The sequence below is a fragment of the Megalops cyprinoides genome, chromosome 14 (genome assembly GCF_013368585.1).
Source record: "Megalops cyprinoides isolate fMegCyp1 chromosome 14, fMegCyp1.pri, whole genome shotgun sequence".
In the NCBI taxonomy this organism is placed as follows: Eukaryota; Metazoa; Chordata; class Actinopteri; order Elopiformes; family Megalopidae; genus Megalops; species Megalops cyprinoides.
Window position 1 is genome coordinate 14,907,554 of NC_050596.1, and position 60,948 is coordinate 14,968,501.

Consider the following 60,948-nt stretch of genomic DNA (forward strand, 5'->3'; position numbering starts at 1 on the left):
AAAGTGTATTTCATAAGTGTTTTTCATCCCCTCCTCTGCGTCTTCTCCATTTCCCTGATGCTGAAGCAGTTTTGAATTCTTCACGCGCTGGCCTGTCTCAGCCTGCACTTTCCTAATTTCATTCTGTGGCAACTGTAGAGCAAAAGAAACTAAATGCAATACAAATGTGCTCGTAAAGCAACTGTTTCTGCCCACCTCTTAGTCTCTATATGTATGTCTTCTTTGGAACAACTGCGTAATGTTGCTGTGATTTATCACAGAGCAGTGCCCTGTTGCAGTAGGGCTCAACTTGATTCAAGGCATGTATGTTTCCAACAGTGCACCTTAACTGCAATAATCTCTGAAACAGGAAAATCTTTGTTTTCTCAAAGCAGGATTACAAAATCAATGGTCATGACTGAAATATAAAGCATGTCTTCTGACTCTTCTGGATTTATAGAAGAGGGTGACCTGTTGATGTATAGACTAGAAAAGCCTTGTGATGGACAGGGTGTACAAAATGACAGAAAACCAAACAACATATGAATATTTATTAACTAACAAGGAGCCACCCTTTGCCTTTAGATTAGCTTTGATCCCTCTTGGCCGGCTGTTGTACAAGTTTTTACTATTTTTATTGGGATATTGAACCATTCTTCAAGAAGGAAAGTCTCCACTTCTTTGGGAGATGAAGGAGAAGGAAATGTATTGAAAGCTTGGATACTTGTACATACTGTTGAGTGTCTACACTTTTGACTACTTTCAGAATATTACTCTGTGTACTTTCTTGCACAGTATATCACTGTACCACACTCTTGAACACTTGCTCACACACCTGACTGCATGTGCAGTGTTACTCCTTACCACTATTACAGCTGATTTTCCTAACTTGCATTATCAGCATGTGTTTTCTCATTGCGAGAAAACTGTCCAAATCATAGCAGAGCAGAGATATTGGCTTCTCCACATTTCAAACAAATAGTGTGCAGGCTTCAAAAATGAAGGTCACAGTTTTATCATGACACTCCCAAACCATTCCACTGTATCTAATGCAACAGGACAGAACTGTTTAATACTTCTGCTGGAGAAATAGATTGCCTGACCAATGTGCCATTGAACTACTTGATCTTATAAATGTGATTGGATGAAGAGATCTTCCACATTGATCGCTGCTTTAAACAAAGGTCAGTGATCTCAGCTGAAGTAATTTGTGGATAACGGGGTTTAAGTGTTAAGCTTCCATACCACATCAGGTTTCACCATATTGTTTATGATACCGGGTGTTTGATGTAGCACACAGTCCCTAGAAAGTCAGCTGCGAGTCAGAATGTGTCAGTGTGAAACCAGTGTTGATCCCAAGATCAAAGGCATAGCGCTGTCAATACAATATTTACAACGTACAGCAACAATTTCAGAACATGTGTATGGTATAGGACAATTAATTGATGAGTTGGTATATCTGATTTTTTTTGCATTTCAAGGGGACACATGTAGATGTTTTGTCAATGTGCTGTAAATGTGGAATGCAAATGCAGAATACAAAAGCTGTGCCCAGCATTGGAGAATATTTATCTCCCTTTTAGTGCAGAGCTGGCGGTCCCTTTATTGATCCAGAGTGTTAATGAAGTGCAGATCAGAATGCTGATATCCCTCCTGCACTTGGAGAAAGTCACATTTCTGTGTAGGACATGCTAAAACGAATGATGTCCTGCATATTTAAAAGCAAATCAATCATTCTTGCAGAGTAAAGGAAAAAATACTGTCATTAATGTAGTTGACAATTCAAGAGGCTTTGATGCTTAAAAGTCATATACAAAATACAGTAAATAAACATTTTTTCATGCTTGCATCATTTCTCTGTTGACTTTTTCAGAATTTTTACTGGTAAGTATTGAATTATAATGTACAGGTTTGTTGATGTTTTGAAAGGGTATGCTTCCATACATTATTTTTGTTGTCATAATGATTTGATAGTGGGTTATTTTTGGGTCTATGTTTCGGCTCTCTTTAATGCTACACCCTCATTTAAGATATTGACTTTGTTGCAAGTGATTCAATATTTGGATTTGACTACACCCTTACTGTTTGGTTTAGCCATTGTCAAATGAATGTCTTTACATGGCTAGTTCCCTGGGATGTATTCGGTAAGGTGTTCCTAGCTTGACATTTGTATTGAAAAAGCAGGCACACATGATTCATATTGACACTTGCAGAGGTCAATGCACTCTGATGCATTTGAAAAGGGTGATTACCTATGGGCCTCTGAAAGGAGGTTTATTTCAGAGACTAATTAGCTTGAAAAGGAAATTTGCTTGTGGAATTATTGTTTTTTCTAGGTGACAAGACAGGCCAAGTCAAAGACTTTCACAGTATGGAGGAAATCAAAATCAGGATGTCAATAACATGGTTTCTCTAATTGCTTCAACAGCTGTTATTAGCAAATTGTCATGGACACGGAGCTCAATACAGAGAAGCATGAAATCCATCATGTTATGGCTCTGTAACAGAACTTTTTACAAGTCTGTTTACAAGATGATTCTAGTGACAAAGAGCACCTCTCTAATGTCTGGCTATTATTGACACATTAAAAAAACAAAGGTTTTTACAATGTTATCCATTTATACAGCAGGATATTTACTGAGGCAACTGTGGGTTAAGAACCTTGCCCAAGGGTACAGGAGCAAGCCCCCCCTTGAACTGGCAACCTTTTGGTTACGAGTCCTGCTCCTTAACCATTATACTACACTGCCTCTCATCCTACTAAACAACTAATCTGCATCCAATCAATTTCATTGCAAATGGCTTCTTGTCATTGTCTTGTCATTGTTCTTGCCTGCTTAAAGTGTAGCTAAATACAGGCGTGTGGCTGGAGAACACACTAACTGGAGAGAGCAGTAGTGTGTTCAGGCATATTCTACTTTGTGTGTTTTTGTAAAGGAAATCATTATGTTTTTGAATAATATTCTCTGTTGGTGAATAAATTTCTGTCAATAAATTTTTGTTACAGCAGTGATACATGGCCACAGACACAGTGGTTGCTAGGTCATTGCACTTTGGACTTATTGTTATTGGGTCATTGGGTCAGGCATTTCAGCTGTAAAAGGGAGAAAACTATAGATTTTTGTTGATTTTTGAAAAGAATTTTCATAACTGTCTTCGTGGGATTGAAATTTGGTTCATTTTGGTAAAAAAAAAAAAATCACCACACATAACCATGATGAAATTACACCAACAGCATTATGGTGTGCATTTTAGTTTGTCCTAATTAACATCACATGGGAAGGGAAAAAAATTCAGATGGAAACATGCTGAACTAAGCTTTCTGTTCCAGCTACCGTATTGCAAAACCAGCCTGTTTTAGCAATGTGCAGAGGAACTGGCCTGGCTTGTCATCTAGGAAAAACAATAATTCCACAAGCAAAACTTCTCAAATTAATTACTCTCTGTAATAAACCTCCTTTCAAATACCTAAAAGTAATCAGTCTTTTCAAATGCAGCGGAGTGGATTGACTACTGCAAGTGTCAAAATGAATTATGTGTGTCTACTTTTTCAATACAAATGTCAGGCTTGGAACACCTTATCGAATATAGCCCTTGGAGTTAGTTGTATAAAGACATTCATGGCTAAAGTCAACAGCTTAAGTGTTGGTGTTGTTGTTAAAATGGCTGAAATATAGACCCAAAAATAAGACACTATCAAGTCATGACAACAACAAAATTAATACAGTCATGCCACAATGCCATGAAAAGGCAGTATTCTGTGTGTGCATAGTGGTGGTGCAAAAACAAAGCTTTAAATAGAGAGTCAATATCTTCTCAAAAACTGAGAGGTTGCCTACATTCAGATGAGCTCATTCACAACCTCTACATATTCATTTTGTCTATAACAAAATTGGCACTCAGTATACTGCACATCCCCCCCCCCCCCCCCCCACACCATCAGTAGTTATCATATCAGAATTATACATTTGAATAATTTCTTCACTGTCCCACGGACAATCATTTCATCAAGTTTCATTTAAATCTATCCATGACGTTGTCAGTTATCCTGGTAACAGACAGCCGACCAAACACACGGGGCGATCGCATTACCTGACGGTGGCAAGGATAACAAAGAAAAGCACCATTTTCAAAGGGGTTTAGGAACACACTGACCTTGAGGCAAGTGGCTTTGAAAACAAAGTCTGAGCAAACATGAAAAGAAAGTAGAAACTTTCTGTCTTTCAAACACACATAAAAGTGTGTTTGACTTTGCTTTTATTTTAAGGCTCTTTTTTTACTTGTTTATTTCAATTTGTTTCAGCACAAGAAGCTAAAAAATGGATTACCATGCCCACTTTGTCAAAATACTTGCATTTTACTGTCCCTTTTCTCTCTTTCCTTTTTTGATGGCAGGTCTTTCTTTCCATAAAGGTCATTTCAAGTCTTAAACAAGACCAATTTCTGCTGTGAATTAATTAGTTCTTGTTCCCATATCTAGTTTCCTTCAGTAATATTAACAAGGGTGTAATATTAAATTTTATTTTACCTTTATGAGTTGATAAATATTTTCTGACACACAGAGAAAGATAACTAAACAAATAAACTATTATAATATTAATACAAAAATATTGGGAGTTTATTGAGTTAAATTTCCATCTTGTCTCAGAACACCAAATTCTGAAGCAATTAATGCATACACGCTGATTAGCACCCTTATAATGTGACACAGAAAGGTAGGTTTGATCCCTTCAGATCACCACCAACGTAAGCTGTCCTCTATTTCTGTCTGCTCAGCCCACATTCTGGCTTCAACTTTATAAATGCATTCAAAGGCATCTCCAATTCTGAAAACTCACTGCAACGTTATTGCCTTACAGCTCACTACCAGCATATATTAGCACCAGCCAAGTCTCCAGGGATCAACTGTAACGTCATAACTCTCCCAAAATCATCATATTGCAGTCCAAACACCTCCTCTGTAAGTGTATTCCAGTTTGATCTTGTTTAGATTCCGTTTTTAAATGTTAAAAAAAAGCAAAATTCCACAGTGGTCTGGGAACTGGGCTTTAAACTAGAACATTTCAGGTTCAAGTTCAAGGAAGGGCACTATTGTTGTGCCCTTGAGCAAGGTAATTAACCTAAATTGTGCCAGAAAATATCCAGCCACCTAAATGGGTAAAATGTAGGCCATATATTTCCTCCTGCTTCATAGCATCTGCAAAGGAAATAAATAAAAATAGAATGGAGTTAGCTGGATGTCTTTTTTCCGTGTTTTATTGTATTACTACCCAGAAATGTAGTTTTATTTGGCTTTTCCTTGGCCTTAGCCTAATCGCATTCTCCTCCCTTTTTGGCATGAATGCCTGCTCTCCCAGTACATGGTGTGTCTGAGAAGACCTCCACACTGTAACCGTGATATTCACTGACCACACAACACACCACCACAGGGAAGCCAATTACACACAGCACAACATTTACTGAGAAAAAAATAACCTCAATATGAAAAATAACTCAATAAAATAAAAAAAAAACAAGCACTACTACGTATAGTACACAGACATGTGTCTAGAATTGGGACTAAGAGACATTCAAATTCACAGCAGAGTAAGAACAGGAAATATGTTCTCCCCTCTTATTTGCTTGTGATATACCCAATCCTCACAATTAAAGGAGGAATTTCAGTTTATTTTGGAAGAAAATATGTCTTTCTGTAAATATCATATCTTAATCCCTTTGATAAGGTGTTCTGTATTTGTGTCATTTTCAAAAGAATCTTGTAAAAGGCTGGGAGGAGTGTAGAGTTCAGTTTGTGTCAGTAGGGGGCAGTGCTCTACTGCACACTTGTGCTCTGTCAAGTCATGGCTGATGCTTGTTCATGCATCTCTGTTTCAGTGTTGTTGAGGTGTGGATGCCAGATTTGTAAAATGGCAAGAAAAAGCACATACATATAAACACACATGATGCGTTCAGTGCATTTTTGTCAGCATGAAGCAAAAAGCTGTTATTTTCGTTCTGTTAATCACATTGAGATGCACATACCATATGATAACCTTAATTTCACAGATGACATGCAGTTGGGGTTTCTTTGATCTTGGACTGAAGCCCACATGGTACATCTCTATGAATCTATAATGTAATGCTGTACCCCCGCCTCCCACCACCTGCCCCAATGTCTGTGCGCACACACACACACACACACACACACACACACACACACACACACAAACACACACACACACACACACACACACACACACGCACACACACACACAAAGTGCACACACACACACACACACACACACACACACGGAAGTATATGGTAAAGATAAAAGATAAATACAGCTCATAGTTTCACCCAGGAGGAGTGCCAGTTTGTGTCATAGTCTTGTACAATATAGCAGCTGAAAAACAAAAAAACTAGCTTTGTAATTGCCCAGATGCAAAAGGGGTGGAACTTATTCTCATAACCACCATTTGCAAACACATAACAGTGACTGTACATTACATGGACATGGCATGAATGCATTGTTTTTCTAAGAAAACAGCACGCATTGAAGTTTGCTTAGCTCAGCTTATTGGCTTATCACGGCTTGTCTATCACCTGACTGCTACTGGTTGACTTACATTGGTGACTCACTGTCATCTCAGCCCAGTGATTCACAATACAAGAGCTGAACATCCAACAGCAGTGTTCATCCTGCAGTGGCCCAATAAGTGATTCATGTTCAGTGTCCAGCCAGTAAGCTGGGCGTCTTATCATTTTAAACTTTGACAATAGGTTTAGATTGTTTTAGCCCCATGACATAATCATTCAATTTACCACATAAAACTGCAATACCTCAAGCACCAGCTATCCTGAGGGAAACTTAATAGAGCTGAACACAGTTCACATGAAGCATTAGCCTCCAACATCCAGTGTTACAACTCGTTAACACATCAGCACATATGAGCTACTGACAGCCAGACCAAAGTGTTCTAGCTCAAGAAATTATAGGGAGGTTTGAGAGGCCCTGTCAATGATTGACATCTTGTGTGGACCATTCCCCCTCTGGGCCCAATCACGGCAAACAGCCTTTCAGCCCCATACTGACAGCTCCATCAGTCAGTGATCTTATCAGCTGGGCTCAACAAGTCACCTGCTGACTGAGCACCTGAACAGGATGTCATGAGATGAGTCTCTGACAGAAGGCCTATCACTCTGGCTGTCAAGCACTGACTGACATAGTTGGCAGGGGGCTGTGGGTAAGCAGGTGAGGATGGCGTAAGGAATACAGCTAGTGCTAGTCAAAAATTTTGGTTTATTTGCACATGGAAAAAAAAAATGTTTATACAAAGTCACCCAGAGTAAAAGTTAAAAAAAAAAAAGACTGAATGCCATTTAACACAATTCTATTCACAATTCTCCATTCCTTGGGCATATAGCAACATCTGAAATGTAAGTGGATAAACTCTTCTGAATATATTACATCATTGGCATTTAGGAGACACTCTTATCCAGAGTGACATTCATAGGTTACAGTTTTTTTGATATGTTATCCATTTATATAGCTGGATACTTACTGAAGCAATTGGGTTAGGTACATTGCCCAAGGGTGCAGCAGCAGTGCCCCATCCGGGAATTGAACCAGCAACCTTTCATATACAAGCTCTGCTTCTTACCTGCTGTACTACTCTGTCCCCTGAATAATAGATGCATAAGTTGTTCTTTTAGCTACATGGTTAAAAACTCTATATACATATTTGTATACAGATGTAAAGTGGTTCAATTCATTCATGACACAGACTGAGCCCTGATATGATGTGGTGAACTATGTGTGGTCTGTGGTTAAAGGTGCTCTAGTATATCCTACACTGGATGGCCTGGGATTTATCCACTCCACCAGAGAAGAAATATTACTACTGGAACAGAGCCAGATTGTTTCCAGCTGACATCATACATGTATGCCACTTCCTGAACTGAATGAAGATAGTCTTTTTGTACTTGCTGCATTTTAAAAAGAGTAATGGAGACCTTCAGAAAAAATGCATAAATTGCCAAAATCATAATTTTCCCTCAGTACAAATGAATGCATTTGCATTTCAATATTATGCATTCATATGGATTTAAATATCAAAATTAGCTACTCTATTACCTGCTCATGTAAGCTTTGATGTAAATTTCCATATATAAATTTGCAAGGGTTCATTCATGAATTAAATTACCTTGACATCATTTGCAGTGTGTTGAGACATAATAATATGTATAATATGCCTGTATTTGAACAGTTGAGTGGTGCTTGATTCTTGGTTTTTGTGTCCTTTTTTAAGAGAAATGGTGCTAATATTCTTATGTCAACATAAATTTATTACTTATAAATAAGTAAACAAACATATAAAAAGTATCACTGATGACAGCAACACAAGTAAACCTGGAAAAATATGTTTTCAAAAAGTCACCAGTAACACATGTTTTACAGTAAAATACAAATGAAGGTTTCCTGAACACAGCCTTTTTCGTCTCTCATTGAGCTGTTGTTGAATGTTTCATCAGAGGCGTTTCCAGGTGTTTCAGTTCAGGCTTGTTTAATTTGGTTCTACATCTCCCAGAGTGAACAGGACACCTTCCAGAATGTGTGATTACCACACAGAGCTGTTCAAATTTCCCTCTTGTTCTGCTCAGAGTGAAATAAACTATATCCTTTGGCTTGGTCTCTGAGAACATTACCTTCCATTTCTTTTTACGCTGGTTTAAGACAGACATTTGTCATCTGTCCATTCTTCAGTTGAAGGCCTGGGACCCTGGAGAAACACAATCAGTCATTTAATTTGAGCCAACAATGCATATCTAAATTATAGCCATAGTTTACTCCAACAAAGGAATTCATGATATTCTGTCATTAAAGCTCACAACCCTTGTCGTTATGATATTCACAGCTTAGTTTAGATGCTTTGATGAAATGTCATGAAAATGACACCATTAAGATTAAGATTAAGGTGTTATTATGCCTCAAAGTACAAATGCAAATTCCCACAATGCAAACAATGTAAACAATTCTTTCTGTTTACTTCCCAAAAAATATAAGTAAAAATATCTCCCTCTTCCTCTTTCTTTCTCTCTCTAACTGGATGGAGCTTCTCAGGGGAGAGACAGAGACATTTTTCAGTTATTGGAGGTTTGTTTTGTATTTTTATTTGCTAGTTTGCATAGCGTATACCTTACTTTAGTGTCCAATGTACATGGTATACACTGGCACTTGAAATCACTTTAGCTCTTTAAATAAAATTTCCATTTCTCCACTACACAGATCCTGATTGCTGTTTGTTGTGCCTGTGGCTGCTGGTGCACCCTAACAGATGAAGACATACTTGAACTGTTAAGTGCTGTTATACAATCCTTTATTTAAATAAATAAATAAATAAATGGGAATCACGTTAATTATTTGTCAACATGCAAATTGCTAGTGCTATGTGAGCTACAGCGCAGTCATGTGAGCTACATATCACAGTCAAAGTAATTAACTAAATTAGTGCACAAAATAATAATTTGACTCACTTTATTTTTGAGTGTCTCAGTGTTAACTGCAGCTATGCTTTCTGGTATAAATTTATTTTCATTATGTGCCACCCCCTTAATTCTTTATATAAACAGTGTAAATTGCAGAATGCGAGTATTTTTTTCATCTGTACAAAGTGTCCTTTTCTACAAAGTGACCATTTCTCACACCTGTCATTTTGAAGGGCACCCCGGCACTTAGCTAAACTGCAAGACTTTTTTTGTCAAAATGTTATTATTGCAAGTTGCTTTTGTCATTAGCACTAGATAAGAAACACTCTGTTTTCACACAAATGCTGTCTTTAATTAATCATGCACCTCTACACTCAGTTGAGTATCGCCTTGTTTTAAGTGAGTTTAAATTGATTCTTATAAAAATATTGCTTGATTCTTACAAACTGAGTTTTTAAATACTAGTAATATAGCGTGGAGATGCAATCTTCAACACTGACATTTTCCTTTCTGGTTTTAGTCTAACGTGTGTGTGTGTGTGTGTGTGTGTGTGTGTGTGTGTGTGTGTGTGTGTGGGTGTGTGTGTGTGTTTTCAGGGTCCTGTATTTGAAATGTTTAGGAACAACAACAAAGTTTGGCATCAGTTTCAACATTAGATGTACATGCTGTACAGGCATTGGACACTGTTTTTATGGTTTAATCAATTGCCCATGCCCACCAGTTGAAATAAATGAGGTGTGCTGTGAGAAGTGATGGAGGGGGGGGAATGACAGAGCTAGGGAGGGTTGTTTGTTTTACTTCTCCTTTTCCTAATAATTTTTACCTGTTGTATGTGCAATAATAACAATAAATCATAAATATAAATTATGCATTTTTGATATCTCCATTCCTGTGTCTTTTTTAAAGAAAACATTTTTATGTGGAGAAGTAGCCAGCTTCTTCACAGATAGGAACAATTATATCCCAGTGGTTTTCATCATTACATGCAGTTCATTGTTACTGTCAGTGTTTGTTATAAGTGTAGGACACTGTATGTGCTGCTGTAAAAGCGCATGACTATTGCTATGTTTCAGCAGAGCCCGGAGGGCCTGGGTTGGTGACTTCATCAAGGTTCTAGTCTTCTATCTGTGGTGCAAGAGACAGGATCAGGATAATCAAAGCACTTCACATATTTTTCATATGACAGCAGCTGAACTAGGTAAAGTTCTCCAAGGTCCAACCACAAACACATTGAAAGCCCTTTTGTTCTGTGTTCCAGTCAGTGAATGCATGCAACAAGGAATCTTAATATTTCCTCCGTTAATAGCATATTAAATTAAATAGATCGTCCTTGGGAAATGAAAGTAATATAATGTATGACAGTCTGGAATAAACAAATATTTTACTGACAGAAACAGACATAAAGTTACACAAAAATGTTACAGTCTTATTCCTCACACACAGCACATAGAATATATACCAAAGCTTAGTTAATGCATCATGTGGCTTCCCACTTTTTTCCTCCATGACAACCAAATTTTATTTCCTTAAGGACAATATTATTTCATGTTTAATTCAAAGAACAGTTTTCCCCAAGTATGCAAATTGTTCTCTTCCCTAAGGCTATGATGTAATGTGCACAAAGGAACAGAAAGCTTGTTTTTATTATGTTCATATTATGCATGCAATAATCCAAGCATTTCTACTTACAATTTAAAAGGAAGAAGTGCACATTCTTTTTCAGCATATGTAAATTAAATATGAATTAATGTGTTATGCCAGATGTGTGAAACAAAACACAGGAGGACCTTGATGTTAAGTGTTGATATAAGTGTGTGTATGCATGCATATGTGTGAATAATGGTTTAGATATCTAAATGAAAGTGGCTTCAGCAAATTTTGATGACCTTAAAAGGGTGTTAGACCGTAATAGGGTGTTTGACCACTAGGAAACTGAACCCTAACTAGAATAGCTACAGAGACCTGTCATGATTCTTACACGATAGAATTATAAAACTAGCTAGCTAATGTGTACACATTACAGAAAGATAGCTAACATCATGAATCTACATCCAGATGAGTCCAGCATCAGCAGTATCTTAGCAAGACTGATGGGGTACTGACTTGATCACCTTATCTTCATCATATAGCTATAAACTAGTAGTACCTATACCAAGTAGCTGATGTTGCTTCAGAATTAAAAGTAGACAAATTCAAGACCCAAAGACAAACCTATAAAAAATAATTAAAAAGTTGTACACGTTTAATGTGACTGTTGAATGGCCCTTTGACCAGTGGTACATAATGAGGTTAACTACTCTGTGAAAACAATTGTACATATTTCCTTTAAATTGCCCTTTACATCATTCTTTTTACTCTGAATCTCAGCTGTCTCACAGTGGATTTTCTGATCAGGGAATGAAGCTATGACAATTGTTATAATACCATTGGTTTTCCCAGAATGTTGACTAGGAGAGGATGGAGTAAGAAAAGTGATAAGCCACTTTTTAAAGTGAGTAAGTTCATAAAATTTATCCTTTTGAGTATAGCTTTCCCAATACTGCAAAAACGTTTACGACAATTTTCCTAGCAACAGAAAGTTCTGACACAACAGGTCTGACCTCTCAGTAGATTGGATATATACAGAGTGACATACATACATACATTTATTGGACAGGTCAGGTCAGTAGTAGAAAGGTCTTATATCTAAATGGAATTATTGTTCTAACATCATATGCTAGGTGGAAAAAAAATCATTTTGCAGGTGGACAGTTAAATTAGTATGTTAAATATTGCTTATCTCTCCTCAAAAACATAATGTAGTAGCTATATTCTATACTCTGTGTCTAGTATCTTTTATCAAGTTAACATTTTTCTGTTGTTGCTCTTGCTTAGTTTTTATATATACAGTTCTGTACGAGTTTTAATTTCAATTTCATTTAAGTCTGTTTATGTAAAATGTTGTGCTTCGTTGCCCTGGCTTGTTAGTTTTGGCTGGGCGTGGAAGTTGACATAAAATAGACCAGAATGAAAGAATATTTTAGCTTTTGAGAAATATGGGAAACAGAGCCAAGAAGTGTTCCTTTTACAAGTTATCAATCTAAATGCAATGTGCTTTGTCCTTAACTTTGGGTAAAGAATTCAAGCCATTGTTACATTTGTTTGTCTCTTTCAAAATGTAGAGTAGTGCTTGTTGAAATTAATTAAAAATGTAATGTTTGCAGGAATATTTTACACAAAGGCAAGGACAAAGTGGGTTGCGGTCAGATTTAATCAGGCCCCTAGACAGAAAAACATGCAAATGACACCCTCGCAAATGAACAAAACAAGAGAGAGAAAAAAATGAGGAAATTGAAGAAAGGGAAAAAAAAATCCAATGTCACACTCATGCAATTCATTTAATATGGTTTCTGTTTGTTCTGCTTTCGTCTAAATGTTGAGTCCTTTCCTGTTATCCAAACATGTTAATTGTAACAAATCGAGTTGGCACATAATCTTATATGGAGCGTGCTTCCACTTAGAATAATAAATTCGTGATCAACTGTAATGGTACTTCATGCTGATGAATATATTAATAAATGCGTACATCAAGTCTTTTTTGGGTGTGTTGCTGAACGAAATTCACAACAGATGAGGAAATTCTGGCTTATAAAACAGGCTGAAAACAAGCAAAGTTGTTGCTGAATAATGTAGATGAGGACAGGGCTATTGTGGTACTTCTTTGTATTATCGTGGTGAAGTATGAAATCAAAATAGTCAGACACTGCACACGCTGACTAGTGGACACTGCATTGTGCTATGTCGTGTGCATACTAAAACAGCCAGAGATAGGGAGAAGGAATTCAACCTTGCAGTGCTAAAAAGAGACTATGGTTGTGCCTTTGTTGATGGTATTTTCTTTTCAACCCACACTACAAGGCCTCTGCAGAGCAGATCCTGAAAATGATTTCAAAGTGCAGTAACACTAAAACAAACCATCAAAAATGTATTCTTTCTTCCAGATGGCAGAATCGCGCAGCGGAGTAATTAGAACTCGCCAATTCCATCATGAATCCATTATTTTCCCTCAGTTCTAGCCGCACTGTGGTTTGTTTTATGACGCTCACTCTGTTCAATAGTGGGGCCCCATGTTTGCACTGTTTGTAATGAAACTTTTTAGCACAGTGAACATCTGCAGTCTTAGTGATTTATAGTGAAATTAGTAGATTAAAATGGTTATTAATACCACTTGTTGCAGCAAAGTGACGTAAAAACAGAAATACATATCACAATGCCTGGTATTATATTTCCATCTCATTCTGATTCAGTACAGATTCTGTGATGTAGTGTCACCATCACTTTCTCACAGTTTTAGGGTAGTCTTTAGCCATTCATCTTTCAGCGTTTCAACCAGCCAAAATCCTCATTCACTCATACAGTGAGTTGTGAATCAACAAGAATACTGCAGAACAGCCACTATTAATTCAGCTATATCATGCAATGATATTAGCACATGCCAGAAATATGTATCTGTAGTAAAAAGAAACTAACTGTAAGAACAATAACAGTACTGAGAAAAGCTTTACTGTGACCTTGGTAGAATTTACTTACACACGAATGATAATAAACAAGGAAATATTCACTACTAACTAAAAACAACTTATTAAATCACATTCCTCCACTTAAACTAATCATAAATTTAAAGCCATAACTGCGACAAGCATAAACACCATGTATGCAGACTGTACTGTGAATGGCATGTGAAAAAATGCTGGAACTCTCTTCTTTCATCTTTACGACTCCAGGCCCAGATGAACCAAAGTGAAACAGACACAAGCTGTGAATTCCTGCTGGTGCTTAGCCCAGATGTTTCCCCTTGTATTTCATTGAATCCAACACCTTTTCAGGACACTGTCCAGCAATAAATCCAGGGAGGACTGCTGGAGGAATCCAAGGCTGTGCGCCTGGCTGCATCAGTCATATGCTGTATGCATGAGCTCAGTGAGAATATCCACAGTGCATATTTTTATGGGGCAGAAATAATTAGCTGTTAGGTTCACCCTCCCTCTCAAAGTCACTAGCATTCCTAAAAGATTTAAGGATTCTTCTCAATCAAACCAAATCAAATCAAAAGGACAAAAAAGATGAATTTCATTGCCTATAATGTTCACGTGAATGTTATGCCATACTTGTGGGACAGTAGTATTTAATGATCCCATACCTCCAGTGATAAATTCAGATCTAAATTAAATTAGTTGTTGTAGAAATTATCTCCATTTTGCCTTGCCATTCCTTGCACACAGATTTATTTCAAACAGTGAAAAGTGAGATGAATGTTCTCTTTTTCCACACATGACATTCTTTGTGCAAGAGTCGCATGCTCCTCCACAACCTCCCATCAAGAAAGGTGAAAATGAAGTGGAAATGCTGTTTAAAGTACTCAGTGACATTTTGCAGTATTAAGCAACATGCATAAGCTGACATTTCTCCAGTGAAGCCCAAGGCCTCCCCATGGAGGCTTTCAAAGGTTGAAACATTTAGGATACACTGAAGTGAACGAGTGTTTCATGTTAGTTCCACTTTTCCTGGCTGCTCCCTGGAAGTGGAGCAACATCTGGATAAGGCACCAAGACTAAGAAACGTAAAATTTCCTTTCTATAATAAATACAAATCTTTTTTTATATATATATTTTCACAAAACAAGACTTGTATGAATGTGTGCCCTGCATGAAATCCATCAAGCCTTTCTGTACTAACATTAGCTATTTTCACAGCTTTACTTTTCATCACAGTGTCATTAGTTAGAAAATAATATTTTTGTTTATTTTATTTTTTGTATAAATGATTCTAAGTAGCATCCTAGTATTATTTTTTAATCATTAAATTAAACATGTTTTATATTAAAAATATTGGGAGTATCTTTTGAAGGTAAATGTTCATATTATGTTTGTAATAAAATGGTGAGTTACTGTAAGTATCTCATAGAATATAATCCTGCCTTCAACTGTGAAGCTTTACATATGGCAAAGTCAAATGTAATTTACTAGGTGTTTGGACTTTGCAAGCATCCAAACTGTTTGCTTTACCCACAGATATTATGTCATCGAGTATATTTAGTATGGTAATTTAAGTAAATAAGCCACAGCAGAGGTCACAACACCTGCCCCTGGGGGCTCTGTGCTCAGACATTGCTCCTCTTAAGACACAGTCTTCAGACAGATTACAAAGTACCGTACAACATCTGTTTCATAGGTTGTATGTACTCAAGGAAAGAAAGAATTGAGCTTCAATATGCTGTTACCCACAGAGTTTATAAATAGTTCTGTGATGCTATAGTCCCTGGTATTTCATATGGACTGGTGCCTCAGGGACAAAAAGTGCAAACGCAGTGCTGTTTGCGTTTTTGCTGAGTATGAAAAGAATGAAAATGACTGTGCCATGTGCATTTCCTGACAATATCCCTTTTTTCCCCATCAAAGTAAGGTCTGCAGTGTTAGACTGCTGTGCCCAGGACCTAAAATGTTGCCAAAGTACAAGCAGGTCTAAAGTACAATGCAAGTCACTCCTACTTTAATTACGACATGGATGGTGCTGGTGTAAAAGCTGGGCATTTCCAATCTTTTAGTGACAGGGTATCAGCCATAAAAGCCTTTCAGCTCTTAGTCAGGAACTCATCCAATCACTTAACTGTAAGAGCAAAGTTCAAGGCTAGAAAATGTGTTTTCAGCTAAGTAAATTTGCATCTCCCTTTTGTGTTGATCATTCATTTGATGGGAGAAGATGGAACTGGATTTTAATCCAATCCAGTGCCACTCTCTGGCATTTTTTAGGATGTGAATGGAAATCACATGTACGAACACACACACTGTGTGCGGTTCCTGGCATTTTTGTTAACTTGTCACTAGATTCATAAAATAGATGCATGCTAATTGTGCTTGTAAATTTGACCCACTCTCCACATGCCATGGGCTTTAGTTTGGTTCCGATGATGCACTGAGGAATGCATTTCCCATATGGCTCAGTGAATGGCACCACACTTGGGAAGGTTCCGGAATGAGCACTTTTACCGAGACAATATGATCTCTCTGTGCCCAGGGACAAATGTTTCATTTTACTGCAAATCTTACGTAAGCCTGCAAGCGCCAAAATAAATGAATTTCTTGCACAATTTAGTGCTGTTATGCGTGTTATGATTTGATCAGAAGCATGTGTGGAGTACATCACAGATATACAAACCCTTGACTATGAGCTACAGCAATGAAACAAAGTTAAGTTAAATTAATCTGTTTAAGATTAAAAAATATTTCAGGTTATTGGTTGGTGAATATCTAATAAATGGATGTGTTTTGACAGGTGAAAGTTTCCATTCTGTCTCAATGCAGTTCCATTGCTCAATAAGTTTCTCATGAAGTGTAAGACAAGTATTACTGACCAAATACTGCCCTGAGAAACAACCTCATAATGCTACAATTTGCCAAATTATTCCTCTTTAGAAGCAGAAGCCCCCTATTTCACCTTCTAGTGTTTTCCTTCATGTCATTGGGGTGATGTCTCACTCATTGTATGGAAATGTAGATTTTTCAAATTGAATCAGAATCTGAATTCAAAAATGACAGTGTAGCCTATTGTCCTTGTCATTTAGCTAAGAAAAACCAACTGAGCTATGCTAATTTATGCTATGCTAACAAAACCATTTGAAATATAGGTATGAAAATAGGAAAAGAATGGTTCAATATGTTTAAACTATGGTCAAACATATCTGTCATTGTTTCTGTAGCCCTAGTGTAGGGGGCAAACACACAACACAGTATCTGCATTTTACATGGATTCCTCAATAACTGGCACAAACTGCTATATTTGCTTTTTTGGAATACAGGACATGAAAAGTATTTTTGCAAGGAGTCAAACCTGTAAGCTCTGCAACTACATGGCACAATTCTGACATGATTAAAATCAAAAGCATGAACAATAGATCCAGGTTCCTGGAACTGGGGATTAATGAGGGTGATATAAATACCCACAGTGAACCCCTGAAGACACTGAGCTTTGCTGCATTAGGCCAACATGACATGCCTTTTGGACTTTTCAATATTAATAGCCATTTTAAAATGCCATCTTAAGTCCTTAAGAAAAAAACTTTTTTTTAGTTAGCAATGATAACTAATTTGATGAGACAGATCTAGAAATGATGTATAAGACCATTGTATTCCTTAATTAGTTACATAGTACAGTATCAGCAAGTTTTTTTCTAGGTAGGGAAAATGCATACCATATTTAATTTTGATATGACAGTTCAGCAAAGCAGTGACTTGATTAATGTGTAGTACAACTTTACAACTGTCATGATATAGCTTAATTTGTCTTACTATGGGTGTGTAACTGCTAAGTAAAACATATATTGCAGCCTCAACTCTATTCTCCATGACAACCACATGGCTAAGGTTTTTTTTTTTTTTTTTATCCCATTGGGAGTTGTTTTATGCTGAACTCCATTTCAGAGTAATATTTTCTGTCCACATAATTCAAAAAATATATATTCTGGTACATTTATTTTTGAGACTACATTTCAAGTGCTGTTGATTTTATTTCCACAGATATTTTTTTTTATTATTATTATTTTTTTTTACTTCTAACAGGCTCTCAACAACACAGAATGTACTCTCTGCCTTTACAAAACAATATATCAACAAGAATGTCAACCAGGGCAACTACTGTCTCCCACTTTTTATATACCGCAGAAGTACTGTTGGTGCACAAACCCGACTCGGAGGTTCATTTATGGAACTAATCCTAGATGAGTTCTGAAAAATACAGTTCTCTGAAAATGATCACATTCAGTTCACCTGTGGGCATATTTGAATTATCATTTGTCATTATTATTGTAAATTTCCAAGTAACATTAATAATGAGTGCAATACCAACTATCCATCATATTTTTATTAAAAATAAAAAAGTGGCAGTATTACCAGATGTGTGTGCTGAAAGTCTGTCACACAAAGTCAGGCTTCATCTACCACTGTTTATTTTCTAAGTGCAAAATGGAAAACCAAGAATATTAAAGCTCATTTCAATGTTGTCATTCAGTGGTAATGCTTTAAATTGATGAGGTCATTCCAGAGATACAAATGAGTAACACATTAGCATCAATAGCAATGATTCACTGTTTACAGAAACAAGGGAAATGAAAAGTTTGTGAATGTTTCACAGTGGAGTTTAAGCCTTTCTGTGTCAGTTGCCAGCTCCACCCAAGCTGCTCATTCAGGACAATGAGAATCTGCATAATGAGTCACATTTGTATTGGTTAATTGCTACCTTACTATATTAATTTTATGAATACTGGACACCTGAACTCCAAAGCATTTCATAATGAAAATGAATTTTGTAACATCATTTTATGAAGATGTTTATCCATTTTGCTTTCATTCTCCATAATAATATACAATAAAGTATATTGTTTGTAACGAATATTATGTGCTTATTTCACCTTCAAGCCTGTGAACCGGTATGTGAGTCAAATTATTAGCTTGAATTTAGTGATCATTTATGACAAGTACATGTGTTCTGCTCTATAGATTGATAGATAAAATCGCATTCATCTCCAAATAATGACACTTTTTTTGATAATATCACATCTGTGTATGATGCAGTCCCTGCTGCTTTGAACTAACACCACAAATGTGGAATGTGTTAGCCTTGAATTTGCAGATGACAAAAATAAAGCTGTGTTGCCAAATGATGCATTACAGTAAACACTTCAGTGTCACAAGTGTGGAGCTGTGCATCTAATGAGATGCTTCTCCACCATTCTGGAAGTAAACACAGCCATTTTTATTAGGCCTCCACAAATTAACTCACTCTCAGAAAATTATATTTTCACTGCTCCTACAAAAAAGGTGATCCCCATGCTCTTCACATCTAATCTATAAGAATAAAAACTAAAAATAACTTTTCTTTTGGGGGGGAGGGGGTTGTTTTTGAACTGATAAAGCTTTTGATTTGTTTCCTTGTTTATGGATCAGTATAAAGCACAATAATCTCCTTATCAGGACTTGTGTATGAGGGTAAAGGGATTCAGGCTGTACAGTGTTTTAACTGTATACAATTATTATTGTTGATCTCACTGGCGATATCATTAAAAGTCAGGGACAGGATGAAAATCCCTTTCAGGGTTGAAATTTTGAATTTCTGACCTTGAATTATTACATTACTGCATTCTGTTGGTGGTTTTAGTGATGATGTTTTGAATTTGCTGATATTGTGCGCTATGCCACAAATTTCACAGTTGTGCTCTCTTGGGAGGTCTGCATTGTTTTGCTCCAGTTTTATTCATTCTTATATTGTCTACACTCAGTGTATTGCTTGAGACCGAATAATACATTTTAAAGAACAACAAGCAAGCTGCTCACTGTCTGCATCATTTAAGCACTGTTGAATCATTTTATCTTCTCACACATGTTCTTTAAACATGGCAGTATCTTCTTCTGTGCGTTCTACATAATGAATGGAATTTTGACAGCACAGAAAAGTAATACAGTTGAATGCATTGGGTCCATTATAATAAACTTACATGGTTCATTACTATTACCATAATTTTCAGTTTGCAGCCATGAAAGTTTGACAATATGCTTGTCAGCAATTCATTACAGATTATTTATTTTAATTAATTTAGAAAATTAATTCAAAACGTACTAAATGTTCAATGCTTTGAAAACAAAGTGTTTCTTACCATTCATTGTAATTGACAATTATTTGTGCTAACAAGAGAAACATTAGCAGTATATTAGCAAGCATGTGTTTTTGTGCGTTCTTGAATGTGTAGTGACCAACCCCTTCCCAACACTCTAGAGTTGAAAACAGGGAAAAGGGAAGAACAGGAGGGGTATGAAGAGAGGTATACAAGCCATGGAAATATGGGTAATGAGAAACAGACGAGGAAATCATGTTATTGTTCCGTGAAGGTTTGCTTTGGCATGGGCTCCATGGTACATAAATATCTAGATAGGAAAGGAAATGCCTCCCAACCAATCAGGCACTGTCTATTCAATTACAGTTTTCAGATTTTTAAGTTCCACCCATCATCAGCTGTTGATGTGGAGACATTTTGTTGATGGCAAACTTGGTGATTACTTGAGCTCTTTATACAAAGACTTTCAATTAAGAACATGCTTCCTGGAATCTGAGAGAAGAATTTTACTGATTCTACGCCCGATAAATCAAGTTGTGGATACATCACAGTATTGGCTGGGGATAATGATGGACATACTGTATATCAAGAAAAAATGTAATATTAGATTTACAAAAAAAATGAGAACAGGTTTAGCACAGGAATAGCAACAGGTCTAGTGATTCCACTAAGATTTTTTTTTATTTTATTTTTTGCCATATTGTATGTGGTAGCCTCTTTCATTTCTCTTTCCCCTTCTGAAACAAGGCAGTATTTTGACCTTTACTACATATCCTATACTTTTGGGCTTTTATTAGTGTTAGTACTAATCAGTCAAACTTGTTTGTAATGTAAGCTCTGCTGTTCTATTTCATATAAAAGGATCATTTCATTTTGATGTGTGATTTTGTGGTAAGTGGAAGATAGTATGTTTAATTGTTTTAAATAGAATTTACAGTGGTTTTAAAATCAGCTTTTTAAATCAGAGAAAATTCTCAGGCCTGGACACACCTCCTCAATACTTTCCTGGTCAGAGTGTATTCATTATTTCTGTGTCTTTTTCTGTATTCATTAAATGTTTTCAGTTAAACATCGATTACAGATTACTTGTAATTTGTACACTGCAATGAACTGTACACAGTTTGCAAGTCAGTTGTGGATGTAAACAGGTAAATGTACACTGATACAGTAAATTGTGTTTTATGTGGATGTAAATCAAAAAGTTGTGAAAAAGTTAAATGCATTAATTCAGTTGTTAAATACCTAATGAATGAGTCAAACTCCAGTATGTGATTAGCCATTAAAAATAATTGGTGTGTCACTAGATTACTCCTTCTTCTCTTCAGATTTTCAAAATCTGAAATGCATCTGTTGCAGCCTTCTAGCACTACCAGTACCTTGAGAAATAGCTGGCAATTTCTCTTGGTATGTGACAACACTGAAGGCAAGGCACAACTACCATCACAATCTGTGTCAGTGAACCCTACTTTGTGACAGAACAAAAAATCTCTTTTCATTCTTCAAAGCAACATTACTGCAATTTCATAAAAAGGTAATTCAAAAAGATAAAGGACACAGTGGACACTGTGGCTTCCAATGAAGAACATTGAAAGTGAGTGAGCCCCTGTGGCCCAGGAAGGAAGCCAGGCTAGATTTCATCATTTCTTATAATTCTGTCTCAGCTGGAAAAGACTGGCCTCCTCACATTGTTACACAGTGAAGTATTTTGGAGTGGATTCAGCTATTGCCAGAGAGTCATCCCTGAATGGACAATAGTGAATTATGTGTTATTTCAAACTTTTGTATTAAAAATGTAGCTTTTTCTCTTTGAAACCCCTGTAAGCTTTGTGTGTTCTATCCTATTATGAACTTGCAAAGTTAGGACATTAGATAACTTTGTTGACAATATCTGAAAAACTCAATTTGCCTATTTTACTCTTTACCTTTTCTTTTTAAGACAATCTCACTATCAGGGTTTTTAGAATTAGGTGTTTAGAGTGGGTAGGTTTCTCAAAGACTGCATTTGCAATCTGTGAAGTTATGACTTGTGAAGTGAAGTCTTAATGATTAGAATTGCATGCTTGTTGCCTCTAGAAATAGAATATTGAATAAAGTTTCCCCAGGGATTCAGGAAAGCATCACCACATTTAACTTGGTGACTTTTAACTTTTCACTTGCTACCCTTGTATTTTATCAGAACAGGTGTTGGGGGGGGGGTCAATTTGGTGGTAGTGGCTGGGGGTTATATATGTAGCCTGTGGTACAATTCATAGCTGACTAAACTCTATTCTTATTGCATTCCCCTGCCTCCTCCAAATAAATATGATTATTGCTACATTTGTGATCTCAACTAACATTTTGACACCAGCCTGATGCTTGCAGATTCATAAGGAGCATCTGAGAGCTTGCAACATTGCAAAAGGTTTCATAAGACCAAACTCATGAGAATGTCAGTAGTGGCTGAATCCCTGCAAATCCTTTTTTTGTGAAATTTTCTGCCATGGGCAACATGAATGCAATAAAACTATTTTTTTAATGCCCAAATCACATACAGTACTTTGTTCTCTCCCTTACCAATTATCAATACTCACATTACAGTATTACAACACAATACAACACACTCACAATACATGACAGGCAAATTGAACTCTTATGGTAACATTGGTCCACATTCAGGGTATTTACACTTTATAAGAAGTGCCAGTGCTTAAAATGTTCATTGCAGAAAGGCACTTCTGAATGTCAAAACCCTGTAACTGCAAACTTTTCAGAAAGTAAAGAAAGACACCTGTACAAAGGCAAGCAGATTAAAAGTTATTTCACTGGGTCTTATGAAATGGAAAGCATGACTCAGGCCAGTAAAACTTTTGAACCAGGTAGTGTCATTAAGTGTTTTTGATCTTGTTGTTTTTTATATTTACTTTTATATTTACTTTATTTACTCACTTGCATAGAACTGTAGAAGTAGATGACAGGAACAGAGGCAGCCAGAGGAAACTTCTCTTTCATGAGGTTCTTTCACAGAGAAACCTATCTGTTAACAAGAGCTAGGCCCAGCGAAAAAAAGTGCTGTTCTTGGCAATTGCAGTTAATATTTGGTATTCTACAAAAGAGTGTTCATGCAGCAACAACAGACATTCTCTCTTTGGATTTCAAAATGACCATAGCAGTGGTTAGTTAATTACAAGTTTGTTGTTTTTTAATTACCTTTTACATATTACATCTTTTTGATCCTGACTTGTTCTCACTAATCATATCAAGCATGACATTCTGGAACAAATGCTGACAGAAGTATTTAGTAAACACACTGGAATGAAATAACTTTTGATATAGGTCCCCTGAGTAGTTTAGGAATGGAGGAACACTATTCATCACAAACACAAGTCTAATCATGTGGAATGCTTTGTTTGTCTTAGATCATTAGACGTTCTGCTTTGATCACCACTGGCTGAGCTACACCACTGGCTGAGCTAACTGTCCAGACCAGCTGGTCAAATGATTGCATGAGACCATTTCCATCTTCTCCTTTTCAAGGATAAGGAAATGGCTGTATATCAATCGAGACATGAATTATTCAATTAAGGACCCTGGTGAGGGACCCTCTCCCCGACACCACCTCCACCACCACCCTGACCCTGCTCCAACCTCTCTGTGTCATTGAAATAACATTCAATACATATCAGTGCCAGAGGAAACTAGACCAAAATATAGAGTTTAAATATTGAATGGTACAAATGCTCTCTTAAATACTTAAATGTAATGTAAATACAAACCCTGAGCAATCTTGTCATTAAAATCATGACCCTCTTTGTCAAACCTTTGTTCATCTGTTTGAAAGAATTCCTTTAAGACATTATTTTACTCAATAGCAAAAAGTTTATTTTCCAAAAGGAAAATTTTCTTCTAAAACAGTAGTACCTAAGTAACTGCACATAAAGAATTTCAAAAGTATTAATGAAAGGAATATTGGACTTGAATGTCTGTCTATTTCAAGTTGAGTCATTTTGTTCTCTTTACAGGAGTAATGAACCATATAACCATAAAACACTAAGACCATAGAGAGCTTTAACTATATAAGTATATATAAATACTGTTGGGTTTGGGAAAAATGTGAAAATACATTTCCATATCCTTCTCTGTCCTCTTCTTGGATTTAGATCTACATAAATATTGGCATTACCCACCTCACAGAGGCAAAACAGTAATCTTTTATCCTTAAATAAAAGAATACCTCCACAACCACAAATTGATCATGCTGAAGTATTGAAAGGGATCTGCTATGCATTAGTGCTCTTGCCTTATAGGCTACATGAGGACCGTGCTACAGTGGTGGACAGTGAAGTCTAAATCCCTCCTACTGAACAACATTTCATTTCTTTTTGGAATTCTGGTGTGAGCTTTAAAGATGCACTTCCAGAGATGTGGTCGATGATGACAATATTGAAAAGCAGACCGTGGAAACACACAAGCACAAGGGCAGAATAGTGTATATTGTCCTAATTAAAAGCAACTCATCAACTGTTTCACATTAGTATGTTATCTAAATTAAATGCAAAATCTGATCAGTAATGACTGGAAATGCATGTGTGGTTTTGCTACCATTGCTTTACCAATCTTTGGATTGGAGTGCATTTCAATGATATAGTCCTTAAGGAATCCTAATGGTCATCAAAATTATTATCAAAGTTAAATGATGTGAAAGTGCATTGAATGGAAGCATTGGTGCAATGGTGCATTGAAGGACTGTTGTTTTTTTTCTAATTGCATTTTTCCCCCTTAAAACTGGTAACTGTACATAAGGCGTGTCACACCACAACACACTCTACACTCCGACATAACCGCCGGACATACTGGATGCAAACCTCCAATTCACCTGCACAGCAACTGTGACTATTTTTGACACTACAAGTGCACCAGGAGGCAAATACCAAAAGAGGATAAGCACATCTCCCAGTAGTCATCTGAGGAACTCACAGGAGCCTGAATGAGCCACAGGGTGCAGAGAGTGGCGTGTCAAGGGGAGCCTGGCTGGCATATCTATCCCTGCCCCGGTGGAGCAAAGCCAATTTGTTCTACTGCTGTGAGCTCTGGGCTGTTGTCAGCCAATGACACAGCCGGGCTTGAACCCTGGCTGTAGGGCTAAGTCTGTCCTCAGAGCAAGCACCTTTAACTGACTCACTCAGAGAGGTCTATTTTAACTTACTTTTAACTTGACCTTGATTGTACTGCATATTTATTACTTCATTTATGCTTTTTTCTTCTTTGTGCAATGCCACAACATCTATACTTATGCTGGAGTGCTGAGGCAAGACAAATGCCATCCTCTGATACACTTGCACACAGCCAATGGCACACACTGCACTACAGCAGAATAGGCTCTCATTGGAGGATAAGCACTAGCTGACATCATCCAAGCAACTGGTAGGCACCTGATGAATCCAAACGTGGCTGTGAGTTGTGAGTTGAAGGAATCTTAGCTGACCCACCCACCCCCATACCTGGTTTGTTGTTTGTTCCACCACTGTGGGCACCGGTTCTGATGAAATTGAACCCACACTATAGAGCTCAGCCTGTGGGCAAGGTCAGAACCATAACCGCTGAGCCACTGGGATTTGTATTATGTCTTTAGATAATAATATACTGTGGTATGTTTCCTACAATGGTTTCATACAAGTCTTTACCCTACTGTGGTGCAGTGTCTATGATAGCTCTCTACATGTGTAACCTTTTCAGGCATAGTGTTATGCTTCATGGCTGTATCATCCTCTTGTTTGTGTGTTATGGTCTCCATTAGGCTCAGACTGAGCATCCTCTTGACAAGTAAAGCTTTCCATCTGTACCCAGCCTTGATCACCTCAGGAGGTCCTAACCGAAAACACCCCAGCCTCCTTGGCAAGGTCAGGGAAGTTCCCTCAGATATACAACACACATGTGGTGTCGTTCACCCCCAGAGTCCTAGGATACATTGTGTCTTTCTAAAGAATGATCATTTGAAAAGTGTTATTTCATTAGTTGGTTATACCCATCTGAATGAGGAAGAGTCATGACCCCCCTGTTTTGTCTGGTGGGAGGTCTACAGTGGAGGTGTGTGCATGTGATTGCAGGCAAGACAAAGAGAGAAATGTATGGAAGGCACAGAGTTTTTTGGTAGTTTGTACAAATGGGGCTTTGTATAATTGCAGTTCATTGCATTCTAGAGGTGAATAGCTTATTCTACATCAAGACCTGTTGTCTATATTGGGAATCATAAAGTCAAATATCATCCAGGTATGCCTTGCGGATGCCTTCTCCTTCATGTTTGGCCCCTGCCTCAAGCTCAACCGCTCTTAGTTAAACACAATGTATCTCCTGGCTGGTAAATCATGCAGTGGTGCATGATCAGTGAGCATCATGCTGTACCCTCTTGAAGACCCCAGAGGAATTTCTTCCTGTCTGATTTTAATAATAAAATGCAATGATAACTTATTATCCCTGCTAACTTGTGTATATGTATTTAATTAATTGAACTGCGTACACTTCACTTGAATTGAATTATTCTTTGTTTCATTCTTGGCATTATAGGCATGAACTCGTATTTATGAATTATTCTTCCATTGGTTGTACATACATTCATTTAATTGTATTCATAAGAGATGCCATGACAGCCATGACATACAGTACCAGTCAAAAGTTTGGACACACCTGATTAAGATAATGGAAAGCATACATTCAAAGATATTTTGATCTAAAGATTTATGCTTAAATGCCTGAAATTTGTTTCTTCACCAAATATAAATAGTGAAGTCAATGCCTATGTATGAATTTCCTTCCAAAAATATTTTATGGCCACTTTGAAGAATCCAACATAGAAGGTGTGTCAAAACTTGACTGGTACTGTAAAATTGTATCCCTCTTTGTTTGAAAGTCCGGACTGCTTGGTGCTGCTGTGGGCCACAGAATATTTGGCAGACTGCAGAGGCTAATCTGCTGTCAGATACATTTAAGCAGAGGAAAGTGACGCTTGAGGTCAGAGGCAGCAGAGTAGATATTTTAAGTATCCCAGTGGTTTACCGCATTATATAGCTCAGGCTGTCCAAAACAAAAGTGTGGGATATGCTGAGCATAAAAACCAACCACAGCCTGGCAGAGACACAGCTACTGAGACAAGTAGCATGGGTTTAGCAGTGCAAGGCAGCCAAAGTCATGCCACCAACCAAGCTGAGCCTTAACTAAAATGCACAATTTCACAGTTCCATTAGTTAATCATACTATTCTGGAACATCAGCACAGAACAGAAGCTCAGGTTCTTGATGTGTAACCAGAAGCTTACAGGAATCAATCCCACATGGGACACTGCTCTTGAATCCTAAGACAATGTAGTGAAAATGCATTACTTCAGCAAATGTCCACAATGCAAGGTATCTAAGTCACCTTCAAAATATATATTAGCAGATGATGTAAATAATGCATGTGTATATCTACGTATTTATACAGGTAAACAAACAAAAAAAAATGAAAGAAATGGGTGATTCATAGTAAAGAATAAAAATAAAGCTGAACATCTACCTGTGTCCAGTAATGTCCAGTAAAATATTTAAAATCAGATTAGTATATCTACCTCTATAAATGTGTCTTTAAAATATTTTAATATGAATCACCTATTTCTTTTGATTTTTTCGTAAAAATATGTCCTCTGTCCTCTTATGAGTGCAGGTAAGGGCATGTGAGTAATCTTAGTTGTGACTTATTAAGTCTTTTTTAGGTTAAGAAAGAAAGTTATCATGTGCTACACATTCATTTAATAATTACAGGAAATACAACACACATTATAACTATTATAAAGTACACCATAATGGTACAATTTTCAGGATTCCTTTATCAATTAAAATAACATTACTGTATTTACAATTCTGTTTTTACAAAATGTCTATACAAGAAATTCCATCAGTTTCATACAAAGTGCTGGACAACAACATACATAGACACATAAACCTTGTTAAGCATAATATAACAAAGTTATAATATTGACATTTGCTTACTATTATAGTATTGGCATTTGGTTACTTTATCAAGACAAATGGTTTCACAGCTATTAAGTACATACATAATTCCACAAATGGCTAACAAATTTATTTTATTGCTGGGTAATACATTAGTCTTTTCCCAAACATTTGTCTGTAAATATGTTTATAGAATCTTGGTAACACATTCAAAAGAGGTAACAATGAAGTTTTTCATGCTGAGAAAAACCTTAAAGCCATGCAGACCCAATAAGAGTATTCAATTTGACATTTGTATAATTTAGAATGAACAGTTTCATACATGCAATTTTCTTCATTAAACTCCACTAGCTTCATTTCATTCATTGGTGTTTTTCCATTATGGCAGTTTTTTTTCCAGGATTCCTTCATTTTTAAAATTAAATCCCCTTTGCAGAGAAATGACATCATGCCCTCATGTTACTCCAGTCACTCCATATTTATGCTTAAAAAGATACATTCACAATTTATAAGATAATGTTCAAGTGTTGGTGCATATGTATGTAGCAAACCAGTGCAACTCCTCCAGGAACATGTGAGGAAATTATCCCATCGTCCCAGAGCTTTGCAGTAAGCGTGGTGTGAAGAATGTTGCTGCGTAGAGCTTGATGAAAATCAGGTTACACCCAGGAGTACACAGATGCTGTGTAGCTGGGAGGATTACTCACGTAACATGCTAGATTAAATATGTAGCATTTCTTTTTCTTTTGTTCTGTCTGGTTTTGTGTTTCTCCTCTTTGCTGAGGTGGGCTATGAGACTGGCTCAGGTCCCTCTTGGTGGGTCTATCTGGATTATCAGTGTTTCTGTCCTGATGGTCTCTGCTGGCGTTGGTGTTGTCGTCTCAGTCTGGACCCTTAACACCCCAGAAAAAAAGGAGGCAGGATCAGGTCTCTCAGCATATTACAGTCAAAATAGTCAGTACAAAGAATAAATTAGAATATGAAATTGAACTGTTTATAGAAAAGCATGTCACAGTCTGATTTTTTGGTCGTGTATTCAATTAATGACTGCACACAGGAACATGAATCATGGGCACAGTGTTTCCCATAAAGAACTGTACACAAGACTGTATACAGACTGCCAGTCTGCGATCGGGTTATCTGTGGGTATTTCCTACAGCCAAGGTTTAACAATCCAAGTTAAATGACTTCAATGACTTTAAACTTACACTGTGGAGGAGCTGGTAGCAGGGTAGGTGTATGAAAGATTTTGCTTATGACAGGGCCCACTCCTGCTGTTGTTATCACACATATGTCCACTCTGTAGGTTATTCCTGGTCGCATGTTGGACACTACAAGGTGATTATGTCCCTGAAAGAAACAGAACAGCATGGCGAGTAGTAGTGGTGATAATAGCAATAGTAATTATGTCACTATTATTAAAGCAGTCATCATCTGTGTTTTATTATTTTTTTGATATTTTGTTTAGTACTTAAATTGATATTGCTTTTATATTGATATAAAATGGTTTTGCAATACTTTCAAAATAAAACCTTTTTTGCTTGAAATGTTAGTATATCAGAACAAAAAATAAAGTCAGTTAAATGAGTAAAATGAGCAAATGTTCCAGAGAGAATACTGATGATTTCAAATCTGTGAATATTTTTCAATAAGTTGATGGATGCCTTCAGTTACAATACATACATAAACTCATAAACTATTCCCACAGTAATACTAGGCCAATGCTAGCTTTAGATTTTAAAAATCAAGTATGAGAACACTTCTGAAAATATGACTAAAATCCTTTGCAGCCTCAGCAATGATAGCAATTAGTGTAAGGCAACAACACAGCCAGTATTCACATCAAACCTTTCCTGAACTGAGTCAATCCCCAAAATCCCAGACAGCCAACACATTGCAGTGACAGATAACACGTAATATTGTGACAGAAGCCTTACTGGTGGCAGCATCTGCGATTGAGAGATTACACTGTTGCCTAAGCTGTTCTGTCGGCTCTCTGTGGTGACTTCTGCCCATGTGACCTGAAGCCCTGTGATGCGCCGATGTGGGTGGGGCATCGACACCCTCCAGAAGAAGTTACCAGTGATATTTCCCTCAAGGACGGAGAAGGCCGCAGTGAGGTTTTCTGGTTTGGCCAAAACTGTTGGTAGTATCGGCCCTGAAAGATAGAGGCAGAGGAAGTCAGGCCGTGTGTTGGAATTTTGAGTTTGTGCCTTATTTTGTGAAGCAGAGGGGCATTTATTCTGCCAAGACAAAGAGTCAGAGCTGAAAAATGCACATGCACATGGGGAGTGAACTGGTCTCGACGGTTTGGCTTCACCTCCTTCCTCGGGACAGTGGATTTGTTTGTGGCTTTTTGCCCTGAGTGTGGAGCAGGATGGGGTGAGGAATGTGATGCTCTCAGCCTTAGAGCGGCCCCCGGCCCCGGTCACGTGGACAGTCACTCTGTACTTGCAGGAGAACAGCAGGTCTGGGAGGTTGATGTAGTTCTCCTGAGTAGGAAACACTTTTATCAGCTCTGATGATTTTGATTACAGGTCAAGGCCCAAGGACACCATGAGGTAATGCAACAAGCTTGAGAAGGTCAAATGTCCTTTCACTGTTCTTTGAAAATTAAACTTCACTACCAAATATAAATTGACATATTCATTTGGCTTTAATTGTTAAGCTGTATTGTATGTATGTTCAGTTACACATTATTATTTTATTCTTCTTACTATTATTATAAAAATCACTGCACCTTCATTTAGGTAAACTGCAGAATCAATGTTAGATGCCATAATTCTGGAGTTACCTGGGTTATAGATTTAGCTGGTCCTCTGGTCTCATTGTGGCTACAAAACTCAGGCACCCACTGGACATGGTACCGTGTCACAGCTGGGTCTGTTTCCAGACAGACAGAGAGAGAGAGAGAGAGAGAGAGAGAGAGAGAGAGAGAGAGAAGGAGAGAGAGAGAGAGAGAGAGAGAGAGAGCAAAAGAATCACTGTTCTATTATAAAGAGGCAGCAAACACATCACTGTGGCTCTGTTTCCAGAGAGACACATCAAATGCACCACTGGACTCCTGTTTCATGTCTTACCAAACCCAGCGGTTTCTACACTGAACTGATATAACACATTCATATCATCAACAAACACAAAAATTCCCCATAATGACTGTAGGTGTCCCTTGCCTTTCAACAATGATGATCAGATTAACTTTGACATATTTTCTTAGAAACTGCATTGAATTTACTGCAAAATGCATACATACTAGACTCCCAGTGGACCTGCATAATTCTGTTTTTTGACAGATCATGCTAGTCTATTTTCAAAATATGTGTTTGATGTCAATGGATGTGGAGACACTTGCTTCCTCTAATCAAAGATAGACAGGAAAAAGAGACTGTTATGCTAATTTCAAAAATAATCCGGTCAGCATTTAAACCTGCTGTGACATTTCCACCAGTTTCGCTACTCATATGCTTGTCAGCAGAATCAGATCATGTTTCACTGCATCCGGCCTCAAGCACAGGCCCTGATTACTACACAGAATTGCTCCATTGATGTAATTAGGAGTGTTTACACTCCCGATGTCCCCTGCATTCTGGTAGAGTAAGTTATTCATAAATCTGCGCTGGATTGTTCTCAGTGACAACATCTTTTGTACTGTCTTTTCTATTATCAAACTGTGCAATGTATCTAAGTCTAACGTACATGTGATCACAAATATACTACCGGTAATACAGGCAATATAATATTGTTAGGTAATATAATATTGTTATCAATCACATTGATGAAATTTGACTTAAGAAATGAAGTTTGACTTCATATGATATTTTTAACAAATGGAGTATCACAAAGCATTTTATAGAGCACATTGAAGAGAAGCTATGGAAATAAAAATAGGCAAAACACATTGAAAAAGCCAAGAGGAGCAGTGGAATCATGATACAAAGTCACCCTTTGGTGTTACAAACTGCCAACACAGCCTTTTAAATAGGGGCGCATCCTGATGTGATACCATACGCTGAACTGACAGGCTGCCCTTGGAGCATGCATCTCTCAGATTCCACTCTGGTATTTATCAGAATGTTTGGAATCTACACTGCTACTCTCCGAATTTCCCATCTTTAACCCCCAGGTGTTTCTGAAGGATGACATAAAGTTTTGCAAATCAAAATGGACTGTTTCAATTGGAACTTCTTTTCTGGAGGGGTATCCACTAAACACAGCTGTTAGCAACTGCTTTGACATGGGAGCCACCTGGTATGTATGTCATTGCTTTATAAGCAGAATCTGTAGAAATACCACTTGGTAACATAGCCCACATGTGTGTGTGTGTCTGTGTAAAGTTTGGAGGCGACAATTCTATTAAATGCTCCACTATCCTAATCCGGTATTTGAAATTTTTTAACTGAATATTTATATACACACACACACACACACACACACACATATTATATTTTATATTATTTTTCTGTGAAGTGGTACAATAATGCAGTCAATACTGTTTCAGTGAGTTCCAAGATCATATGTTAAAATCATGTTAGTTTTTAATTTTCATTTATTTATTACTACTACTGACATATTGGCTGAATAATTGAAAAATGAAATATATTGACATTTGGGATATCTACACATATGCAGCTCCAATCATTTTACCTTTATAATAAGGTATGTCCCCATAAGAAAAATGGGGCACTAGACCAAGGCTGTGTGTATCCATTCTCTTGAAAAATTAATATTATTTTTGGTAGGGGTCTTTCATACCTCCTCTCTTCTTCCAGTAAATTCTGACCTGCAGCAGCCCATCTTGGTAGAAGGGGTTGCCCACCCCCAATGGCCATTTGAATTGCTTCCCGGGAATAAAACCTGCAGTCACTTCTTCAAATTTCTTCAGTTTGGACAATGGTTTTCCTGGACAGGTGGGTGAAAATGGGGTGGGGATATATCACAAGATTCAAAAGAATGAAAACAAAATTCAGAATAACATTGTAATAACACAATGAGTTCAGCCCAGCTAGTTTCCACATTAAGTAAGTTATCTCAAGACATGTACCATTAAAGATGCTTGACTTAATTTAGGATTACAAAGACCATACAATATCAGCAGATGAAAATTGGCCATACTTCAACTTCCGTGCGCTATCTCCAAAGCAGCTGCGGAAATCCACAGATGACAAGTCACAGCAATTATATAGCATTGTATGCAAGCAGTAAAAAAATCACAATGTACACCATAAATAGACATAAAGAGCACGTTAAAGATCATCAGCAAGCAATGCTCATGAGGAATGCTTCAATCAGGCGTACCTGTGTGGTTGAAGTGGGTGGTACTGAAGTTTAGGGAAGCCTTGGCACTCTTCAGACGCACCTGTCCCCAGTACGTCACTGCCTGCAGCTCCGCTGTGTAGCAGCTGTTGGCCTGGAGGTCCTCCAGGTCTGCACAGTTTATTGCCTGAAATATCATCCATGCACATCAATTAAAATTAGGTCTTTCTGCCCACTCTTAATTTTACCGTGCCCCCTGGACTCAGGAATCTACTGCTGGCCTAATTCTGTCTTAAGGGGGAAAATGTGAAACTATATGGAATGTAGTTAATGACTGCTCGGGCTTCAAAATTCCAAAACCAGCAATACCGATTCCACAAAGACAATACAATCTGCACATCCACAAATATCCATTTAGACTTCAACCCACCTGTGCCAATTATTACAAAAACAACTTCAGGATGGGATTTTACTTTGAAAATATGAAACTTCTCAATGACTGCTCAGCCTTTCTTTGACTTGGTGTCCATCTAGAACTTCTCTGTAGCAGAGAAGCAAGGCTTTCAGACATTTGAAGTAGTGTACAGAGGTAACTGATACACTGGATTATGGTAAGGACTTTATACACATGAATCAAAAGAAAGAACCTCTAAAACAAAACAACTTCAGATAACATTATAATGCAGGACATCTCACTATTTACAAAACAATCAAAAAAGTTCCAATACATAATCCAATACCCGGAAATAGATTTGCAATTGCTTAAAACAGTGTGTGTCTAAGAAAAATAATGAAGAAAACAATGAACAGACTCACATTAAGATTTCTCCACAGATAAAATAAGAAAGACTAACATGATGTTTAGTGCAAGACAATTTAGTAATTACTTGCCAATGCGCTGTTACATGACAAACTCATTTAAGTGTTTATGCCAATAAAGCAATGCCATAAACTGTCTGTTACTGCAGTGCTGATTCTTTTATTTACAGTGTTGCGGACTTGCAAAGATATCTAAAGGGATTTTCATGGCGTTTCAAGGTTTTCAACAACTAGAGCAACAAGAGCCTGTAAGCTCTTTATCAGAGCAGAGAAATAATGACCCCATCGGCGGTCTTTCGCCTCTTCTTCTTGGCAGGCAGCACGGACAGCTCACTGCCTGCCCAGCTCCAGAACACTTTGAAGTGGTGCACAGGGAGGTCCGCTTCCTCTGCCAGGGTCCAGCAAAGACGAGCCGAAACCATCCCCTCACTGTGGACCGTGAGATTGGTAATCCTCAGGCTGGTCGGAGCAGGAGGAACAGAGGGATCTGTCAGGACACCGAAAAAATATATCTTTGAGATGTCATACAGCATCGCTATGACTGTCAATTCACACCCATTGGGTTCCTGGTGTGGATTCAGTGTTGCATCAGCATTACGATACCCTGTAAGTGTCAGCCTAGTGAATCAGATCTGTGACTACTTAGTCCATTTTCCCTTATAATGTTGTACCAGGTCTCTTGAGCCCCGTACTAAAGGCACAAAAGAGAGGTAACCACAGGTCACACAAAGTAAAATGGAAGTGCATTGCCACACTCATTGTACCCATCAATATCAATGAAGATGAACAGTGTGTCAAACCAACCACGTACATTACAAATTAATTCATGTTTAATATAAATAAGTGGTTTGTTTAAACTTGCTTGATAATGTACAAGAATTATGCATGGCACTGGTAATCGCTTTGTTCAAAACATGTTTAAGAACTTAAATACATTAACTCAAGGCCTTTTCATTCTTGGAAAATCAATACAGGTTGTATCAATGAAGCTGAATTAAAGGAAAATAGGGAATATTTACACTGAAGCCTTAGAAGCAAACATTTATATTTGCAAATCCCAATGACATTGAAAGTTTTTGTATTTGGACAGGAAAATTGTTTTGGGATATTTAACATGTGAAAACAGAGTTGGGGATTAAAAAGACAAGAATGATGTCTGTAGATGGGTGTTCTGAACAACTGTGATAGCACAGTGCTATAGGTCTGATAGGAGAGGCAGGCCTCAGCCATCCTGAACCAGGTCAAAAGCCAAGAGCGCCTCCTCAGGCTTTACTTTGCAAGGACATTTTCCAGCTTTCATGCACCGATAATATTGTGGGCAGGATTTCCCTGAAAAGCAGGAATTTGACAGGTGGGAACCTCTGTAGAAATGACTGCTGGCTGCCACATGCCGTGATTTCCTCACTGATTGTGCCAGGCCAGCTCTGTCAGAGAGTACCAGATTTCCAATGATGGGAAATTGAGCTTTAATAACAAAATGATCCAAAAAAATGATGAAGTATGCTCATCTAACCATGCGTTCTTCCACCTGAAACATATTTGAACTGCACGCATCATTTCAGAGGCCTGACTAATGTTCACCCCACAAGGTTAATAATCATTCAGTGTTTACATAAATTGCCTCAAATTACAGCAGTTTCATTGCTATGTAAATAACCAACAGATGGCAGCTTAATCAATTACCTTCTTGTTTTCTTTTTTCAGTGGCAGTGTAGTATATATTGATCAACAAGATTAGACTCTTGATGCTTTGTTTTAATGACCTATCTATCCTGCAATAAATCAGCCAATTAATGAATAAAGTATGTATCAATTTTAAAAGTTGTGTTAACTAACAGAGTGCAGTTAACAAACTGTCCTAAAATAGTTAACTTGTCCTAAATAAATTGTACTTATCTCAAAAAATTAATGTACTGTGGAATGATTAAAAAAGAGTTTATTTGGTTTCCTCCCGTTCATTGCTGTTAAGATGATGATATGTGCAAAAAATGTAATTGTATGGAAATGGAAATCATGTTAGAACAATTTATTGTCTCTGGAAAAGCAGTCAAGTATCAGCATATCCTCCCCTTGATAGCACTGATTTAAACAAGGCAAAACAGGGAAGCTCCACATGCATTACATACACAAACCTTCAGATGGTTTGTCCTCTCTCATGTAAATGAAACATGTTCTCAGCTCATTAAAAAGAACTGGTGCTAGAGGGAGTGTGAATACACAGCATATGCTAATCAGTTTTATGAGGTGTCATATTTTAAGGAGGAAAGTCTGAAAATCTTTTTCTGAGGATACTAAAAAAATGGAGGAAACAGGGAAATAGCATAAGTTTGATTTAGATGCTTTGTGGTGGTTCTGAGGATGAGTCATTTTTATTTTGTAAAGTGACTCTCCTGCTGTTTCTGTATCTGCATAATGTGACTGATGCTGTGTCCCAAATTGCCTCCTCTCCTCTATCCCCTTCAGCGGACGCCCCCTCAGCAAGAACATTTCTGTCATTATTGAGTGGGCCAGTGAGTCAGCTGACAGGAACAGACTCAATGTGGTGGTGACACAATGACACTCCAGTGTCAGCAGTTTAGCATAGTGGTAAGGAGCAGGGCTTGTAACTGAGAGGTTGCTGGTTTGATTCCCTTCTGTGGCATTTCTGCTGTACCCTTGGGCAAGGTAAATAAATATCCAGCTAGATAAATGGACAACATGAAAAACTGCAAACCATGTAAGTTGCTCTGGATAAGAGCATCTGCTAAATGACAGTAATGCAATATGATGTATAGCTTCGCTGCAGAATTTGTACAGGTAAACACAGACATTAGCGTTGTTGCCAAGGATGCAAGCCCTTTCTAAAAGGTTCCATCTTTTTAACTACACCAATGGAAACAGCAAACTCGCGTTCACAGGAAAAGACAGATTATCAAAGCAGGTCTTGCACAGGCCAGACCTTTGGAGGAGCAGAAATGCTTGCTGGGAGCCGTGAAACCTCGGGTCCCATGAATGTTGATAGAAGCCACTCGAAACTGGTACCACCTGCTGGCTCGGATGTCAGTGAGTTGGACGTGCTCCTCTGTGGTCTGGGAGAAACAAATATGAATGGGATGAGTCCAGAATGAAGAATAAGAACAAATATGGATATAACACACCGTTTTCCAGGGGTTTCTGCCCTGCAGCCCACTGGTTACAAGGCCACTTCGCTAACCTTTTCACCAGAGTGGTACTGCTGTCATTTTAAAAAGTGCGGCAGAGTTCACTGTATGATGGTGGCCTGACAGTCCTGGCACTGTCAAACACAAAGCCAATACCTGTGCCACAGTTTCCCACTGCGTGGCATCGTCTTCGCTGGGATGGATGCCGAAGTTCCACCTCCTCTGCACCACGTACAAAACCGGCTCCACTGAGATGTTGAACCTGGAGGACCAGCGGATTTCCAGCTGGCCTGACTGAAGCTCAGTGAAGCTCAGCTCCTTCCTGGGCTTCAGAGGAACTCCTGGGAGTAAAGAAGTTCACAGTTTTTTTTTTTAGATATCTACCACAAGATGACAGTTCAAAAACTGGTTCATCCTCCCTTGTATCTCACATATTGTATTCTCCCTTGCACCCCTGACATTATAATGCACATGACACATTCAACCAAGATAGTCTCCTTTTCCACATCCAGTTACACCTACATTCTTAGCTTCCCCTCTTCTCATGATGACAACAATAGGCTTACATTTCAAAACATCACACACAAAGAATCAGTCCTCAAACGGCTACATCCCCAGTTTCTTCCTTCAAATAATATTGGTGTTCATTTCCTGTTTAGTTTATTAGGTTATTTAACACAAACCCTTTACAACAGATTAGTTGCACCAGATTTAGCTATGTAGCTAATTTGCATCTGCAGGCCCTAGGCAGGAAGCACATCAGAACACTAAAGTATATTACAAGCAGGAAGCATAACATACCAACTTAATATGCAACATTCACAAACGAGCAGAAGGAAAAAAGACAATATTACATTTTTCATGCACTAGTAGCCATAAAAAGGCATATGCCAGTGTCTACATGATCGGGTGACTTGAGCCAAACTTTTAGTCTTGATTTAAAAAATGTTTGTCTAATGTTAGTGGGTATTGAATTCCATTTCCCTGCTGCCTTGACCATGAATGCTGTTTGTCCAAAAGCTGTCTTCCTGAATTGTACCAACTCTAACTGAAACCCTCGTCTCCCTAGCATTGTCCCTTGCAAAAAATAAACTTTTGTAGGTGTTAAATCATGCATAACTTTGTACATCAGGCAAGAATCTGAGAAAATCTAAAACTGTCAAAGGTCAATGTTATACTTCTTTACAATATTGCAGGGATGATGACTCCTTGGTTTTTTATCTAGAGTTTTTAAGGTTTGTTTGTAGAGGGTGTATAATGGTTTAAGTGTGACTGCTCCTGTCTGGGAGCAGCTTGTAATGCAGAATGATAAATGAGAGAAGAGTGTACAAAATGTTTTCCAGCAAATAAAAGCAGTTGATTTATTTGTGTTTAAAATTCATCAGATGGACTTTGACAGTGCTGTAAATCCTTTTTTAACTCATTTGTTAAAGGACAAGATGTACCAGTATATCTGATGGTTGCATGTTATTGTTCTTGATGGAGAAATACACATAAACTGTTTTGCTCACATTGAGGGTCAAACAAGAGTAAAAAAGCCATTCTACTACTGTGTTCAAAACTGGTAAGTCATCTGCATATATCTGGATGTTAACATCTAGACAAGCTACAGGGAGATATTTAATATATAAAATAAATAAAACAAGCCCTAGAAGTGAACCCTGTGGAACACGGATAGAACAGTCAGCAAAAGATGAACACTTGTCATTGAATCTTGTGCACTGCTTCCTCATAATTAAGTATGGCTCTGTCCACGGTAATGCATTAACGGAAAAGGTGAACCTTGAACTCTTTCAATAAGAGAAGATTATGATTTACAGTGTCAAAAGTTATTTACAGTTTTGTTTTAAAAACTAAAAAATACTGCAGTTTTTCTTTGTTATATCACATCTCAATCTGTCTCCTTCCTGCACTCCTTTAAAAAGACCTCTATTCAGCCCTGTCTTGGGTAAATGGACTATGCTCATATCCGCAAGAGATCTTTTTTTTAACACAGTTTTGGATAACAATGATCTGCTAATCCCTTCCGTCTCATTCACAGATCCATGCCCTTCTGTGGTAAAATCTATCCACACTCAGCTTTATTTAGGAGGCTACCAGATGTCTTTATCGGATTTGAGCTGCATTGCTTATTCACAGACCACTTAAAAAAGAAATGATCTTGCCAAAGGAATACAACTGTACCCCAATCAGCAACCCTGTGGCTACCAGACCGGTTCTGTAACCATTGATGGTCACATTTGTTTGATCAGTTTACAGCCACACTTGCATGAAGGAATGTATTCTGGGAAAGGATTAGCAGTTTCACAGGGCTGTGCTCCCACACTGGTTTCAGGATACTTGATGGAATTACGGTCAATCAAAAATTATTGCTAACAGTGCCATCAGTAACAGATAAATGTACTTGCATGTATGCATGTGTGTTTTAGAAAATAAGAAAAAAAAACTATACAGATATGCTGTATTTTATTTAATATTTAGTTATTAAATAAATGGTTCTACTGTGAGTTTGAATGACTGATTAAGAGGTGATTGGGCACAGGTAATGGAGAGGTAACACATTCTGACATTCTGCCGGGTGAAAATAAACAAGAAACAACTTGAAAATGGACAATTACTGAATTAATTGAAGAACATTCCCTTCAGGTCATTAGCATGGTGGAAGTAGCTCTGGAAAATCAGTACACTGTCACTCTTTCTCTAGCCTGGCAAGATGTGACAGCTGAATACAATCTGTCAATAAAAGTCAGGGATCTGGGAGATCACAAGTCACAGTACCTCTCAAGAATAAGATAAGACTGAGTCACCATTAGCCTCCACCTTTGCGATTATTTATTGCACTGCCAGTTGCAATAAGGTGCAACATCACACGTGGACCTGTCAGTAATGGAGACAGGTCCTCTTCAAGGAAGGACATACGCAATTGTGATGCAACAATATAGAAAAATATGGAAACTTGTCATACTAATAGATATGGAGGTCCACCAAAATAACAAAAGGCACAATGACTTTGCTGAGCTTAAGTCCTACATTCCTGGCTAAGGCATGGCTGCAGACATACCTTTGTAGAGGTTCTTGGGCAGCTGGCAGGTGTGTCCGCAGCCATTGAAGCAGCACTTCTTGAAAGCTGAGCATTCTCCATCATCTTCGCAGCTCTCCACGCAGGCTGCAGCAAAGCCGCTGGCCTTGCGTGGGGCGGGGCAGTCTCCCTGCTTTGCCATCTCCACAGACTGCAGGAACTCACAGCTCGTCACACACTCCGAGTGCTTGTTGGGAAACAGGGACTGTGGACGGACATTATGGAGAGAGAGGGGCAAAAACCTTTACCTTTGGAGTTGCTTTCCAAACAGCTGGATAACCCAGGGACAGATGTGAGACTGCTGTGGATAAAGCACTGCTAATGGTGCCAGGGTTTCAATATGTAGCAGTGTAACATAGTAGTGGGGAGCAGGGCTCGTAACCAAAAGGTTGCCGGTTCAGTTCCTGCCTGGGACACTGTTGCTGTACCCTTGGGCAAGGTACTTAACCTAGAACTGACGCAGTAAATATCCAGCTGTATAAATGAATAAAACTGTAACCTATGTAGGTCACTCTGGATAAGAGTGTCTGCTAAATGATAATAATGTAATGCAATGTGTAGTTAATGGGTGCCTTTCAACATAAGCATCAAAAAGCAATTGAATCTTTATGCATAGACAGTTGAACTGGTGATGTACCTCACATAAGCTCCGGCACTGGTTTTCTTTCAGGTCCCAGGATGCATTGCAGGGCTCTAGGCACTTAGAGAGAGAGGGAGACAAAGTGTGAGTTCTCAATTGAAAGGTCACAGCTCCACTGGAGGGGGTGCTTTCAGCTTGTCTTCCAGTCATATTTCAGGATCCACCTCCATTGCATCATCAAGAAGAAGGACAGGTACTTTGAAATAACACCTTCAGCAGGCTAACTAAAAACAAGGGGATAATTGAAAGCGACATTCAATTGAACAAACAGCACAAATACAGACTGGGCAATGGACAAATGATGTTGATGAGAAGCCACTAAAATTGGCTTGATTTTTTTAGGCAGCGTCACAGGTGCCGTTTCATATACATCAGAACTCTTTGTCCTCAAGGCTGGACCTGATACTGTACACTACCGGTACCTGTATCCCTCTGTATCATTTTCAATTGCACAAAATAGGGAAACAGTAATTAAAATAAATTAAAACAATCCAAAGCATCTGGACACTTGTCTTTGTAAAGGAAACGGACAAAAGGGCTCATTAACACTGGTATCACAGCACACTTGGAATCTAAAAAAACACACACAAAGCAAGACAACTAAAATGTATGTACAGCTGATGCATAACAGATGCAATGAAATAGGTCTGCCACAAAATTAAAGGACACATTTTCAAAAGTGCAACTGAGACTTTAATCACTAACGCTTAGCTAGTGGCTGCTGTTTTGATTGCCAATTTGTATGGTAATGAAATTCTTAATTAGACTTCCTAAAACAATTTTAAAGTTCTAATCTTATCTTTTTGTTTTGTGCCTGCTATGTACTTGACTCTGGCCTCAGGTTCTGTCTATCAATGGGACTTTTTATGTAATTGCCCTTTAAAGTCTTTCTGTAATCTCTTTTTTATCTGTAATATGCTTCGTCAATGATCTGATGATTACCTACTTAAAGAAAATCGATTCGTAGTTCTGCATTGTAGTCTTTCTTTCTGTCTAATACTTCATGAATGCATTGTTAGTCTCTGAGCATGTTGCCTTTGTAATAGCACTGATGAGGGATTTAGAAGAAACGTTAATAAGGTCCAGTAATATATTAACACCTATAATTATTATCGCTATTATTTTTTTCATGACTGTGTGCCTGCCCGTATTGGAGATCCTGTGCTACGGGTACTTCTAGTGTAATCACTGATGTATGTACCTTTGTTCAAAAATCATTTGCTGTGGGAACGTTTGGTGTAATGGTAAAAAGCAGGGCTCAAAACCCAAAAGCTTCTGGTTCAATTTACTGCGGGGGGTGCTGCTGTTGTACTTAACCCAGAATTGCCTCAGTGTATATCCAGCTGTATAAAAGAACATGTAAGAACTGTAACCTGTTGCTCTGGATAAGAGCATCTGCTAAGCAACAAAACATAAATGTCTGTTGCTCAAACTAATAGACACTTCCTGCTGAAATGTTTGTCATCACCTGAGCACTTTTGCACCATCATGTAAATCTATGACAGAATATTTTGACAGAGCTGTTGCAGTGTGCAGTGACCCAGAAATTAACACTCAAACATGGAGTAAAACCTAAGAGCCAGCTAACTTCTAAACCAGGTTAGCCAAACTATGGACACCCATTCAGTTAAAAGCATCACCAATGTTGCCTAAATGTGTGATAAAGCTACAGAATGCCTGTCTGTCTCACAGCACACTATTCCATTCATTAATTTACACTGCATTTGAACAACGCTTAAAGTGCACTGATTAATATGACACTTAAATCAACACTTCATTCAACTGCAAGCATTTAGACCTTGGCTAAGAACAGCAGTTTCACAAATGCAGACATGCCTAAAAAATGCATTCATCCCAACAATGGAGACAGTACTGTGTTTATGACTTCTTAACTTACTCATTAAAATTACTTCCAGTAATTACATTGTACCCCAAGAAAAGTCATTTTTAAAGACTACATAGGCTGTACATGTATTAGTTCTTGTGAGGCGGATGCTTCAATCACAGGGTTTGCAAGGGCCTTGCACATGACTGCCAGATCTTAATTATGCAGATGGCATTCTCTTAATTAGCGCCAGCCTTGTCTCATCTCCAGAGATGCTCTGTGATGCTGTCTGAGTGAGTAAGCGTTGCACAATGTGCTCGTGAGTGAGAATTTGTAAGATGTGGCACAAGTGACAGTAAGGACGTGAGGCCACACTGACGTGAGGACACACACAATAATAAATTAGTTACTTAGGCATTTCAATGTTTCCTGATCAAAGCAAAGAATATTTTTGCATTGAAAATTTTCAAACAACTAGGTAACTGAAAATCAGGGAGTCGTATAGATGAAATGTACCTGTTAATGTAATTGTTTATATAAATTTATGGAAAAAAGTTACATTCACACTCATTTTTAGCAATTTTACTGTACTGTATGTGTATGTGGCTGTACATAAATGAGAATCCAGTATAAACGGGAGTCTGATCCATTAACCATAAATGAGATCAGCTGCGATTGTCTGCATGAGGAAACCCTCTATTAAACTGAACAGGAATAGCTTACTAATGCAGTAAACTACTGTTCCTGCCCTTAGCTGAAATGCCTCTCCAATGTTGACTTACCTGTTTAGCACCCTGCTTAAACAATGAGGTGCTGGGGGTGATGAGGTCTCCTCTACTAAACACTGCAATAGAAACTACTGCCCACCACCACCCAGAATCCCTCAGATCTCTGAAACAAATCACCCAACACAGACATATAAGCCATTGGGTAAAGGCGATTTTCCTACTGAAAGACCTGTCATCTCTGATGTGAGTGCGTTCCTTCAGTGGAAGAGTGTGGAGACTTCAAAGAGAAGCATAAATCTCAAATGGAAAGGCATGAAGTCCACGCTTAAGCTCCATAAAGGATACTTTGGGAAGAAAGTCTGGCAAGAAAACATTCTTTAAAGTTGCAGTATTTTATATTGATGACACAAAATGACTGAAATATTTACATATTTAAGACAGAAAAAATTTACAATTTCTGTACATGTGTGCTTTATCTATTTTTTCCTCATCAATGTACACTGAGCCCTATTATAACATACATGGCATAGACTATTTTAACATTGCCTCGTTAAATATCTGTAGCAGTGTTCTTTTACCAGAAAACAGGAATCATGCCCTACCAACTACACCTTTATGTTGAAGGGAAAAGCAAAGTCCAACGACAGTTATTTCACCAAAGCAAGTAGGAGTGCTCTTTATCATAAAAACCTGCACTTTCTGAACAAAACATTTAAACAATTCTTATCGGTGAGTTTGTGAGTCATTTGTGGAATCAATTGGATCAAGTCTTTGAAGCTCAATGAAGCCATTTAGATGATATCTGAAACGGTAAAGTATTTGATTGTGCTTGAACAATAATCTAATCTGTTTAGTTCAAAGTTCAGTTCAAGATGAGTCATCCATTCCTTATACTGTCCTACACTGTGCAACGTATTATGTTCAATGAAATTACAGAGTAGGTAGTGTACAAAGACTACACTATAAATTAATACATGAGTTAAGCAGATGCATTAGGTTCATTTAACATATTTGCCTATGCAGCTGTATACTGTAAGTCTACATACACCAGTCAGAGTACAACATGCCAGACGGACACTGTTTGGTATCATATGGAAATGAATGCGGATGACTTAATGGCCCACATTTCATCCAATGCATTCAATTATATCCTCACGAAAATTCTAAAGATGTACACATTTCTTAGTATACATGACCAACATGGCTTGTGTAAAATGGAAAATGGCATGTACATTAAGGGAGAGGGACTTACTGCTTTTAAACTAAGAACTGATGAAATGCCAGAAATGAATTACAAGGAAGAAACTTTCCTTTTTGCCTCACTGCCTGATCTGCTGAGGCAGTGAGTTTAAGTCAACATTGCTGCATTTCTTTTGCAACATGCACCATCTGAACATGTCAGAAGAAAGATGGGTTTCATCTTTCAAAATCTCCTCCTTGACTGTGAAATTATCGATATGTCTTCTAATATCATTAAGCTGCAATGTCTGCAGTGTAAGGGGTACTTATGAAAAGGCTCTGGAATTCCACAAATTCCCAGAATTCCTCTGGGAGTGCCTGATAGGGTAAAATCACTAGCTGTAAATTCCAACACTAACCCCTTTAAGTTATGGCCCTGTCTTTCTGCTGTGCTCACCCTCCTAACTGATAACATCTGAGCCTGCTAAATAACTCCCTCATTTCACTATCTTGTAATATTTATTGACACCCCCCCACCACCACCACCACCACAACCACCACTATCAACGTCCTCAGCTTTTTAGGCAAGTCTGTCAATTTCTCAATCTCTCATGTGTGTTAAGATTCACTGTCCATGGTGACTCCCCTGAATCCTATTATTTTGGTTCAATTATTTTTATATATTATATAGCAAAGACTCCACTTTTGGCATTTTGACGAAGTGTGGTTTACCTTACACTTTTACATCAAGCTTTTTTTCAACCCTATTCATAAGGCTTCATTTAAAAAGTTTATGCAGCACATGTGAAAGAGGAGCCTTGGGATTTTTGAAATGATTAAAAAGGAAAGTTGTGCAGCAGAATTTTATGGACTGAGGGAGAAACACATGAAACTGATGTTTTCAGCAAACTTCATATTGGTGCTGGTGAATTTACGATTTAGGATCTGAATTTACCACTTGAAAATACCGCTACTCTTATTTTGTGAATATAAAATGAAAATTGAAAATAATAATAACTGAAAATAAAGGATTCCTATATTTGGCAAAGCATACTTATTAGTAGTAGTAGTAGTAGTAGTAGTAGTAATAGTAGTAGTATTACTAGTATTATTATTATCATCATCATCATCATCATTATTTTCTAAAGAAAATGTCTGGTTCAGCTTTTATGCAATTTATTGTATGGGTTATTCTTAACCCTGGACAAAGGAATGAACCAAACATAGGGCTGTGAATTTGACATGACCTATTCTGCTTTCATGTGTAGTACTGGTAGCTTCTGTAGGGAGCTAGGGAGCACAATGTGTTAGCAAACTGTGAAATTCAAATGAAAAATTAACTAAGGCAATGGTATGATCAATGACGCATTGATACAAAAGAAGTGCCAAAACCTACAAATAATTATTTTGCTGCTTGATCATTGTAAATGAAGGCACACTCAGGGCAAGAAACTGGGAGTCCTGAGAAAAAGCTTGCACTGGACCCCCTTTCATACTCTCCCACAAAGCACTGGACACATTCATATCTGATTTATTATACCCTTCCTCTCACATTTCTGCCATGTGAGACAAGTCAAATGACGATGTTATACTGAGATTCACTCTGACAGTAAAACTGACCTTAATGAAAAATATCAATGCAGGCAGGGGACTGCTTAAAGAAAGCGACACAGGGCAAATAGAAATGCATGTTTAAATATGGAAGAATTATTGAAACTTTTACAGTCTGTCCTGATTATGAAAAATCCCTTCATGAGAAATGAGAAAATTAAAAATGGGTTGCAGTTTTTATGGGTTGCAGAAATAAATTAAGGCAGCACTGGGAATTTAATAAGGCTTTTTCTCAGATGCATTTGGAGAAGTTTCACTTCATTACAGACATCAATAGAAGTGCAATGATGTAAACAGGAAACATGGGCAATGTATCTCATCATCTGTTTATTTCACATACAGTTCAGTAGGGATTCTGTATTTGTTCCAGGCTAATAAAACTGCAAGGGAAAAGCACTCCATTTTAAGACAGACATTATCTGCTGCTTTACATTTTACAGGGATAGATTTTCTTTTTGGTCTCATTCACAACTTTAAAACTGAAGAAGAACTGAAGACAGAAACCCCTCGATGATTATCATATCACCACAGACCTGCAGCTGCAAGTCAGTCAAAAGAAGTGGCAAATCATGGCAAAGCACCTGAGATCTAAACACATGTCCTTCATCTTCAAGAACACTCATTTATCTGGGAAAATGAAAGTTAAGAACACCCGGCTGATTGGTAAAGCACCCTTAAGATCAACAATAATATACTGCACTTCACTGACAAAAAACCTAGTGCAGCAGCCATGCTTTTGTGTTTATTTGCTGGTGGTCTATTTCATGTGGCAAGAGGGAGAGGGCTGTTGACCGTCTTGTCTGGCACATACTTCACAAAAAAGTGCTTTGAAGCCCTTCTTGGCAGACAAGCAAGCCCAACTACAAAAACAACCACCACACACAGGCTAATTCACTCCTATCTGGGGAATGACAAGTTTAACACTCCTCAGAATAGTTTCAGAGCCAAAAAAATGTCAACCACACAAAGACATAGTAAATTGTTGACACTCACTTCTCATCTGTAGCAGGGGAAGAAGGCAAAATTCAACCAAAGTGAGTGTTACTGTTTCTCTTTCTTAATGAAGATTAATGTGGGTTCAACGGTCAGAGCTGCTGGTCTAAATGGCAATGTCTGACCTTGAGAAACACTGTTCATAAGGGAAGGGAGCTTTTTAGCCTAAGAGAGGAGGACAAAGTAGAACACTGTATATTTGACATTTTTGAACTGTATTCAATTTTTTTGCTTAAAGGTATAATAATAACATTACATGGTTCAAGCCAACATTAAAATTCAAGCAGAAAAGAAAAAATAAACATATATTATATATATATATATATATATATATATATATATATATATATATATATATATATATACATACACGGTACATACAAAGTATTATTAGTAAATATGTAAAACAATGACAGATTTCCAGACAAGTCAATGAAGGCCCCATCTACACAATGACAACGAAAAGTACACAAACTATGCACATACATGCATTGCATTTTGTTTTTAGATTGTATCACCTTTTTTCCAAATGGCTCAGACACATTTACTGTATAAATTTAAGTAAATGTTTAGTCTTTTACTTTTCTTAAATGAGGCAACACAAATGATCCAGTTTAGATTTTAGCCAAGGATTTTAAAGATAAATGTAATTGACAGTCTGAAAATGAAACACCTTGGTTTGTCACTTCCATCTCACTGTAATTTAATACCCATCATCCAACAATATTGTTCCAAAAGGCTTATGTGTTGGCGGGTTATGAAATGGCTCTCGGCTGATGGTGCAACAAGAAAATGAGAAAAACAAGGCTCACAAGGCTAAGTCAATAGGTCACTAATAGCTGCAACAGTAATGGATAGCTAATGGATTAGCGAGCGCACCTCAGCCTCCCCTGGGATTTCTCTCTGAATATTGAAAATGTGTGCATGTATTACTTCTACATATTAAAAAAAGCTATTTGAAGAAAATCCAATTCAGAGCACAATTTGAACTGTGCTCATTGTTTCTGTCCCTGACAATAATTTGGATAGCCAAAGAAAGTGTGGATGCTGGAGAGTTTGGCTATGAACAGGCAACCCTAGCCTCTGATTATGTGGTTAGATTATTCCCTGAAGGAGTGAAATGGTTTGTTCTCCTTCCTGCAGATCCCTATACCCTTTCAGCTGCTTCCAGACCCACTTTAACTTGACACAAAGAGGAGCCCTGAGTTTTTTTTTCCAGTTTATGGTGAATTGTTCCACGAGGCTGCATGTGAGCTATAGGAAAAAATAACAACCAATCAGAGAAAGTCTTGCATTCTTGGACTCCTGACATCACTGAGCTGAAACGGGACAGAGTGGAATTATGGCACACTAATGACGTCTTAATGCACATAAACACCATCTCTACCTGCCCTGTCAAAAGAGAAGTGGTGTTAATTCTTATGACAATGGGTATGTTGTGGGCAAGCTCTGGGCACTGCGTATTAAAAAGCAGGGGTGACTACCCCATCACAAATTACACCAAGATGTTTGCATTTTCCAAGGGTTGATGGAACAGATGGGTTTTTTTTGTTAAATCACAAAATCAAAAACTAACCCATTCACATCCATTACACAAGGAGTGACCCCATAGGCACACATCAAAAAAGATCAGGAGTAGATGGCATTTTCCTAAAAGCAGCAGCCAATATGCAAGAGAAACTGAATTTTAGCTCAACTTTATGTCACTTTATTTGACTTCAGGTTTACACTCCAGCACATCCCAGGAAGGGGTTAATCGTGGACTGTAGAACCAGAGCTATAATGTTTTAACAGGGTTTGAAATGTAATTTTCCTGAGCACTTCTGTTAACAATTCAGTCAATTATGTGGATTAGCTGGGTTCATTTTTTTAGGTGACTTTCTTTTCAAACCTTGGAATATATAGCAAAACTGCAACTAACAACAAAAATGATATACAATTATACCCTTATATATCTGTCATTAGAAAAATGTGGGCACACATTTTAACAGTGTAACTACTACATTAGTTATGGCTCTAGTTTTTAATTTTTTTTCAAAGAATTTTCTATGAATTTAAATAATATACAATGATAGCAATAATAACAACAGGTAAATACCTAATTCCTTATATTTTCTTTACCTTCTATTTCCTCAGAAAAAAAAAAAAAAAAAAAAAAACAATTACCACAAAAAATAAGTGCTTCTTTTACTACAGACATCAGCCAAAAAACATTCATCTTACAGCAAGGAAAAAAATGGAACAAGTAACACTATTGATTGTATAATTTCATGGTAATGTTTTCCCCTAAAACAATAACATATATAAAACTGTCTAAACAATACCTGAAAGCATTGACGTGCAATCCCCTCACTTAACAAGGTTTAAAGCACCAGAGACCACTTTGTGAACATGAGACGGTAAAGGACTGGCTGTCTCATCTCAATGGGTCAAATGTTAAAGGAAATTCCTCTGAGAGCTGTAAAACCAGACATAGCCTCAAGAGTGAGTCCTTATTCGCTGCCACTCACAGATGCCCATGTTCCCTCTAAACCAGTTGTCACAAGTCAGTAGTGGGATGTGGAATGCCTGGCAGTGAGTCACCTTGATGATTGAAGCTGTAACGATAGCTGAAAATATCACCCACAACAACAGAAGCACTAGGATAACATTACCCATATCGCATATACAATTATGCATGCATAACACTGTGTCTCCAGTATTGGGAGACAGTGGTGTATTACAGCTGGAGAGAGTATTAGCTCCTGAGCATTTACTTTACACCGGCAGACATATCTAAAATCTCCCAGTGGACTGAGGTAGGCAAGAAAACACCAATGTCTGTTCCAATGGGGAGCAGATGTTTAGCATCCACAGAGTGCTTTTAGGCTGTGCATCATCTGCAGAGCTGTGCACACATTTGTGCTCTTGCACTACTATGCACAAATGCATGTTTTTCATTTGGGAGAGGACTGCACTTAAAGACAGTGGGGAAGGGGAGAGCAGACTTAGTGACATGCAATTACTAGGAGGAGACTTGTCTGTTAACATTACTGTCAGAATTGTTCTTGTTTATTATTGGATGCAACCTTACAGCAATGACTGAAAAGATGTGCACAAACTATACAAAAAAAAATTATCCATACATGGTACTGGTTCCCTATAATCCTCATGCAAGAATTTTGTGTCCCTTTTCTAATAAGGGCATTTCAATGCAATGAAAGGTAGCTATGTTACTAGAGTTAATTGGCAAAATCAATATTGTCTGCTCCATTAAACATGCTTGGTTACTTCTGTTATGATAATTTGGCCAATCTGTGACAACATGCAGTGGATTTAAATATTCAACAGCCATCACATATGATATGCTGTAGTGTGTTCTGATATGTGTGCGATTTACAGAATAAGAATAAAACAGCATTATAAAATGAAAGTAGCTGTGAGACTTTTTTATGTGGGTGTTTGGTTTGCACATCTTCCCAAACTAAAACCATCAGTTATTTCCTATAAACAAGTGGATTAATAGAAAGTTGCAACGTGTTTTCAAAACTGAATCCTAACATGTGTGCGCCCACAAATATGGTAACGATAACCATTTATGTTTTCGTGTCAGACTGGAGCACTGACCAAATAATCACTGCCTTATTTTTGCCTGTGCATTAATAAGCTATGGTTGAGTACTAAGGCACTGCAATGTGTTTACAGTTACCCGTGACAACATGCTCTGTCATAACACATGGGAATGATATCACATAGACCCTATCTGTCATCACCTCATCAGTGACAGGCTTATTGAAAGTTAGTTCAACAAGTTATATTGTAAAAGAAAACAGTTATAAAACAGTGGGGAAACGACATGAAAACAAAATAATAAATGAACAGATGCCATATAATGGAACAGAAATCTATAAACACTAGCAGAACTGATAATGCTAATTTTGCTATTTGCTCTTTCTCCATCCTTCCAAGGAGGTCTTCAAATATTGACATCATCAGAACTAAAACATTATCTGGCACCATGAGTCTGATGGGTCTGGTTTCTGATTGCATAATGCATTTAATGGGTGTCATCCACTTAAATCATTTGTTTTTGCACTGCGCTCATGTCCCTGTGTAGTCACATCCTGTTCACTCTACATCCACATTTATATCTTACCAAGCCCTCTCTGTGGTCAGGAAAACTGGGGCTAGGTTGTCAACAACTGAAGGGTGGGGGTGGACAGCAAAAAATGTTGTGGCAGCCTTGTAATAAACATGGCAACCAGACCAACATACCAATTGGTTCAAACAGACAGGTTTAAATTCACCCCTTTAAACTTACTTAAAATTCAGTGAGTTTGTACTTCATTGATTGCAGTCTTCCCTTGTGTCATGAAATCTAAAATCAAAAATCCTATTAAGTTCAACCATTAATTACAGGGGTGGAGAGCATCTAAGATTATTGACGGTTTTTTATTAATTATTCCTTAAAAGCTGGAGTCCAAGCCACTCATTGAACATTCCCTTACACCCACTACCAAGCATTCCAATTTTAAATAAAAAAGTGTCCTTGCAGAACGGGCACTGCATTTGTTAATTCAGTAAGTATTAAAAACTAAGAGCAGAATATCTATGTCCCATTTTAAAAAGCGAATTCTAAAGTCTCTAGCTGCAATGAGGAGGCATTCGTGCTGTTTGTATTTGTGTTCATTTGTATGGATATCTATTATAGTGGTCTTTTTTAAAAGTGAGTTCTCCATGTCAATTTTACTTTCAATTCCATATATTCCACACATTGCTAACCATGTTTATCAATGCAGAATATACAAATGTAATAATCAATTTTTATCACAACCCACACTAACATACTAAGACAACTACATTTTCTAATAGTTCAACATTTTTAATTACCTACAGATAATATTTCACTCTCCTGGTATTTGGGGGATAAAGAGAGTTAAAAGTAGCTATGATAATCTTAAAAAAAACATTTACATGCATTATATTTAAGCATTTTAAACAATATCAACATACCCAGTAGCAGTACAGAATTATGTAAAATAATACTATTACACAGCTTCTCTGGCTGGTAATGTGAAGTAATAGCCTACTTCTAGGTGCTAGAAAAAGCTAAAAAGAAAAAAAGAAGAAGAAGCACAACAGTAGATCAGCATAGCCCTCGGCCTACAGCCACATTGTCTCCCCCTACCAATACAGCTCTGTGACCCTAACTCCCTCATCGCAATCAAGGCTTCAGAGGAAACACGTTTTACAGGCTGAATAAGCCTTTGCCTGAACTCATGACATTTTTTCACAGTTCAATTTTAATTTCATGTAAACACAGCTGCTGCTCTCTTAACATGACTCTGTATCTAACCTCAGTGAACCTGGTATAACTGTTGCAACTGCAACATGGTATGCCTTTAATCAGCTGTCATTTTCTGCACACAATTCCATAATGCCAATATGTAGACAGTCTATACAACTAGCACCAGATGCACCAGAGTAAAATTACTATAGTGTATGTTACTGTAATTTCCTGCATGATGGTAAAAATAGCATATGGATTTTGACCTGTTATCTCCATGTTACACCCTGGACAATCAATGTGAAAAACTCTGGAATAATAAACAATCCATAAACAGTGCAAATCAAAACCATAGTTAATGATCCCACAGCTGGTGAGGATTAACGTATTGCTGCACATGTATCTTAGTGAAACCTTTCATGAAAAAAACTTGTAGAATCAGAAAATATTAACCTGTGACCTTCTTCACCAGCATTGTTAGAGTAATGTAAAAACATTTTCTCCCCATTAATAAACATGGATTGAACTCAATTTTGTCTTTGTCTTGCAATTTCATTGGTTCATTGGTTCATTGAGAAATTATGTAACAATGTTCCAATATGAATTTGGAATGTAATGTGATATTATTGTTAATTTATTAATTAAATAGTATATTAATTTATTAATAATATTATTTGTTAATTTATTATTGTTCTTTCAACATCAATCAAATTCTGCCGTTGAAGGATCACTGAAATATTGGACACTAGATCAAATACAATCATTTAACTTTTTCATTTTGCGTATCTTAAAATACCATACCATTATATATAGATATGGTTCTTTAAATCTTGAATTATAAAACATAATTCCGTTAAAAAGAGGTATGCAGTCAAGTCTGCTCTTACGTTACCTTTGAGCAATGTTTATGATTTTGACACCACGCCAGAGATCCATTATTCTGCAAGGAAAAAGGAGAACAGGCCATATGTCAGTCATTGGATTCCACTCCACAATATTTCAATGACATCCATTCAATCAGCTGCCATAATGCACTTGATAATAAATCAGATTTTCTTTGAACAAACAGTTAAACCATTCATCATCAGAATGCATTGCCAACTATAACCTTCTTAAATATTACAAGCAGAATACAACACATTCAACAATTATTGCCTTCCCTCAGTATTATACATATATTTGCAAAACCTCTCACATAATATATCTCGGTATGTAAAGAGCGGTGAAAACATTATTTGCTTAAAAGTTGAAATCTCACTATGAATGTATTCATCAACCATATATACAATTAAACAAACACACAAATGACTTAAAATTAAATTCTGGAAAGCAACGTATGCAATTCACAGTAGAGGTCCTCTCATTAGCTTCAGATGACATGACCTCAGCTTTCATCGCCAACTTACACTGTTATCTTGCCAACTGATGTCTCAGAGGTCATCCACACAGAAACTGTCAGCTCACATTCATTGTGAATATCTCCTACTTATTCTGATTGACCTGGAATTGACACATTTTGGGCTTTATTCTGTGGAGCACAGAGGGAACGATCCTTGTAGTTATAAATATCCTTAAACTTCTTGAAATCTAGATAAAATACATTTTTGCAAAAGATAAAGGTAACATTTCAGAAAATTGCTTTTGAGCTAAAGAATTCTGCTACATCCTAGGATAACAGTACAACCAGCAATATTAATGTCTACTCTGTGTGAAGACACCTGAAGCTAAGCTCAAGAGCCTAGAGGCGAATTTAAGTCAGCATTTAGCCTGCTATTTCACTTCAGTTGAGCTGTTTTTCATTCATGAACTTTGGTGAATGGCATGAAGCCAGAAAAATAAATCAGGATGCTTTCCCATCCAAAATAAAGCTTGCTCCAATCTAAAATTCCATTTGCAAATGTGTGTCATTTTCAGATCCAAGACCACTGTAACCTGCCAGTTGAGTCACTGTGCGGTGGTAGAAGCTCCAGCAGGACACTGCAGGATTTCAAGGAATTTCTGACTATCTGTATAATCTGTATAAGCTCAGCATCAACTTCAAAGACCTCCTTATGCAGTGTAATTCTCTGGAAAATCCCAATGAATTGTCTACTTTATGTGCGATATATTCGCCATAATTAGAAAAACTCTTAGAATTTACGCCAAATAATAATCATTTAAATGTTTGGTGACATTTTTACGAAGTGGTCAATTGCATGTTGGTTCAGGCTAATGTAAAAGACAGAGCTAGGACGATGTAGATCATCTGTGGATTTTTACAAACTGCACATTTGTGTGACATATGACTCAATGTATGGTAGGAACACATTCGCTAAACAGTATTTAAAGTGACTTCATAGGTACAATATAGATCGTTGATCACCAAAAACATCCAACACACTGTCACAGAAACAAATTCAGCCATCATTTCAGATGAATGGCCTCTCCTTCGTCATGCCACCGATTCCTTTGACATCTCTCCCAAAGCTCCTGTTATTGGTAACAGATACCCGTGGTGTGACAGCTAAGTGTGGACCATGACAGCCTCCTTGTCACAGGAGGGCTAGGTGGGATGTTGCCCCAGCTGTTCCAGACTAACCTCACCTCATCACAAACCACCAGGGACCAATTATAGGTTAGGCCCTGACCCCTTGAAGTCACAATTGCATTCCTGACCAATTGCTTCACAATGTATGACTGAAGGTAGCCCGCTGTAGACTTCTTTCAGTTTACAAGCAAAGAAAGTAAAGGGTATTTTTGGAAATAGCAGTTCTATGGTAGAAGCTGGTATTGAGATTTTGAGGATGACACCAATTCTACTGCCATGGATAAAAATCATTAAAACAGATGGCCAGCGACTTGATGTTTGATCTTGTCTACAATGTTGAGAAATACACAATCAAAATCCACTTGACCTTTGAGGGAAGAGTACAGTCTATGCTGACTCTTTGACCAAGATCCTGAGTGAATTTATTAACAGAGCTGGGGTCAATTCAATTTGAATTCAAGTAATTAATTTTCAATTCAAATTCAATTTGTGATTTAGCATCACCATCTTCTACTGAGATTTTTCAATGCATGGAATTGACCCCACTTCTGACTGCTGTGCTGTATTTCAGATGGTAGTTGTACTGCCATGTACTGCACTGTATATAGTTTAGTTGCTTTAGTTAATCAGGCTTAATTGGGCTTTTGTCTGAATACTGATCTGGCACTACTCTGTAGATACTGACCTGGATTTCATAACTCTTCAGTTGTCTACTCTGAGTCCTTAGAGATAACTTTGTTATACATTAGTTCTATCCCGTAAATAAACAAATTTATCTATCAGCTTAGTTGCTGAAAAAGCCTGAAAAAGACTGCAAACTCAGTTAAGTTTAATAATATGCTATGCAAAATTAATTATATACTGCATAAAAATATCTGCATCAAAAATATATCCTCACTATCTTGTGGTCAATAGACCCTTCACTAAGCCCTGTTCCCTGCATAGCATTTGTCCAATCCTATGTTAGCAACAATTACCACCTGCCGTTTTACTGGACAAACAGTACCATTATTTAGCTTACTGTATTCATACCACCATTTAAAGTTACCCTTTATCTTATCGTATGCAAATATTAATTTTACTATAAATGTTGTGGCATTAACTGTAATTACTATTAAATTTAACAGATGTAGCCCCATAAGCAAAATAGCAGTCATCTCAATCTATGTCCTATCAGCTTTCTTTTGATAATTTCATGTCCTTGATGTAGCTCCCCGTAGCACATTGCAGAACCTTTTTGCCAACGATTAGACAAAATTAAACAGTTTATTTATTTGATTATTTACTTTTCCAAATGTTATTTCATATTTCCTGACAAAATTCACATACAGTTCAAATTCAAAGTACACATTATGATAGTTTGTCATATTTAGCAACAGTAACTAAGGGAGTTGGGGCTTACCAAAGGGGCTGTTGTCTTTACGCAGACACATTGATATGTGTCTCTCAACTTTAAAAAAATGATCATGATAAAATAAAATAAATACAATTATATAAATGAGCTGGTCTGATAGTGAGTGTTTGAGTAATGGTACTTTCAAAATGTTATGCTCTGTGCTTATATCACAGTTTCAGATGTCAGTGATGTAAAGTCACTCCCATTCCCAGATCATGTGTGAATTCAAAGGGAGGACTCTGCACTGAAACTGATATGAGTCTCTGTCTTACCCATGCAAGATTGAAATATGTTACCTGTCAGGAGTGAGTGTTAGTTAAAGATTAGTGCTGAATGTAGACACAGGCTCCGCACAGACCAACCCCTGGGACAGGCCCAAGGGCACAGCTCTAGCTGCCCCTGCCCTCTAACCCTTCTGTGAAACTAGAACCTTCTTCCATACAAATATTTACCTCCCTTCCTATCATGTTGTCAGCTCATACCACTAGGATGTGTGTGCGTGTGTGTGTGTGTGTGTGTGAGAGAGAGAGCAACTAAGAGATAGAGAGAGAGAGAGAGAGAGAGAGAGAGAGAGAAAGAGAATGAAAATATGTGTGTCAAGTGTAGTAATGCTTAATGACAATTGCATATTTATTTTATGCCAGTATGGATTCATGATTTGCAGGCATTTTCAATGTATATCCCAAAGGCTATTTGAAGTTATCATTTTCAGCATAAACAGTATTTTAAAAAGCAGGTAATGGGTGCTTTAAGCAAAGACTACGTGGAAGGCAACAATGAAATCACCAAATAAAACGAAAGTCCTGTGTCCCTCACAAAAATAACTTGGCAAGCAGAGAGCACAGCTAGACCTAGCCAGAGAAATGATAATGCAGCCATTCAAGTTTCATTCCTGTACATATTACTCATTTGGCATTATTTTAGGGACTTAAACTCCCCTGAAGAATTGTACCTATTTTATCTCACTGTTGTTTATGTTATGAACAAATTACATGAAATTGTGTCATCAGATACATTAAAGGTCCAATTATACTTTACTTTTATCCATTCAGAAGCCACTTTTGTTTGTACTAAATCTGTCATCTGTCAAGAACTCATATTTCCACAGCAACTACATAAACACCATTGCCTACTTTAACTGAGCACTCCTGTGGTTCACTGTAATACAGGTGATACGTCAAGACACTGTTGTATCCAGTGTGGCAGGGATGTGTTCCTCGGTCCAAGCTCTCAGAGACCTAGCAGCACTGAAGAACACAGATTCAGTGACAAGTCTGTCATTGTTTCAATTCTGCCAACAGGCCTTCACATGAGTTGTGCGCTCAATGACTCAAAATCAGAGGTACTCTAGCCCTATTCGCACTGCAGCATTGTCCCTTATTGGAGCTTTGCCTCACTGTCAGAGTTAACACTTCAGTGGGAAAGGGGTCCACCTGCAGTGTAGCCGGTGCTTGTCTATCTTTTTCCACCAAGCTTTCATATGAGGTGACTTCTTCAGAGCCAGCTACTGTGCAGAGTGAAAGGCACAGGTAAATCACTCGTGTTTATATGAAGAGCATTAGCTCTTATAGCTTATAAAAATCTCATTAGCATAATAAACAATCTATCAGGACAGCCAACCAGGTCTCTTTGAGTTCACAAGGGTTTGAGTTCACAAGGGTTTTCACAGAACAATAATAGAGGCATGAATAGGGTTTTTAAAGTTAGACTTAATTTTCCATCCTCAAATGTGTACATTGTCAATAAAGCGATTTAGGCAGGTACCACAGAGGATAAATGCAGCTTTTTCACCTCAGAAATTTTGTGTGAAGTGATGGGGGCTTGTAATTGGAACAACAGAGACTCTTGAGAGCCAGATAAGAGAAGGAAGTGAGAAGGAACAAGTATCTGTGACTGACTAGACTTGTTGTTTTCTCACAGAAGGTCTGCTTGAGAGTGCAGTATCTTCCCATCAACCACAATAACTCCCTGTCCACAAACATGCAAGTCTCTACAACCAGCCTCTGTTATCAAGGCCAAGAAACAGCCTTCTCTGTCTTTTATTTTCCTTCTTCATTCCTGAACGTATTATTAGATGTCAGTTTCTCCAGCTATTTTGCAAAATGACTATGAGGAACATGTGTTCATGTCCTGTCAGCCCATCATGCCAGACTGTTTATAATACTAGGCCTTCAGCTTCAGGCATTTGTTTTTAATACAGAGATGACTGACTTTAAGCCTAGACAAAGATGTAGATTAAAAATAAATTCCAGAGAGCAAATGCAACTGTTTCTTCTTTTGGTTAAAAAAAAAAAGCAGCTCTGCACGTGAGCGTCTCAGACCTACATGTCTGACTCTCTATTCTGGCCACATTTATCAAATGTGGGATTGACATCAAATAAAACTGTCCTTGCATATGCTTATGCATTTTCTTTCAATCTCTTTACACGTTGTTAGCTGTCAATTTATTAGCCAGTATGTTGGCAAATGAGTATATTAACAATGTGCTGTTAGCTGTTATGCACTAGAAAGATGTTTTTGCAACCAATGCAATTTCTTCTCAGGTTTTGCTCCTGCAAAGAACTGGGTATGCAGTGCATGTTCACAAATTGCAGAAATCATGAAGACTTTCCAGAAACACAACATTTAACAGTATTTTCTACTTTTCGTTCTCAAGAAGGAGTCTTTAAAATGTATTTAAATTTAAGTATTTATTTAAAACTGATGACATATTTAAGACATTCGCTAAAAAATGAAACTGTGCTATTGAAACCTCCACCACTGATGTCTGTAATTACTGTACACTGGCTAACAAACTTCTACTAAAGTCACAGTAAGCAGTTTGTGCCCTGCCTGACCCCTTGGCTACCAAGGCAAATGGCTTTTTAAATTTATCTACATATCTTATGTACACAAACAAAGAGAATACCCTAAACATCAGGTATAATCTCACAATAAATGATACAAACAAATCCCCAGCATCTCATTCTCCTCGACTGACTGACTGCATACTGTATTCGCACAAACTTTCTACTTAAAATTACACATCACTTCTGTAAAATTTGCCTACGTTCTATTACAAATTACTAACGTTCTATTACAGAAACTATACGTACTTAGCTGTTAACTAACACAGGGATTGCCACTGAATACACGTGCACCACAAGTCTAAATCAACACATTCATGACTTCAGACGGACTCTGATAAACTAATGCGCCTGGACATCACATCATATAATATAGACTCACAAGTACAGGGCACTGAAGGAACACGTGCTCCTACCTGAGAGTGTTTGGAAAGGGACGATATGCGTGTGATGTGAAGGCTGAGGCACCTCGAAGCGCATCTTGCACGAAAAATGCTGCCAGTGAAAAGGGACTCTTCGTACTTCCTTGGAGAGATAATCCTGAGGCTACATGATGCTGTAATCCACATAAAAGTCGACAGACAAACGATGCTATTTTTTGGAAACATTGTGTGGCCGTTGTGTGTGTTCAGGCAGAAATGATCATGATATCTATACTAGAGAAAGTAGAGTAACTTCATTAAAGCACTAGGGAGGAGTCAGAGCTGCGTGCGGTGCGCGATTGGATGAGCTCGGGCATAAGGGCATATGCGGCCCGAGAAATTTTGCAGGTAGAGCTAGAGGGGAAAGAGGCGAACATTCCTCTTATAAAAGCATGCGTGTTAATAGTTATAGGAATGAACGCTGATAAGCGTATAATAATATGGTGATAAAACACTTGGACAGAATCATTACTGTGCTCACGATGTTTCAGTTGTAGGAATCAAGGAATCCGTTTGCACAAATCGTTTAGCAACCTGTCTCAGCAAGAACATGGTACTCCAGAAAAAAACGACGGATAATAAGGTAAAAAGCGGTGTGACACAGCGAACAAAGGACCGTTGTGATCAAACGGTGATATAGCAGTAGCCTACAAAGCGCCAAATAGCAATAATAATAATAAGAAATAATAATAATGTGTGTGTGTGTGTGTTTAAATATATATATATATTTTTGTTTAAAGTCTATGAACCTTAATTGATGTGAAGCTTCTGCTATGTTCACTAGCCCTGGATACACTTTGCCCAGATGCCCAGGAATATGCAGTGACCCATGAGAATTTGTCCCCACACTACATGCTTCCATGTTCCATGGCTGCTTAGACTGTCCACACCCAGAACATGAGCAGAGGTCATGTCCATAGCACTTCAATAATAAGCAGGTAATGACAGCTTTTCCTTACCTGAATTGACTGTGTTAAGGGATGATGGAGTTTCTTTGTGGATTTATGCTGAAATATGAGGCTGAGGGAGACGCATCAATGTGGCCAGTTTTACAGACCCTGCAAGGCAGATTTGTGCATCCTCGAACAACACTTAGTGATGAAATGAGCAGAATACACAGAGTATCCCACTTGGAGTTGCTTCTCATTGAATATTCTACCTCTGCATAGTTTCTCCATA

The 60,948-nt window shown here is 37.7% G+C and overlaps 1 protein-coding gene across 1 annotated transcript; it reads right to left on the reverse strand.

Moving 5' to 3' along the window:
* Positions 1-28,582: 28,582 nt before the first annotated feature.
* Positions 28,583-59,966, reverse strand: LOC118789524 (anosmin-1-like). The gene is made up of 14 exons (XM_036545990.1): positions 59,764-59,966; positions 53,471-53,518; positions 40,974-41,036; positions 40,319-40,541; positions 37,414-37,598; positions 37,056-37,185; positions 34,399-34,604; positions 33,341-33,485; positions 32,798-32,944; positions 30,840-30,928; positions 30,366-30,537; positions 29,983-30,203; positions 29,254-29,395; positions 28,583-28,938 (listed from the first exon to the last, which is right to left on the reverse strand). Exons 1-14 carry the CDS (start codon positions 59,953-59,955, stop codon positions 28,880-28,882), a joined length of 2,022 nt encoding a protein of 673 aa, XP_036401883.1. The 5' UTR covers positions 59,956-59,966; the 3' UTR covers positions 28,583-28,879.
* Between the last annotated feature and the right edge of the window lie 982 nt (positions 59,967-60,948).

Coding starts and splice junctions, on each gene's coding strand:
- LOC118789524 (XM_036545990.1), bottom strand. CDS start 59,955: ATGTTTCCAAAAAATAGCATCGTTTGTCTGTCGACTTTTATGTGGATT. Junction 53,519..59,763: donor CCCTTTCCAAACACTCTCAG/GTAGGAGCACGT, acceptor TTTTCCTTGCAG/AATAATGGATCTCTGGCGTG. Junction 30,204..30,365: donor CCACTGTCCCGAGGAAGGAG/GTGAAGCCAAAC, acceptor TCTATCTTTCAG/GGCCGATACTACCAACAGTT.